The 72,089-nt window shown below is 40.4% G+C and overlaps 4 protein-coding genes and 2 long non-coding RNA genes across 7 annotated transcripts in view; 4 read left to right on the top strand and 2 right to left on the bottom strand.

Annotated features, from left to right (window-relative positions):
- LOC124285789 overlaps nt 1–3,272 on the top strand; it is a 19,712-nt gene extending 16,440 nt beyond the window's left edge. Inside the window, exon 5 of the mRNA XM_046722056.1 lies at nt 2,690–3,272. Coding sequence (XP_046578012.1) covers nt 2,690–2,883 — 194 coding nt within the window. The 3' untranslated portion in view covers nt 2,884–3,272. The remainder of the gene's footprint in view (nt 1–2,689) is intronic.
- A 17,990-nt stretch (nt 3,273–21,262) lies between these two features.
- LOC124285759 (polypeptide N-acetylgalactosaminyltransferase 5-like) lies at nt 21,263–22,147 on the bottom strand. The gene has a single exon (XM_046722032.1). It carries the CDS (start codon nt 22,145–22,147, stop codon nt 21,263–21,265), a length of 885 nt encoding a protein of 294 aa, XP_046577988.1.
- Nucleotides 22,148–31,101: 8,954 nt separating this feature from the next.
- LOC124285758 (polypeptide N-acetylgalactosaminyltransferase 3-like) lies at nt 31,102–32,265 on the top strand. Its single transcript, XM_046722031.1, has 3 exons — nt 31,102–31,121; nt 31,357–31,548; nt 31,602–32,265. Exons 1-3 carry the CDS (start codon nt 31,102–31,104, stop codon nt 32,263–32,265), a joined length of 876 nt encoding a protein of 291 aa, XP_046577987.1.
- Nucleotides 32,266–36,262: 3,997 nt separating this feature from the next.
- Nucleotides 36,263–50,169, top strand: LOC124285788 (beta-lactamase domain-containing protein 2-like). Its single transcript, XM_046722054.1, has 8 exons — nt 36,263–36,498; nt 37,942–38,133; nt 39,556–39,655; nt 41,068–41,176; nt 46,601–46,723; nt 47,562–47,746; nt 48,516–48,776; nt 49,915–50,169. Exons 1-8 carry the CDS (start codon nt 36,356–36,358, stop codon nt 50,104–50,106), a joined length of 1,305 nt encoding a protein of 434 aa, XP_046578010.1. The 5' UTR covers nt 36,263–36,355; the 3' UTR covers nt 50,107–50,169.
- A 344-nt stretch (nt 50,170–50,513) lies between these two features.
- LOC124285784 lies at nt 50,514–51,090 on the top strand. Its single transcript, XR_006900888.1, has 2 exons — nt 50,514–50,924; nt 51,024–51,090. It is a non-coding gene; the product is annotated as an uncharacterized LOC124285784 (long non-coding RNA).
- A 1,866-nt stretch (nt 51,091–52,956) lies between these two features.
- On the bottom strand, nt 52,957–63,237 carry LOC124285782. Of its 2 annotated transcripts, none has more exons than XR_006900886.1 (3): nt 63,138–63,237; nt 59,587–59,775; nt 52,957–53,616 (listed from the first exon to the last, which is right to left on the bottom strand). It is a non-coding gene; the product is annotated as an uncharacterized LOC124285782 (long non-coding RNA). The 2 variants fall into 2 exon arrangements; XR_006900887.1 differs by lacking the exon at nt 63,138–63,237 and adding an exon at nt 61,558–61,669.
- Between the last annotated feature and the right edge of the window lie 8,852 nt (nt 63,238–72,089).

Raw genomic sequence — 72,089 nt, 5'->3', positions numbered from 1 at the left:
AGTTAACTATGACTACTGTAAGACATTGTGATGGGGAGGTACTCCACAGACTTCTATATTGCTAAGGGCACAGTTAACTATGACTACTGGTAAGACATTGTGATGGGGGTACTCCACAGACTTCTATATTGCTAAGGGCACAGTTAACTATGACTACGGTAAGACATTGTGATGGGGGTACTCCACAGACTTCTATATTGCTAAGGGCACAGTTAACTATGACTACGGTAAGACATTGTGATGGGGGTACTTCACAGACTTCTATATTGCTAAGGGCACAGTTAACTATGACTACGTTAAGACATTGTGATGGAGGCACAGTTAACTATGACTACGGTAAGACATTGTGATGGAGGTACTCACAGACTTCTATATTGCTAAGGGCACAGTTAACTATGACTACAGTAAGACATTGTGATGGGGGTACTCCACAGACTTCTATATTGCTAAGGGCACAGTTAACTATGACTCACGGTAAGACATTGTGATGATGGGGGTACTCCACAGACTTCTATATTGCTAAGGGCACAGTTAACTATGACTACGGTAAGACATTGTGATGGAGGTACTCCACAGACTTCTATATTGCTAAGGGCACAGTTAACTATGACTACGGTAAGACATTGTGATGGGGGTACTCCACAGACTTCTATATTGCTAAGGGCACAGTTAACTATGACTACGGTAAGACATTGTGATGGGGGCACAGTTAACTATGACTACGGTAAGACATTGTGATGGGGGTACTCCACAGACTTCTATATTGCTAAGGGCACAGTTAACTATGACTACGGTAAGACATTGTGATGGAGGCACAGTTAACTATGACTACGTTAAGACATTGTGATGGAGGCACAGTTAACTATGACTACGGTAAGACATTGTGATGGGGGTACTCCACAGACTTTTATATTGCTAAGGGCACAGTTAACTATGACTACGGTAAGACATTGTGATGGAGGTACTCCACAGACTTCTATATTGCTAAGGGCACAGTTAACTATGACTACGGTAAGACATTGTGATGGAGGTACTCCACAGACTTCTATATTGCTAAGGGCACAGTTAACTATGACTACGGTAAGACATTGTGATGGAGGTACTCCACAGACTTCTATATTGCTAAGGGCACAGTTAACTATGACTACGGTAAGACATTGTGATGGAGGTACTCCACAGACTTCTATATTGCTAAGGGCACAGTTAACTATGACTACGGTAAGACATTGTGATGGGGGTACTCCACAGACTTCTTTATTGTTAAGGGCACAGTTAACTATGACTACAGTAAGACATTGTGATGGGGGTACTCCACAGACTTCTATATTGCTAAGGGCACAGTTAACTATGACTACGGTAAGACATTGTGATGGGGGTACTTCACAGACTTCTATATTGCTAAGGACACAGTTAACTATGACTACAGTAAGACATTGTGATGGAGGTACTCCACAGACTTCTATATTGCTAAGGGCACAGTTAACTATGACTACGGCAAGACATTGTGATGGGGGTACTCCACAGATTTCTATATTGCTAAGGGCACAGTTAACTATGACTACGGTAAGGCATTGTGATGGAGGTACTCCACAGACTTCTATATTGCTAAGGGCACGGATAACTATGACTACAGTAAGACATTGTGATGGAGGTACTCCACAGACTTCTATATTGCTAAGGGCACAGTTAACTATGACTACGGTAAGACATTGTGATGGGGGTACTCCACAGACTTCTATATTGCTAAGGGCACAGTTAACTATGACTACAGTAAGACATTGTGATGGGGGTACTCCACAGACTTCTATATTGCTAAGGGCACAGTTAACTATGACTACGGTAAGACATTGTGATGGGGGTACTCCACAGACTTCTATATTGCTAAGGGCACAGTTAACTATGACTACGGTAAGACATTGTGATGGAGGTACTCCACAGACTTCTATATTGCTAAGGGCACAGTTAACTATGACTCTGGTAAGACATTGTGATGGGGGTACTCCACAGACTTCTATATTGCTAAGGGCACAGTTAACTATGACTACGGTAAGACATTGTGATGGAGGTACTCCACAGACTTCTATATTGCTAAGGGCACAGTTAACTATGACTACGGTAAGACATTGTGATGGGGGTACTCCACAGACTTCTATATTGCTAAGGGCACAGTTAACTATGACTACGGTAAGACATTGTGATGGGGGTACTCCACAGACTTCTATATTGCTAAGGGCACAGTTAACTATGACTACGGTAAGACATTGTGATGGGGGTACTCCACAGACTTCTATATTGCTAAGGGCACAGTTTACTATGACTACGGTAAGACATTGTGATGGGGGTACTCCACAGACTTCTATATTGCTAAGGGCACAGTTTACTATGACTACGGTAAAACATTGTGATAGGGGTACTCCACTGACTTCTATATTGCTATTTACAGGCCACATCTGACTTGGAATATTGAAGAGTGTAGCATGAGCAAAAATAATGACAGGGGTTGGCCTTGTGGTTAAAGTGTTCAGTTTTCTCATCAAAGTCATGTGTTCTATTCTGTACATGTCAGCACTAGGTGTAACCATTTTGGTTGTCTTCCACTGTAATTATTCTGTATTATTGTTCTAAAAGAGGCAAAAATCAACAATCACTCATGTTAAATCTCAGCTTACTATGATGATTTATTTTGTAGGAATCTTTGTGTCAAGATTCACAGACGATCAGCAGAAACTATTTGCTGGGATTCTTGGAGTGGGAGATGAAATTCTTGAAGTAAATGATCAGTCAGTTCAAGACAAATCTCTTGACGATGTTTATGCCCTCATGGCAGAGACTGATAAGCCAATCATGAAAGTCTTCCCCATCGTAGCACGAAAAGAAGTCTGAATAGAAAGGGCAATGTGTGGACATAGATGGTTTGGTTATCTGTACTTAGCCATTGATGCCTGTATATTGCTGCTTGGATGTCAGTGCTGGGACATCAGTTCTTGGACACCAATGCATGGACATCTGTTCTGGGACATCAATGCTTGGACATCCATTATGGGACATTAATGCTTTGACATCAGTTATTGGACATCCGTTTTGGGACATCAATGCTTGGACATCTCTTCTTTGATGTCAGTTCTTGGGCATCAGCATCAGTTTTGGACATAACATCTTAGACTTGGACATCAGTTCTTGGACATCAATGTTTGGACATCAGTGCATGGACATAACATCTTGGACACTAGTGCTAGGACATCAGTTCTTGGACTTCTGTTCTGGAACACCAATGCTTGGACATCAGTTCTTGGACTTCTGCTGTGGGACATCAATGCTTGGGCATCAGGTCTTGGACAACAGCGCTTTACATCACTTCATGGACACCAATGCTTGGACAACAGTTCTTGGACTTCTGTTCTGTGCCACCAATGCTTGGACATATCTTCTTGGACATCAGTGCTTGGATATTTTAGTTTAAACAAATGATGCATTGATGTGTAGTCAATATTTTGACATTGATTAAGACTTGAACAGATTCATGAACAGATTGCAGCAAGGAAAATTGAGTGACGCCTTATACACCTGTTTGGCAGCAAGCTGAAAGTGGCGTAAAACCAAACACAGTCAGTCTATGAACAATTACTTCCTTAGGATCTCCCCATGAAACTAATGTGAGTCCCTGTCCCTGACTGAAGAGCCTGGGCTCAGAAGTTGTCCCTGGAGCAACAACCAGACTCTGAAGCTAGAACCTGTCCTTGACATATGAGGCTATCCTTACAACTCAAGACAGTCCATGAGGCTAGAAACTGTCCATGAGGCTAGAAACTGTCAATGAGACTAGAAACTGTCAATGAGGCTAGAAACTGTCCATGAGGCCAGAAACTGTCCATGAGGCTAGAAACTGTCAATGAGGCTAGAAACTGTCCATGAGGCTAGAAACTGTCCCTGAGTCTAGAAGCTGCCCCTGAGACTAGAAGCTGCCCCTGAGACTACAAGCTGCCCCGAGACTAGAAGCTGCTCCTGAGACTAGAAGCTGTCCCTGAGACTAGAAGCTGTCCCTGAGACTAGAATTTGTTCCTAAGACTATGAGATGTCCATAAAGCTAGAATTGTCCTCGAGGCTGGTATTATATCCCTGAGACTAGAAGCTCCCCCAGAGACTAGAATATGTTCCTTTGGCTAAGCCATCTCAGAGACTAGACTTTGTCCCTGAGATTAGAATTCGCCCCAAAGACTAGAAGCTGTCCATAAGACTAGAATTTGTCTTTTGGGCTAGTATTTTGGCCCCCTGAGACTAAAAGCTGTCTCAGAGACTATAATTTGTCCCTGAGGCAAGAGGCTGTCCATAAGGCTGGAACCTGTCTGTGAAGCTAGAACCTTTCATGTACCTGAGGCTTAACCAGCTCCTTCACCTCAGGATAGTAGTTTTAGACAGGTTTTAGACTGCTGGGCTACAAACCACCAGTCTGTGGTGATCAAGCGTCGTGGATACCTCTTGTTAAAGCAGGAGACAAGGGATGCTTGTCAGAAAAATAAACTTTGTTATGAGTTCGAGATGACTGAAACTGTAATTGTACATATTATCGTACATATTTATTTATTTCTTAATCTTAATGTAAATATGTAAATGAATAGACTGCAGACTAGATTACAATTCATTACAACTTTGTGTCAGTCTGTTGGATAGAACATAGTCGAAGATGTTTAGCTTAGCTACTGTCTTGAGATCACTTATGGTCTATGCTGTATTATCTCAGGTAATCATGTTACACCAGAACTTGCATGTTTTAAAGATTGACCTAATAAGGAAATAGAGCCATTCTTTTTGAGAAGTTATCCCATGTTATGTATATCTGTTGTCATGGAAACCGGCTGGAGGATGTGAAGCATCTGTAACATATTTGTTCCTTGGTCAAAGGGAGACATGCATTGGTATAAACATCATTTAAATGTATGTACACAGACATTGTGTTGCCTAGTTTTTTCAGATTTTATTTAAATTCTAAGAAAAGGATATAGAAAAAAATAAGGTTGTCGTATTTTATTTGTGCAAGAAATTCTTCAGCAAATACGAATGATAAAATACTCTTCACATTGAAAAATATGAAAATAATCAGTTGTTAAACATGCCCAGTACATGATTATATCTGTCATAATGAATATTATTTTGCACATAAGAATAAAAAGGATAAAATGCTCTTGTATTAAAAAATTTGGTTGAAATATTTCAAGATATTTGGAAGAGAATATTTGAAATCCATCTTGATGTTGATGTGTGATTGTTTATGTTTTCTCAACATTACATCGATTAACGAAATACTTGGGGACAAAGGCAATTTATTATTAGTATTTATGAAATATACAGAAATGAAATAACACACTGAGACATTGAATTCCTAGACATTAGTTTGAGAATGTTTTGAATAATTATTTAATATGTACTGATCAAAGTAAGTTAGGGATCATGATTTTGTGTGTGGGATGTTGTTTTGGGTGGAGATTGAGAGGATAATTGTAAATATCTCCCTAAATTTTAATGATACCTTTAGTATTTTGCTTAGTATATTTATTTTGTATATATGTAGAATAAGATACCGTTTGATATTAAACAGCAAGAGATATGCACTTTACTTTCAGCAGTTGCTACAAAGGTGTAACTGGACTGGTGAAAAAGTTAAACATATTGAGACAATTAGAATGTGTATTCAATTTTTTGCAATATTTGGCAAAGTGGTCACAAAATTCAAATGCTTGGTATTTATGTTTGAGATAATCAAACACAACAATGTCATTGCATGGGATTAAATCTCATTCATTGTGTTTTGAGACATTTTTTCTGGTTTTGTGTTAAAACTGAATATGTGTTTTAATTTTGTTTTTCAGTTCACAACATTGCCATGTCAAAATGAATGAGTGATTCATGAAGGTGTTCTTGCAATACATTAAGAATTCAATACTGATCTGCTGTATACATACTTGTATTTTGACTTTCTTCTATGAGTAAAATGAATTTATTTATTGTCAGATTATTTATGTTTTCAATTTGCTGTGAAAGAAAAACAAGTAGAAGAACTTTTGTATGAAAATGCTTAGTGCATGGTCCAAGGGAGATAACTCTGTTTAAGACATGGTATTAGAGCATATTTGTCAGGATATCGTAAGAAACTCATTCACTTGATATCACTCAGTATGAGCAAGACAAGTTGCAATGACAACAACAGCTATGTATACCCCATCCTATCATGTTTACTGAAATCGCTAAAATTCAGTGAATGCTATTCAGCAGCCATGTATACATAAATAACACCCCTAAAGCACTGGAAAAAGTTTAGTACCCTGTAGGCCCTGGTACCAAAATATTCCTGATTATAGTTCAGGTCATGTTGAATATAAATATTTTAAGAAACAATGTAGAAAATTTGGTTTTGACATTTGAACAGCGAATATTCTTTTGCAAATAAGAGTGATAATAGTGAATACTTGTGCTTTAAAAATAGTATACGAGATGCTCCAAATAGGAGTCCATTTTAACCTCTCCCCTTTGTTGACTTGATGTATCTGAACACAAACAAGGGCTTATGCAATTAAACCATTACATTAAAACCAGCAAAAAATCAGAAATGTGGCTGTAACTGTATAATACTGCTATATGTTAGTCCTTTAATCAGGCAAAAACGTTGTTTAAAATTCGTGAAATGTAATTTTGAATCCAAGAGGAAAGGACACTACATTCTTTCCCAAAATGTTGATATTAATACTTTTGAGACAGGATGATATCTAATTTTTTATGGTTTTATTAATTTCTTGCAAGAATTAATTCTAAGAACAAGTGTCGATTGTGAAAAGACATACGTTTTGTTGGACCAGGTTCTGTTGTGAAAGGAGTCGCAATAAGCATGACGACAACTGACTACATGAAAATGTTGTATATACTGAAATGTGTGAATGATGAAAATATTTCACTTTTTTATATGTCAGTTTTATTAATTAAACACTGAACAAAAATTTGAGGATCAAGAATATTTTGGGAGATATTTGTGGTAAAAACTGAGCACACAATTCCATAAAAAATATCTTGAAAAAACTTCTTCATGTGCAGTCATGTTATATGATACATGAGCAATAGACATTTGTTTGAGTGGCATTCTAGAAGTTGATGGTCAGAGATGACAAAACTTTATTTATTTTACAATAGGGACATTTTGGTATAGCTTCTTATTATTATTTTATTATTTTATTATTATAGGATATTTATATAGAGCACATATCCATGCACTAGTGCATGCTCAAGTCGCTGGTATTTTTCCCTCGATCATTGGATGTCAATCTAGCATTCGCATTATCAATCTCAACTCCCTGGGAGTATACAACTCTTGCAGCCACTAACAGTTATAGACATCATCCTAGACATATCTATGAAAGATAGTTTTTGGACAACTTGGCAATTAAATTTGAAAAACATGTGATATAATTCTAATATCAAACTCATTTTCTCTTAAATATCCCCCAAAACATTCAGGATCCTCAAGGACAAAGATACTATTATGCAAACCAAAAGAGAAGATGATCAAAATGTGTTTATTTTTAAAACATGGAGCTTCTTCAGTTAAATCATGTGTCTGTTTATAAAATATAAATGTATGTGACAGATATGAGCTTGAAAAATATGGTGATACTAACTTATTTGAAATGCCAGTTTGTCATGGTACACAATATGATATGATGAATATGTCATGCTGCATGTCGTGATATCATCATGATCATCTGGCATATACTGCTAAAAATAAGTAAAGGATCATGCAATTCTTTCATATCACTGTAGGTAATGCTACACTGACTGAGTTTGGTTTTACACCGCTTTAGCAATATTCCAGCAACATCACGGCGGTGGACACCACATATGGGCTTTACAGGTAATGCTACAAGAAGTATAGATTGACTTTAGTATAACGAAAGGATTGAGTGTTCCTTAACTTTCCTTGTGTTGGATATAGGAAATGCTTGGCATAATTTGGGATACATGCAGTTAATATGATACTCACCTCTTGGGTGGAAATGCATTCATGGACAGCATTTGAAGAACAAGGTGTTAATTGTGAGTTAAATTTAACGCTGCTTTTAGCCCCATTCCAGCAATATCATGGCAGGGGACACCAAAAATGGGCTTCACATTGTACCCATGAAGGGAATCGAACCCGGGTCTTTGGGGTGACAAGCCAATGCTTTAACCACTAGGCTACCCCACTGCCCCCAAGGTGTTAATATAGGTGACAGGATGTATGTACATATGCAATGACAAGGTTAAGGCAGTATAGATCCAGTGTTTACATGGGTACACATCAACGAATGTGTTGTTATTAGTGGTTTTATTGTAATAGGTAATGTCCTGTTTACATATCTTGTCGCAAAGCAATTATATCTATAACTAGTTGTATTTTTGTATATTTTGAAAATGAGGATTATTAAAATATTCAAAATCATGTTGACTTTATTGTATGTTATTGAAATGGAACATGTTGGCCTAGTGGTTGTCCTGACACAATGGTCTACTTTAGGTGGACTGATGATCATGGTGTTGATCACTGGATTGTCTGGTCCAGACTCCTATATTTACAGACTGCTGCCATCTAGCTCCAATATTGCTGAGTGCGGCGTTACAAACTAACAACCCTTAGATGTGTCAGGATCTGCTGTGAATTCAAACCCCATTTACTCTGATTCTGATGGTTTGCTTGTAATCACACATACCTGTTGTCATGCTTTGAAAAATAGTGTTGACATCAAATGCACTATGTTTTCGGCTACCCTTAATACATAAAAGTAAACTAAAGTGAAGAAAAATAACTCTCACTCATACTTGAAAGTGACACCACTCATTCCATTGCGTTCAGGGGATTTTATGGCACTTCAGTCTTATGGTGACAAACGTATATGCTAGTCTCAGTAAACACTGGCGCAAGAGATTACAGGAAAGATTATTAAAATGTACAAGATTTGAATGAATGCTGATCATAATGCCTAGAAGAAACATTAGACATCTTATGGTCTTGAGGGGTGGCGGATGACCCGTTATACAGAGTTGCGTCCCTTGGGCACACCCGAATCCTTGTATACTGTGTTCGAGTCCAGCTTCTCCCAGAGTATGTCTCCAGCAACGTCACCACCACTCGTGGTAGTGGATTTAACGAAAATGGTAATTGTTTGAGCCCTGCATAGGGTAATGGCATCAGGTAATGGTATCATTTTTGGTGGACCAAGCAATTGAAATTTATCCTCAACTGGTCCAGATGTATCCGTTCAGTGATGGCCACGAAAAACCAGACCATGACAAAAGATCACTGGAATTTCAGTCAGATAAAAGAGTAGGTGAGTGAGTTTAGTTTTACGCCGCACTCAGCAATATTCCAGCTATATGGCGGCGGTCTGTAAATAATCGAGTCTGGACCAGACAATCCAGTGATCAACAGCATGAGCATCGATCTGAGCAATTGGGAACCTATGACATGTGTCAACCAAGTTAGCGAGCCTGTCCACCCGATCCCGTTAGTTGCCTCTTATGACAAGCATGGGTTACTGAAGATCAATTCTAACCTGGACTTTCACGGGTGTCAGATAAAAGAAGAATTGAATACTGCAGTTATGGATGAGCTAAAGGTCTGTGTAGAGTGCCTGTATTTGGGGTACATGGCTGACTCTATCCTGATTTTGTCTTGTATCACATGCTTTTGCTCAGCTGAATATTTGACTTGCCTTTGCGTGTATGACGGGTGTCCCCGCCAAGGCAGGTTATACTCACCCTTTTCCCGAACACCCGGTGTCATCTTAGTTTGATGGTGGTTCTTAAATACATGATATAGTCGGAATCATACAATTGACTCTTTTTCTTTTGAAAAAAATGAATTTTATCTGTTTTGTGAACAGCTTTCTAGTCCTAGGTAAGGTTTTCAAAAAATGTTCATGGCAAACACAAGGACATTTGAAGATTTGGTGAATCGGAGACAAAGTAATTTCCAATGCAATTCCATTACATCGTCTTGAACCTGATGCTGCAGTGTTGGTTCAGGTGACTCATGTGGTTTCGACGCTGGAACAAGACTGACTGACTGAGTTTGGTTTTACGCCGCTTTTAGCAATATTCCAGCAATATCACGGCGGGGACACCAGAAATGGGCTTAACACATTGTGCCCATGTGGGGAATCGAACCCGGGTCTTCGGCGTGGTGAGCCAACGCTTTAACCACTAGGCTACCCCACCGCCCCGCTGGAACAAGAGACGCTCGTCTATTCGTGATGACCTGGAAACATACGAGAACAGGATAATACCCCAATAAATAAGATCAGTTTAATCCATGGATATATTCCACTTGCAACTTAAGACTTGCACTAGTCGCAAAACGTCAGGTGATTTTGTTACATGATCGAGCAAGCGACCTACTGTCCATTACGTCATTTACCATTCATATCGCGTGAATCCACCTCTAGTCTTGGGAAACCCGTGAAGATCCGGGTTAGAATTGGTCCTCAGCAACCCATGCTTGTGGTAAGCGGCGACTAACGGGATCGGGTGGTCAGGCTCGCTGACTTGGTTGACACATGTCATCGTATCCCAGTTGCGTAGATCGATGCTCATTTTTTTTATCACTAGATTGTTAGGTCCAGACTCGATTATTTACAGAGGGCCGCCATAGCTGGAATATTGTTGAATGCGGCGTTAAACAACAAACCAACCAATCCACCTACCACTGCCTTATCTCCACAAATCTACCCGTTGATATTGCTGTCTCTATATATTTCAGTGCCTGGTGCTCTTATTTCTGTTATTTTACCAGTGTTTGTTTCCTCGCACCTCTCAGATACCTAGCACATTGTGACCGTAAAATGCCGACATTTTCCGATTGGGCTTATTGCGATTTTTTATGATGGCGGCCATGACAAAAAACCCCGGGAAAGTCTGCAAATGGATTTGTTGCGGATGAAATCTCTGGAACAAACGTACCATCGACCCACAATGGACTGTAATGAAGGAATACAGTTTGGTAATCTATCTTGTAATATATACTTATACTGAGGTGTGCTGTTAAGTGTTATATCGTTTAGAATATATTTAAATGAAGGAAAACAGTTTGGTAATACATGTATATCGTTTTTTTAATACTTATACGGAGGTGTGATGTTAAGTGTTATATCGTTTAGAATATACTTAGATGAATAAATACAGTCAGGCAATTTATCGTTCAATATATATACTTATTTGAAGGGGCGCTGTTTAGAATGAGTCAATGAGTGAGTTAAGTTTTACGCCGCTTTCAGCAATATTCCAGCAATATCACGGCGGGGGACACCAGGAATAGGCTTCAGACATTGTACCCGTGTGGGGAATCGAACCCGGGTCTTGGGCGTGACGTTCGGACGCTCTAACACTACACTACCCCACCGCCCCGTTTAGCATTAGATTTTCAGTTCAGTGTTGACTTCGTTGCTTAACGCCGCACTGAGGAATATTCCATCTATATAACCGTGGTATGTATATAACCTAGTCTGGACCAGACGGTCCAGTGATCAACATCATGAGCATCGATCGACTCAGGTGATATACAACCGGTATCAACCGGAGCCTAACCACTCGAACTCGTCGGTTGCAAGCGTAGGTTGCTGAAGATCAATTCTAACCCAGATTTTCATGTAAAGTGTCAGATCGTGAAATATATACTTATATGAATCGGGTGGGGTAGCCTAGTGGTTAAAGCGTTGGCTTGTCAAGCCAAAGACCCGAGTTCGATTCCTCACATGGTCACAATGTGTGAAGCCAATTTCTGGTGTGCACCGAAGTGATATTGCTGGAATATTGCTAAAAGCGGCGTAAAACTATACTCACTCACACTGAATCGGGCACTGTTACGTATTGGGTCTGTTTCAAATTACTTATTCATTCCGAATTCAAAGTACGATGTCAGTTGAAATACTGGAATATACAATGAAAAATTTCGCGACAGCTTTGGAGGTGAGGTGAAATGGGGTTTAACGTCGTATTTAAGACGATTTCGCTCATATGACGACGTGCATGCGTGTGTATGTGTGGCTGCTTGTACTAGCCTAGACTCAAGCTGGTTTTATAGTGCTAGCTCACTGAGATGTCATGCCGCAGTGAAGCATGAATACCCCACTCAGACACAGTATACTGACTCGAGCCGACCAGTCCTTGTTGTACCCATTAATGCCGAGCGCCAGGCAGGGACCAACAAGTACAATATTTTAACGTCTTTTGGTATGACGCGGTCGGGGATCGAACCCGCGACCTTCCGCTCTCCGGGCGGACGCTCTAACCACTACACCACGGAGGTCGACAGCTTTGCTTTGGAACAATCTGTGATGGTTCATTGATTTAACATAACACATTCAATATATTACAGGTGTTTCTCTTAGTTTAGGTGTAAATTAAAGATGTTATCACCGTAATTTATGTCTATTAAGCCACCGATGAACCAATGCAATCTATGTAAACAGATGTTCGTTATCGTGTAGTGGAATATATCGGATAACATCTGGCAGGACCAACAGCTGTGTGTGAACTGTTTCTATTTACAATATTATCATAGTTAGAAAATAGATGAACTGCGCCTTGTGTATTTTTAAAGATTTTGTTGTAGTTTTCTTTGTACTGCACTAGTTGTGACTGACATCATGTGGAAACTGTGTCGACGTAGTGCCGTACTTCAGAGGCTACTGGTTGTTCTTGTCAGTTTGTTTCTATGGGAACAGGGGAAATACGTCATCCGTACCGCCAATACGGCAATACATCCACTGCTGATGTTTATGAAAGGTGAACCGGACAACAGTTTGCATGGTGTGCAGATGGTGAATCGTTACAACTTTCAACAAGACAGGTGAGTAGATGTATTTTGGGGATTTTGTTTTGTCTTTCTTCTCTTTGTTTTAGATGTGCTATTAGGATTCGTAGCGAATGTAATTTATCAGTTTACATACGATTTCGCCGCACTCAGCAATATTCCAGCTATATGGCGGCCTTCTGTAAGTTATCAAGTCAGGACCAGACAATCCAGCGATCAGGAGCACCATTAGAATTGAACTATGCAAGTTGGAACTGATGACATGTGTCAACCAAGTGAGCGAGCCTGACCACCCGATCCCGTTAGTGGCCTCTAACGACAAGCATGGGTTACAGAAGATCAATTCTAACCCGGATCTTCACGGGTTCTTTTGTTTATCGTCGGTAAGAATATTCATGCTCTGTCATGCTTGTCTTTCATGATCTGTCAGACCTCTCTGATTGAAAGAAAGATCAACGATCCAGACTATCGGACCTCTTTTCCCCTTACCCGTGAAGATCCGGGTTAGAATTAATCTTCAGTAACCCATGCTTGTCGTAAAAGGCGACTAACGGGATCGGATGGTCATGCAGGCTCGCTGTCTTGGTTGACACATATCATCGGTTCCCAAATGCGTAGATTGATGCTCATGATGTTGATCACTGGATTGTCTGATCCAGACTCGATGATTTACAGACCGCCGCCATATAGCTGGAATATTGCTGAATGCGGCGTAAAACTAAACTCACTCACTCACTCACTCTTTTCCCCTCAATTTTCCATAAATATGCTCCTTTATACGTATGACACAGCAGTTTAGAGTCTAGTCAGTTTTTGGTTTTTGATCGCGTCCCTTAGATGTGTCAGGATCTGCTGACTTGATTTTACTCTAATTTGAAGCAACATACCCATGCTCATGAGCTTCACATATAGTGAATATATTTTTGTCCTAATTCAGTGACAAGCACCGGAAGAAACAGTTTCTGAAATGTTAAATGATTCCACGGTGTTGAATAAACGATGTTTCTCTACCCCTCAGGGATGTTCCTGGAGAAGTGACGAGAGACGACAACAGGCAGCTCACTGAGATGTATCAGCACATGCTAAATCAACACCCACCTCCAACAAATCAACGTTTCAACTTTAACACAACTCATAGTCGGACTGTACCTTTAACGAGGGACATGCCGGATGTCAGGTCATCACGGTGCCGAGAGATCATTTACAACACCTCCACACTACCACGAGTGTCAGTCGTATCGCCATTCTATAACGAAGACCTCACTGTGTTATTACGTCATGTTCACTCACTCATACGTCACTCACCACGTGACCTCCTACGAGAGATTCTGTTGGTTGATGACAATAGTACGTTACCATTTCTCGGATCGGACCTGGAAGAATATTTTAAGATTCTTGACCCTAGAATCAAAGTTCTTCGGAACACGCGCAGAGAAGGGTTGGTGAGAACTCGGATTATTGGTGCGAAGGCAGCAAAGGAGGAAGTTATCATATTTCTGGACGCACATATGGAGTTTAATGTTGGTTGGTTGGAGCCTCTGCTAGACAGACTTGCGAACCAATCAAAACTAGTGGTGCAACCCCACGTGATCACTATTTCCGGCATGGAGAGGGGGAAGCCGGAACCAGTGTTGCGAAGCGGATTTGGATGGGATATGAGGTAGAACATATTTAACAACGTTTTCACGCCGTCATGTAAATAATGAACCGTAATATCAAAGTATAAACCCCTTCCCCCCCGGTCCCCACCAAAAACAAACAACAACAACAAACAAAACAAACAAACAAAACAACAACAACAACCCCCAAAAACAACAAAAACAACAAACAAAAACAAAAACAACAACAACAGGAAAAACAACAAACACACACACTCAACAAAACAAAACAAAATAACCCACAAAACAACAACAAAAACAAAAACAAAACAAATCAACATTAGTGTTTCAACTATTGTCAAGTGCAGAACCTAACAAACATAAAGTTATTTTTTATGTCAGAATGGTATTTTTATTGATAACAATCTTGACATTTAAACTTTCTTTTGAACAATAGTTGCCTTAATCAGAATGCTTCTATACAGTGATATCAGGTAAGTTTGTTCTGTCGTATCTCTCGAAGTGCACAATTCACAATGGACATATATATTATGTCCTGGATACACAGAGGAGATTATTGTTTTCCGCCCTTGTATGGCAGGAGTACTACTGTGCGACGTTAGGCAGGGCTTCCCTCTTCCTACTGTGGGGATGCCAGAGCCTGCCGGTAGAGAAGGACATATTTACCCTCTTCACAAACACCCGGTGTTGACTGATTTTCAGTGATCTATACATATAGCTTTCACCGCTATTGCCTTTCACGTCTATATATCGGCAGATGATCGAGACGGGTTATTGTCTGGCGTTGAATTGTTATATTTAGGATAGCTGCAAAATTACAGAGGTTGATTAATCAAAGAAATTACAAGAAGTATGAAATGTATGACGGAGTATACAGAAATAGATGTCTTTGAAACATTTAATATAGACAGACATACAGATTATGTATTTAAGTCTCACCTGGCATGTAACATGCAGGACATATGTTAAAATACAAAAGACAGGTGAGCCATCCGTTTAGGGTTATAAGAGACTATATGGTAAACTTTAAGAACACATTAAAATACACCATGAAATACATCATGTGTAATATAGCAAAGATCAAGTCAAAGCCAAGTCAAAGTCTTGACTATAGCAAAGAGCATAATACGGTAAAAGGTCGATATTTTAAAAAGGAAAATCATCTGTTAAGCAATAAAAAATTACGTTTTTAAGGAACAGTTTGCACGTTTTGACTGTACAATGAAAACTATTGTGATTTGACATAATAAAAACCAATTTCTGTACATCTGTAAAATTGCCAAAATCTTTGCACACATGATTACAATGACGGAAAAGGCCTAAATCATAAGATGTATATAAAGGGCAGTGTAATAAAACGTGACTTTCATCTTTAACTGAGTCTGTGCAGTTAAAACATGTCCTAATATATGTATGAACTATTTTTCAGGATGTCTATGTATTTCCTGCCTTCCTATCTACAACAAGCCTACACCACTGCTGATGTGCCTATTCCTACGCCAGGCTTAGTCGGATGTGCCATTGCAATGAGAAGGGACTACTTTTTCGAAAATGGCGAATTTGATCCCCATTTGGAACTGTGGGGTGGTGAACACTTCGAGCTATCCTTCCGCACGTGGATGTGTGGAGGTCGAGTTGAAATAGTTCCATGTTCTAAAGTGGGTCACATATTTCGGAGTCCTCCTTATGTACATTCTGACGCTGCACGTGAAATTATAACCAAAAACATTTTCCGGGTTGCCGAAATATGGATGGATGATTATAAGAACATCGTGTTCTCGGCCATAAGAGGATGCTGTCAGAAGATGGTCAAGATGCCAACCTTTCATGGCGATGACAGAATCGAACAGCGGAGGCAGATTCGTAAGACTCTGAAGTGTAAAACATTTGACTGGTACCTGAAGCATGTTATCCCTGAAGCTGGGATACCGTCTACTAATGCCTTGTACTACGGGGAGGTCATGAATGCCAATACATCATACGCTTTAGCAGTGACAGATAAAAATGAACTGGGTTTGACGAAAATGCAACTTCCAAAAGGTGTTAGTTTACCAGGAATATATTTTACAATTGACAGATTTGGCAGATTTGTACATGACAATAAATGTGTTTACGCAGATGACCACACGCAGACATTAAAACTCAGTGACACAAATTGTTATGTAGGTCAAAATAATTCGTCCTGGACGATGGATCCTGACAATTATGGACGAATCGTTTATACCGGAAGTAGGGGGCGGTTGTGTCTCGCGCATGTTTTAACAGCGCCACCTGCCCTCGGATGGGTTGAGCTGCAGCTATGTGACAAGAAGAACAGATCGCAACTATGGAGATTTACTTATCAGTTTGACTGGAAACATAAATGACATCACAGGGTATTCATAAATAATGTTAATATTTCATCATGTTTTGCTATGTAATAAACTGCTTTTTGATATTTTCGAGTGTCACTTGTGAATACATTTACATGTTGTATTCTAACCCAGTCGAGTTAGATTGGAAACATTTTGACATTTATATGACATGTATATATATTTATGAATATAGTTGTGTGTGTTTACAAAATCTTTGAAAGTATGTATTTTATTTTGCTCGGCTGCTTAGAAGGAAACATATTTCATTGTTAATAAAACATATTTCTCCAGTTACTCATGTGTTAGTGAAACATATTTGCTTGATGGAAGTTCGTATGTATGTATGTATGTATGTATGTATGTATGTATGTATGTATGTATGTATGTATGTATGTATGTATGTATGTATGTATGTATGTATGTATGTATGTATGTATGTATGTATGTATGTATGTATGTGTATGTATGTATGTATGTATGTATGTATGTGTGTATATGTGTGTATGTATGTATGTGTGTATGTATGGACGGATGGATGGATAGATGGATGCATGGATGGATCATATTTAGATATTTATAGTTATAACTGATTAACGTCCGGTCCGTGTCTGCCATCAGTAAGCTAGGTGAGATACTTCTGTATTATATACTCTTCAAAAAAAGGAAAAGAAAACAGAAACTTGACATAGGAAAGAATTGAATTTTAGGAAAATATTTGAGACAAACCATTCCACGCTGAATCCCACCATGTGTTGGAATGGTTGCCGACGACAAAACGTTTGCAAAAAGAAACGTTGACCAAAAACGTAACGTTACACTCACGTCTGTAGTGAATCGCTAAAAAGCACCCTACATGAAATGCACGTGCATCATGAAATTGTGTATCACCCTGAGCTGAAGCCTATGACTGTAGGCTTTAAAAAGCCACATCAATGATACTCCACATGCATTGCTTTAAGCCACTATAGACGACAAGAGAATGAAAAGACTGACAGAAGCTCAACGACACAACGCCATCGACCGTTTACTTCAGCGTGTCCAGACAGACCATCTCAAACCTATGGACCCCATACAACAATACTGGAGTGTGAATGACAGACCCAGTTCAGGTCGACCTAGAGTTACCACCGCCGCCTGGATCGCTACATCCGGTTGAGACATCTTTGTTCAAACACCACGGCCGCATCATCCACAACAATCCAAATCCCTGGACTGCGTCGAATCTCCGACCAGACAGTGCGCAATTGGCTATGGGAAGCCAGACTTTTTGCCAGAAAACCAGTTCAACGTCACGTCGTTCCCTTCATCAACTTCAACGGTTGATCTTTGGAGCATGACAATGTTCGACCTCACGTTGCACGTGTTTCACAGGACCAGTAAAACATTGTTCAGTTGTTACCTTGGCCTTCTCGATCACCGGATTTTGTCCCCAATTGAACATCTATAGGGTACTCTTGATCGCTTGCGCTAGCGTAATCCGCCACCTCAGACACTTCAAGAACTGCACAGACACTTCAGAACTTCAGCAAGAGTAACAACTGAAAACATTCCCCAAGACAGCATCTCCTTTCTTCTAGGGGTCACCGCTGCCAAACTGTTATTGTTGATCATGGTGGTCACACCAGATACTGACATTTTACTCTGACCTAGTGGCTTTAATATCCCTCTGTGGTTTTACCAAACACTTTCTGGATAATCATGTTTTGGAAATTTGTAAAGTGATGATTTTATTGTCATTAAGCAACGATGTCATGCTTGAATCAGTTATATGCACAGTAAATTAACTCCAAATCAGCATGTCAAGTTTCTTTTTTTGAAGAGTATATTATGATACGAAGTTTCGGTATAGGTTCGTATACCGTTGCCAAGCACGAGTGCTGTAGTACTTCACTCTTGCTTGACAACGGTATAAGAACCTATGTTGAATGGTTACATCACTGGCATCCATGACAGAGTTGTTGTGCCACATTTTGATGACCATCCGCTGAAGGCCAGTCTTCATGGACCACAATGCTGGGCCGTTGGTGTTTTCAAAAGGCGGTAGCAACTCTAACTAGGCCCGCCAGGACTCCAGATCTCAATCCTATAAAGCATGTGTGAACATTAGGGGTCACAGAGATCCTCCAGTACAAAATCTTGATGTTTTGGAAGAAGCCCTCCACCCAGTTATTGAATACCTCAACGTCAAATTCAACGTCTGATACAGCCAATGATAAGGAGGGTCAGAGATGTTATTGCAGTTGGCGGAGGTCACACCAGATATTGACACTGTACTCGGTTATTGATTTCTTGAGGATTATATACTAAAATCTTGAAAACGGCCGCACTTCTGGAGTGGAGCGCAATAGTGCAGTGGTAAGCTGTCTGCCTATCGCGCTGAAGGCCCGGGTTCGATCCACGGCGGAGGCACCTAGGTTCGGGTCCCGAGGTGGGCACATTTGCGTAGTATTCTTGGACAAGATACTTAGATCCACATTGTCTCAGTTCACCCAGCTGTAAAATGGGTACCCGTGAGGATGTGCTGGCAATGTGAGTGATTAGTTCATTGCGTCTAACAGGCAGCATGACTGTATGATCCCCAGGGAGTTGAAAAGGTATCGCATAGTACGATGGTATCCTATGACCGGGGATAGTAATGTACGTAGCGCCGTGAGCAGGATATGAGCGCCATATACGCGGACTATTACTGTCAGTCGTTTGCCATGTTTGCTTAGACTACAGTTTTTCGTTCTTTTTGCGTTTAGATTGTCCTTTTAGTTATTCCTCACGGCGGGGACACCAGAAATGGGTAACACATTTATCCAGACAGTAAGTTAAAGTAAGTTCCTTTACTATAGTTGATGGTAACACATTGATACTTTGAAAAATATGGGGTGTTGCGAAACCTTTCTCCATGTGTACATATTTACACCCTTACTGTTAGGCAGTCTGGTATTATGACTGCGTCTCTGTTTACAACCGTGAGTTCGATACACCTGCTGGCTGGACTAGGCTTTGACAATTTACAGTTAAAATCACTGTTCAGCTTATTTCTGTTAGTAAATTGTATTTGTTTATTGTACTATTAACCAACTAGAGAAGGGGCGGTGGGGTAGCCTCGTAGATAAAGCGTCCGTTCGTCACGCCGAAGACCCGGGTTTGATTCCCGACATGGGTACAATGTGTGAAGCCCATTTCTGGTGTCCCCTGCCGTGATATTGTTGGAATATTGCTAAAATCGGCGTAAAACCAAACTCACTCACTCACTCACTAGAGAAGTTTGGACTCTGTGTATCTTTTGTCTTAGTCTGGGCGTTGACCGTACTACCCGTGTTGTGTGAAATAAAACATGTAATGTTATACCTCAACCTAAGGGCCTTCTGATAATGATCGGCATTGCTCTCTCCCTATTGAAACCAAATTTCTGTGAACATGCAAAACCAGTTTCTATACAAACGTTTCAAGGACTGGTTTCGTTCAGATTATATTATATAAAACAGAAGTTTGGTCTTGGTAGATGTCTCAAACCAAGCCAACAACTTCTTTGAGAGGCCAATTTAGAAGCTGTGAACTACAATGTAGTCTTCTATATTCAGTGACTGCGACGTCTCGATACAGGTTCCTGTACCGCTGTCAAGCAGGAATACAAAGCTGTTGTCTATGAAGTTTGTCTATATTAAGCCAACAACTATTTAACGCCATTACTCGGCTATCATAGAGATGAGAATGGATGGCTGGGGATGAAAGTGATCATTTTGGGGAATGTTTGCTGCAAAGTTTGAAGATTAACGACAAGCACCAGCGTGGAGCTTCACAGGATCAGATATATTTGTGGTTCGGGAACTGGGCGACACTGAATGATAGAAAACATAAGCATATTGCATTTGAATGTAATGAATGATTTTATGTACACAAAGCATTAAAATGTAATGACATTACAACGACAGAGTCAGAGCAGCATCAAGTTAAAGATCAATGGTAACCGCAATCACGTCTTCACGAACAGCACATCGTTCAATGTACTGCGAAGACTCGTTGGTCGTGACGTTACAGTTCTCAAGGACCAAATTAATCGTTTAACGAATTATGTTTTCTGAGTAAACAAAACGTCAGTGTAAAAGAACACCCAGTCTTTAATATTCTCAAAAACAAATTCTATTTGGTGTAAAGGACAAACGTAGCAGTGAAGATATATGAATGGATTACTGAAAATCAGTGATAACATATTCATACTATTCATTAAGTGAGTGTGAGTGACTTTATTTTTACGCCGCTTTCAGCAATATTCCAGCAATATCACAGCGGGGGACACTAGAAATGGGCTTCACACATTGTCCCCATGTGCAGAATCGAACCCGGGTCTTCGGCGTAATGAGCAAACACTTTAACCACTAGGCTACCCCTCCGCCCCTATATTCATAACGATGGAGTGTCCAGATCCGGATTTGCGGGTATTCACTGTTTAAAGTTTTATCATGTTATTAAGGACTGTCGCCAAAATCAAATTCATGAGCAATTGACCACAGTTGATTGGAGGCTGTATTATTACAAGATGTCAGTTCAACCACATCTTGTTTCTGGGTTCCCATGTCACCTTGGTGATGTACCATACAATAACGACCTGTGGGACCAGAAAGTTCAAGCAATCCTCTGTACCCTCCTTTGTTCGTATTCCATGTCCACAGTGATGTTGAATCATCACAGTTAATTTTACTGGCTCTCAGCAATGTCGTATTTCCGTCCATACCCACACATAGTTCTTCAAACATCAACCTCCCCTTTCTGTCAATAATGAACTGTTCCTCGGGAAGTAGTCTCCAGTCACCACACCGATTATCCCCTACTCCAACGTTACCATTGGGTTGTACCACTAAGCAGTAGGAGGTGTTGCTATTCTTCACTGCACCGTAATATATACTATCCTTAGTGGGTATCTTCAGTTCCGGGAACATCTCCAAATAGTTTTTAAAGCTACCACATTTCAGTCTTTGTCTCAGCTCCTTCCTTGCCTCAATGGATTTCAATTCTTTTTGAGTGAAGGTCGGTATTTTACGTTCTGATCTGTAGGACGCATATATGAAGTCTTTATATTCGTCCATCCATATTTCAGCCACTTGCAAGTTGTTCTTATCCCGTATAGTATCAACATCTCCCAGGAAGTCGTGTGTCAGTAGTTTGTACAAGTGTCCTACAATAGAACAAGGGACAACTTCAACAGCTCCACCGCACATCCACGTTCTGAACGCCAGCTCAAAATGTTCCCCTCCCCATATCTCCAGTCCGGGGTCGAATCCTCCGAGGTGATAGAAGTATTGCTTTGTAACAGCGATAGCACAGCCAGTGAGAGCAGGGGTGGGATACGGCATTGCGGCAGGTTGGCTGACGTAAGGGGGTTTTGGTGACCAGACATAACTGTAAAATAAATAGATAACAGTAACATCATAACAAGCCAAAGAATGTTCTGTCATAAAAGGGGCGGTGGGGTAGCCTAATGGTTAAAGCGTTGGCTCGTCACGCCGAAGACCCGGGTTCGAATCCCCACATGGGTACAATGTGTGAAGCCCATTTCTGGTGTCCCCCGCCGTGATGTTGCTGGAATATTGCTAAAAGCGGCGTAAAACCAAACTCAGTCAGTCAGTCTGTCATAAAAACCGTGATACAAATAGACAGTGCCCTTACATGTCTATAATATTGGGCAAGACTACATTACTGCAGTTTCAGCTTCTGGGTCCCGATCCACAAAGTGTTCGTAACAATACGAATTGTCGTAACTCTATGGGCGGTGGGGTAGCCTAGTGATTAAAGCGTTCGTTCGTCACGCCGAAGACCCGGGTTCGATTCCCCACATGGTATAATGTGTGTCCACCGGCGTGATATTGCTGGAATTTTGCTAAAAGCGGCGTAAAACCATACTTACTCACTCGTAACTCTATAGTTTGTCATACTCTTACGAATGACGTACCGATACTAATGCTTTGTGAATCGGGACCCTGAAGAAGAAGGTTTCATGGTATATTTTATTCAGATAATTTAAGATCTGTTTTCCCCCGTGTGGAATTCTTAGTATGTTTATGTCAGAGACCAAATGTTAGTCAAAGCCAAGCTATCTTAAGATAACCTCGTATATAACGTTAACGGAAATATGTTAATATTTTTGTTCCTTGATGGTGTTTAAGGCCCACTCAGCAATTATTCTATATATCTATGACAGCTGTCTGTAAATAACCGAGTATACCTCTGAGTGACTCATTCACTGACTCACTCACTGATGTTATCTGCGTAATCTTGGCTATTACCTTAAATCCCAGTCAAAAGCTCCCCTCATGGTCCTTTCCTGATACGAGTTTTCCACAGAAACGATATTAGGTAACAACGGCTGTACCACAAGATTTGATTGCCTGGCAAGCCTTGCAACCAACGGTTCCAGCCAACCAACAGTGCATTCCATGTGCGAGTCTAAAAATACCAACACTTCCGACGTCGCAGCGTCGGCTCCCACCATCCTTGACCTTGACACACCTTGTCTTTCCTTGTTGCGAATGAGTTTGATCCTTTTATCGAGCACATGTACATATGTTTCTAAATCTTCGCCGAGATTTTCCAGACTACTGAGATCATCTACGAGAATAATTTCCCTGAGCAGCTGAGGCGGCGAGTTATTTATCAGAGCGTGGATATGACGCAGGAGCATCGTGATAGCCTCGTTGTGAAATGGCGTAATGACCGTCACCGTAGGTATGGGAGGCTCGATCAAACTTCACGTGTTTGCAGGTTTCGTAACGGAGGTCTGGTAAAGTCCGATTAACTGGCTTGTGGTTGCTATCCCTGACATCAAAGCCATAGTTGTGACTGGGTGGGGGCTGGTGATCTTGTTTTATATGGGAGAGAAGTTGACTCAGTGTGAAATTCTTGTCCTCGTTGTATCTCTGGGTCTTATTGTGGAACAACCTTGTAAAACAAATTTACATAACCGTGATCCAACAACAACAACAACAACATCAAATCCAAAAACGTAAAACAAAATGACGACAACAACGACAACAACTGCAAACTTTAAACGCACCAGTGTGAGTTTAGGTTTACGCCGCTTTGAGCAATATTCCAGCAATTTCACATCGGTGGACGCCAGAAATGGGCCTCACACGTTGTACCCATGTGGGGAATCGAACCCGCATTTTCGGCGTGACGCTTTCACCACTAGGCTACCCCACCGCTCCTTAACGCACCAGACTTAAGACTACAACAGAAACAGTATTGATTCCCAACTGACATGAAATTCTGACACGTACCTACATACAGTTTTATTGGACCCGTGAAGGTCCGGGTTAGAATTGATCTTCAGTAATCTATGCTTGTAAGAGGCGACTAACGGGATCGGGTGGTCAGGCTCGCTGACTTGGTTGACACATGTCATCGGTTCCCAATTGCCTAGATCGATGTTCATGTTCTTGATCACTGGATTGTTTGGTCCAGACTCGATTATTTACAGATATAGCTGGAATATTGCTGAGTGCGGCGTAAAACTAAACTCACTCACTCACTATATTTTATTGGGAGTTGATAAATGTGTCTTTGCTTGGCACATGTTTCCCCTCTTCGTCTAGTCATCGTTTCATATCAGTTCTTACATGTATCACTCCTGTTTGCTAGAAATCGACAAGTCAGCCAATGTGCTATGTTGAATTACAGCCTTAAAGCACACTTAACCATGCAATAGTTTTAAGATGTATATACCAGTATGTCATGTTATATAATAACAGAACATGAAACATGACAAAACATGAGGGTTACATGGGCCCCATATCTTTCTGTTACAAAAACCCTTTTACGATGTATAACACATCTACTCACGTACATTAAGCATTTTATGTAATTCTAATAACGTTCCGCCTGAATGTACGAAATACACGTGTGTGTATGAATGTGTTTGTGTGTGCGTGCGCGTGCACGTGTGTTTGCTTTTTTCAAAATTACCAGGCCGTATGATAAAGACGTGGACCATGGCTAAGCTAACACAGGAGTAGTAACACAGGTCTACGGGGTAATAATCAAACAATTTACAGGTAGACTACCCATATGCCCTATTATGCGACATCCTTCTTTCTGACATTAGGGCGGTGGGATAGCCTAGTGGTTAAAGCGTTGGCTCGTCACCCCGAAGACCCGGGTTCGAATCCCCACATGGGTACAATGTGTGAAGCCCATTTCTGGTGTCCCCCGCCGTGATGTTGCTGGAATATTGCTAAAAGCGGCGTAAAACCAAACTCAGTCAGTCAGTCTTTATGACATTAGACATTACTTCTGTACTTACCTGTTGAGCTCAGCCTCCAGCTCTTTGATCTGCCTCTCAGCTTCAGTTCTTGAGATGAACTTTGTCATCTCACGTTTCATCCGGGTATCTTTAGCCAACGTTATATTGGCCGTCTCTTCGGCGGACCTCCGCCTGATGTAAGATTTACTGTGGGCGTGTTTTCTCGCGAGCGCCTACAGTAAATGACACAAACGTAAATACATTCCGTTTGAACAAAAGAATGTTTCGTTCGGTTTTAACGGATCTGAATAAAACCCCGATACGACAAACCCTCTCAATTATTTTAATAAACCATGCGCAATACAAGAGTGAATTTTCTATTGACAAACGACTTCTATGTATACATTACAATGAATGAGACGTTTTGGAGTAGATTCTAACGGTCACATCACTTGCTTGATAGCGGTGTTACCGTCAACACCGATATTATGCATTCATTACGATCAAATTGTGTATATATGGAATTATCTTCCTTGGTCATCGTCGAAGACCCGGGTTCGATTTCCCCACCCCACATAGACACAATGTGTGAAACCCATTTCAGGTCAAACCCGCCGTGATATTGCTGGATTTGCTCAAAGCGGCGTAAAACTAAACTGACTCATTCACTCACTCCCTCGTCATCAATGCAATTTAAATACATCTGAGTATATCGGACTTTGATATTAGTAATCTACTATTACCGTCAGACCAGCATATAATTCAACCCAATATGGTCTATTGACATGTGGGGCGGTGGGGTAGCCTAGTGGTTAAAGCGTTGGCTCGTCACGCCGAAGACCCGGGTTCGAATCCCCACATGGGTACAATGTGTGAAGCCCATTTCTAGTGTCCCCCGCCGTGATGTTGCTGGAATATTGCTAAAAGCGGGGTAAAACCAAACTCAGTCAGTCAGTTATTGACATGTATACTGCCACATTTAGTATACAACTAGTGATTCTTCTCATGACAGTAAAGCAAATAACAGTATATCAAACCTGTAAAAATGCTTTATGCGTTTATTGGGGGTGTATTTTCTATAAAATTGTATGATCAGTTTCGCTACAAAATTATTCATAAACAGTCATGATCCGTTTTTCAGGATATAAAATCAGATGTAGTAAACTTCAACAATTTCGGAATGTCTAAATGAGGCAAATATTACAGATGGAATACAGATGGATGTCCGCGTTCCTTCATATTGCCTCCTGATAGTTCCAGGGCCTCTGTTTCATTAATTGTTGACATTAACCCCAGAGAAAAGAATATGAAGCTATTTGGTTTCCGTAATTCTTAGCAGGAGATATTTTCATACCCCTTGAGATCCGCGTTAGAATTCGTCATTAGCAAACCATTACTTTAAGAACCGACTAACGGGATCAGGTGATCCGGCTGAGTGAGCGAGTGAGTTTAATTTTACGTCGCTTTTAGCAATATTCCAGCAATATCACCAGAAATGGGCTTCATACAGTGTGTCCATGTGGGGAATCGAACCCCGGTCTTCGGGCGTGACAGGCGAACGCTTTAACCACTAGGCTACTCAACCGCCCCCTCAGGCGGGTTGACCAGCTTGATGCTCATGATATCAATCACTGGAACGTCTGACCCAGACTCGATCATCAACAAATCACCGTCACATAACTGGACTATTGCTCTGTGTGGCACACAAACAAGCAAACACAAGGTTTAGGCTCAAATCACGTCGAAGACCCGGGTTCGAATCCCCATATGGGTACAATGTGTGAAGCCCATTTCTGGTGTCCCCCGCCGTGATGTTGCTGGAATATTGCTAAAAGCGGCGTAAAACCAAACTCAGTCAGACAGTCAGTTTAGGCTCAAAAGTACCTATATTGAAAACCGTGTGGAGGCAAAAACGTCAAGGACTACCCAATCCCCCACAAGCGCATAGAAACACATGTATCATAATTTGTTTGCAATATTTACCTGATACCTTGCAGCTTCATTGTCATTAGTGATCAACGCGTGACCATTTTCTATGCCGGTCCTCTCTTGTACGTCATTGAGGAATGATCTGGATGAGTAAATAGTGAAAATATCAAACCCTGTTTTGATAACATTCCAGGCTACAAGGCAGACAACAATGAGTAGAATCCTGGAGAAGCGGGCCATTTGAAATCTACCTTCTCCACAACAAGCAGGAATGTTATAGGGTTCGAGAGGGATCAATGGTCTCCATGGAAGACGTGATGAATTCAATGTGGATTCAGTTCGTGGGTATGTTTAGGTAATAAGAACAGGTGGTCACTATCTAAAGACAATCGCAATATGCAGAATCTGTGTGAAAATAAATACAACACCATCTCTCTTTGTTATCAGACAGACGGTTGACTCTTGGCAGTAGGTGTGGGAGTGTTGAGTTATCTCCCTTGCTATTGCACAGCTGTGACTCCATCGTTGAATTGATATCGATAACAGATATCGCTTTCATTTTCCGTTGATTCATTAACAATTGTTACATTGTGTCCGACATGGAAGGTTTTTATGTAACTGTGTCATGAAATGCATCACTACCAGTCACTGATTTCAAGTAAAACATTCAAGTTAGCAATGGCGACGCGTAAGCCGTTGATGGCTGTTGTTGTGTGCGTTTCGCTATGGTCTGTGTATATGCTGGGGTATAATGTTAGTTTCACCAAATATAGTGAACGTTTAGGGGATCGGATTATTTCGGTTCACCAAGAGGAGAAGGTTCAAATTCGTTTCCCACCTACGGAATTAGACACTAAACCAAGTAACCGGAACACAGGCCAGAACCACGAGAAAGGCAAGGGGGATAACTCATTTCAGAGGTAAGTGACTAAAGCAAAGTGTTCAGCGCTGCCGTTTGTGTCAAAAGTGTGTGACTTGGTATTTTGCAGTGATATCACGACACGACAACCTAACATCAGATACGTTTTGCGCTTTGGCGAAATACGCCAGCCGGCAAACTAACAGTAACAACATAGGCGACACTGCTTCAGCAACAGCATCAATGTAATCTGGGTAGTCACTAGTTTTGGGAATTGGTTGAAATCTCACAATTGATGATTGGTTCATTACCAACAAAAAATCATCGAAAGAAATTGTTTAGCGTCATTTTTCAGATTTTCTTATCAGGTTGTTTTCGTAGATAAGTATAACATGGTTCTGTGTTTTGTTGCTTTGGTTTTTGTTATTTTTTTCTTTTAGCTAGAAACTTGCAAATTGCATTTGGAAATGTCACATCCAATGTAAAATGATGCAACTTGCTACTTTATAGTGACGGTTAATATATCATGAACATAAACTTCCTGGAGTCTTCAAGAAATATTCAGTCATGACTTTTCAGTAAGTGAAGTGAGTTTTCTAAACATTAAACGGGTTTTCAGGCCATGTCAACTTCTATGATATGTTCTATCGTCAAGTTTTTCAAACACTGGAACAGTAGTTCCAAAATCGCTTGTGTTCCATTATGAGAAAATGTGATCGATTGCTTGGTCGATTGGTCACTGCGACCAATCTTCGATTATTTCAATTAATTAGAACACCACTAATAGTTACATAATCAACCATAACCCGCTTGCACAATCCATCGTAACTCCCATTTAACATACTCTTAGCACTAAGATGTTTGTTACGTACTAGCTAAGTTTGGTATTCTTTTCAACGAGTTACACATGAAAACAGTGTGCGAAATAGTTCCCAAATTTTGCTAGCCAGTCATTTGTCTTTACACAGGCATAATGCATGTCTTGCACTTGGTAGCTCCCTAATTAATGTCCAAAGGAATAGAAATCCTTATCAGTGACTCGTCAGTCGGCACAAGTATGATTTCAGACGATTTCACGTAGCGCTTTTCTCTAGTATGGATTGACGAGGTCCATGCATGTTATAATAACATATATTCTCACATATAAGAACTAGTGAATATTGATAGAATATTAGTATGAAAATTATTTGCAGTAGGAAATTTCCCTTCTGTCAATGACGTCCTGTGTGGAGCCATATTTATAGTATGTTTCAGCAAGCATATATTGCCTTCAGTATGAAAACCATGTAATCAAACCAAAACAAATCGGATGTGAGTGAGTGAGTGAGTGAGTTGGGTTTATGTCTCGTTTAACAGTATTTCGGTTAAAATGTTGCATCACGACGTGTGGGAGATATGTGTGATGGGATGCAGGAATTCACGGAAATAGAAATATTTTGTTTTCTGGCACACAACTTAAGTTTCATTGTTAAATATTCTATGACTGTCGTTTTTCCCAACTTTAGTTTTTAACACTTTTTGTAAAACCATCCGAAATGGATGAGTTTACAGGAGAGCAAATCGTGTCATTTTACCCCTTGAAATTTCGGCAGTCAAAAGGTAGGCCCCTGATGCAAGCTATAGTATACAACTGGGATGTACTTTCCATATAGGTTCGCGTACATAATTTATTTTATGATAAAAGTCAAATACCATTCATCCTCTATTTCTCTTATCCTAATTGATGTACAAAATAACTGATTAAGGGATTTTGGATGATGATTAGAGGACCAATCTAAAAGGCCTAGTTGGGGAAAACATAGTTGTTTAATATTTGTGAAAACTACGTATTTTAATGAAGTAATAAACAAATAAACGCCCTAAACCATGAGTACTTTAGGCGTATACCACGTGGTGTAACCCACGGGCCTTGTTTTAATAGAAGTCCTAAGACTATTGCAGGATGTAGTGCTGAGAAATTAAGGAATATAATCAAGGCAGATGTAGGATTCAAACTCAGAAAGTTTCTATCACGCCTGCGGGACCCGTGACCCAAATGTGAGCTCAGCCTGAAGAAGTGTTTTATCGGATCTATTTTTATTTACTTTCCACAGTGAGGCTACCAAGACATCAATTCTGGAGAAACTCCTGCGCCATATGAAGGAGGAATATCAGCCCTCCAAGTAATATATCCTTCGGTTTTAACGTGAGTCAGCTTGACCGCAACCCTATAGACGAAAATATTCCTGATCCAAGGACTAATTGGTGTAAGCAGGTGCGTTACAGAGTGACTGGCATGCCTGATGTTACCGTCGTCACTGCGTTTCATAACGAGGCTCTGACGATGCTTCTACGTCACATTCACCTCGTGATTAAAAACTCTCCTTCCGACCTACTTACAGAAATAATACTAGTCGATGACTTCAGTGTTCTGACGTATCCCCATTTGGAGGAATACTTAGGAATATTAGATTCACGAATAACAGTCTTAAAAAATTCACGTCGGGAAGGTTTAGTAAGGTCAAGGTTGGCGGGTGCTAAGGTTGCGAAAGGGGAGATAATTGTGTTTCTTGATGCACACATGCGTTGTTCTCCTGGTTGGCTGGAGCCTTTGGTTGACAGACTCAGGAGATTTCCCAATAAAGTGTTGCAGCCCCTGGTACCAGCGCTTGAACGTGTGGAGGCCGGGGTAAAGGAGCGTCAGTTGAGACCGGGGTTCGGCTGGGATCTGAGGTAAGGGAGGTAACTCCAAGAGAAAGCGATTTAATGACAACAACTGGAACATATTTCAGTAAAATGAAACCGTGTCTGTTTTATGTGGGATGTTAACCCCAAGTGATGCAGCTGTAAGCGATTAAAATACGGGATGCCGATGAGGAATCATCATCAAGGTCAAACTTGGCATTTGAATCTACAATCATAAAACGATGGCACATATATTAGGGACGGTGGGATAGCCTAGTGGTTAAAGCGTTCGCTCGTCACGCTGAAGGTCGGGTTCGATTCCCCACATGGGTACAATGTGTGAAGCCCATTTCTGGTGTCCCCCGCTGGAATATTGCTAAAAAGCGGCGTAAAATCATACTCACTCACGTACTAAAAACTCAATTGTTCTAAACAAATCCGTCGCCTTAGACTCCATGTGCACCGGACCGTGTTTTATGCCTTAATGGCGGGTGGGTAACAACAAGTAGCATCTGTTTAACGTGTTTTGATAATACGCGTCCAGAGGATCCAACTAAGAATGTCTAAAATGTACCCATCTGTATGCGTGCATATGTTTCATTGGTTCCACTAAGGTAATGGGAAACCCACGGACAAGGTGCGCAATTTGCAGGTCACATAGTCATACACCGCTGTGGTAAACTTACGGTTCTCGAAGTAAAAGATGGGGGCGTATTCCATATTTATTCATTATTTCATATTTGTGGTTGTGTCGAAGCTCGGATAACTCGAAGTATTTACGTAGATCCAGCACCTTCGCCAAAAAGGTGTTTGTCGTTGAAATATATTGTATAGCGCTAAACAACAATAATGTAAGTAATACAATGTTGCAGGTTTGCCTGGTATGCCCTGCCCCCCTACTTCTCACAGATACGGAGTACCGACAGCGAGCCCTACCCCTTCCCGGGCCTCGCCGGCTGTGCCATAGCTGTCAACAGGGAGACCTTCTTCGCCATGGGTGGGTTCGATCCCAACCTCGAGATATGGGGCGGAGAACACTTCGAGCTGGCGTTCCGAACTTGGATGTGCGGGGGACGCGTTGAAACCATTCCTGCTCGGTAGTGGGTCATCTGTACAGACCTCTACCGTACTCCTTCGTCGGACCGGCGCTGGTGATTCTGGCCAAGAACCTGTTGCGAGTAGCAAATGTGTGGATGGACGAGTATAAACATATTGTAGAGAGATCTATAAGAGGCATGCTCGGGTTTCTTCCCGTCTTCTCACAGCAGGAGATGGTTACAATTGACGAACGACGATCTTTAAGGCGACAGCTCCAATGCAAGAACTTCACATGGTACCTGGAGCACATTTTTCCTGAAGCAGAGGTTCCTGCCAACAACAGCATACATTTTGGTGAATTTCTAAACATAAACACTTCTCGTTGTTTAACTGTTGAGAATAACACTCTCGCACCGACAAAGAAGAAGTGTGGAGGCTTCATGATCGTCCCTGAGGACCATTTTACTATAGACTCAAACGGGAGGTTTCGCCATAAAGGACGGTGTATTGTTCCCGATAGGAAATCCACGAATCTTGTTATAAACGAGGAATATTGCTTTAACTCTGAACACTACTGGCACGGAGCCAACTCAGTTGGACCAATCGTGTACTCGGACGCGGAAGGCACCTTGTGTCTGACACACGACCTTGACCTTGAACAAATACGCTTAAATGTGTGTGACGTTCACGAGCAGGCACAGACGTGGATGAGTTTATACTACCTCCAAGACGATGTCAAGTAATAGAAATGTTTATACTTTTGGTTTAATGGTTGAGATTTTACCGAAATGATACATGGTTGATTTAACGCCGCTTTTCTCTGTTTCAACGCGTGTCAGCTCAATGTGCAGAGGAAAGCCCGACATGCAGGCGTTTAGACGTTTATAACATTAGTAAGACTCACGAGCACACATATGGTGATGACACAACCAGAAACAATTCGGGTGAAGCTGGATTCGAACCACGATCATAAATTTCTGTCATGCGAACGGTTAACTGCAGCGCGCCTGGGTTCCCTTGCTGTGACCACGAATGAAGACTTTTTGCTGTAATGGACCATAAGTTAAAGACAGAATTTTCGAAGCCTTTGCTTGTAATAGAATATGTTTAATTGTCTGTAAAAAAACTAAGCTTACCTGATCACGGGACCCAATAAGTCACCTGTTATGACCTGATTTCCCGATCCAGTAAGAGTGAGTGAGTGAGTGAATTTAGTTTTTCGCCGCTTGTAGCAATATTCCAGCAATATCACGGTGGGGAACATCAGAAATGGGCTTCACACATTGTACCCATGTGGGGAATCAAACTCGGCGTAAAGAGCTAACGCTTTAATCACTATGCTATCCCACCGCCCCTGCAGATAGATGTTCTAATGAAAAAAACCCACAACAACATAGGTTATTGTTACCCAGAACCTACAGGACTAAGTTGTGGATAACAATATTGAACTGATATAAATGCGAGATATGTTGTCAATCATTTATGAATAAACGCCTTTTCCTTCCTTTTTTATGACGTTAACGTCCCGAATAATCGCTTAAGAAGCCTTTGTTTGACATAGATAAATAATAATAACACAATCTTTTACACCTGTGTTTAAATGAAACACTCAATTGCACTTTGAGTGCGAGTTGTCGTGGGTTAAAACTTGATGAACGTGTAAACGAATAGCCAAACACACCATAGACTGGAATACTAGAAGTTCATGTTGACATGAAGTTTCAACTATTTGGCGGAAATTGATCGTTGGTAATAATACACGAGAGGAGGAAGACAAGGACTCATTTATTAAACATAGGACCCCAAAGCATGTACAAACAGAAAACATGCGTTATTCAGTCCTGACATACAGGTATCCTTTGTTAGAGTGAGTGAGTGAGTTTAGTTTAGCAATATTCCAGCAATATCACGACGGGGGACACCAGAAATAGGCTTCACACATTGTACCCATGTGGGGAATCGAACCAGGGTTTCGGAGTGACGAGCGAACGCTTTAACCACTAGGCCACCCCATTGCCCCTCCTTTGTTAGAAGATGCGTCTGGATGGGCGACTGGAACTCAGATAGGTAACGCTATTGATCAAGCCGACAGATGTTAAACGCTTGTCAGGACACCAGAAGGTAAAACTACCACCCTTAAACCATTAGAACTGAGTTTAGTTTTACGCCGCAGCAATATTCCAGCAATATCACGGCGGGGACACCAGAAATGGGCTTATTTAGATTTACCCCACCGCCCCCGCCCTCTTGCGGTTATTCTCAAGAGTCCAGATTACAGTAAAGGTCATAAGGTAAAAATACATCCCTTAAACCATTAGAAATTTACATCAGATTCCTTATTTAGATTTGCGGTTATTCTCTGATTACAGTTAGGAAAGCAATGGAGACAGAATGTCTCGAGTTGCAAGGAAATCAATGGAGAGATCTGTTTTTGTCGTAGATATCGCGAGGTAGAGACAGAACACAGTCGCCATGAACGACAGAACAGATAAGTTTACATTAGAACAATCGACAAAACAGTTGAAAAGGGATGAATCACTGATCAGTGCTGCTCGGTATTTTTCCCATCACGACACACGTGTTCAAGGTCAGATGCATTTTTTAACGAATTAAAACAATGTATGGGAACATGTGATCAAGATCAGGTCAGACTCGAACCATTTAAAAAGATGGCTTTAACACTGGTTAAAGTAGTGTAGTGCGCGCCTTTCAACTGACGGAAGAGAATCCACGGGTACACAAGAGGGTATGCAACATACACATGGGTGTGCATGCAGCAGATACAGGGGCGCACTTTTATGAGATGTAGGAAAGTGCATGAGGAGGAATTTTAATTATGTATGTATGAAACCATCAGAGAGAGAGAGAGAGAGAGAGAGAGAGAGAGAGAGAGAGAGAGAGAGAGAGAGAGAGAGAGAGAGAGAGAGAGAGAGAGAGAGAGAGAGAGAGAGAGAGAGAGAGAGAGAGAGAGAGAGAGAGAGAGAGAAGAGAGTAATAATAATAATTAAGCAACAGTTTATTCTGAAACAGTTTGCATAAAGATATACATGCCCAGCTTTCTAACGACATTAACATCCGTTGATGCCAAAAGCATGTTATATCTATCACGCGTAGGGTATGATATAAATTTAGTAGGTAGGTACTTCTCACGCAGTATTTATTTCGAACACGAACCATAAAAAAATGGCATTCATCTTCGATGTAGCCTTTATTACACACAGTGCACACCCTTTTATCTACAGAAATATTAACATATCTGCCTGTTTCTATTTTGAGTCCACTGCAGGGAGGGAACTGCAACGAAATTGCGCCAGGGCCACGCGGAATTTTACAATTGTGAATCGTTTGAGATATAATTCCGTTCCAAAGGTACCTTTAAAGAAAGTATAATTTCTGGTTTTAGAACTGCTGCAAAGAGAGGAGTGCCAGTCATGTTCAAACGAACTTTTTAATCTTGCCATAAGTTCCGCGATAAAAGATTCTTTACTACATTTTGTTTGTGACTCCCATACATAGCCAAATCCAAGTCGAAACAATAAGTACTTCAATTTGGAAACCCAATTATTTTTACCATTATTAGCTGCTTGTAAAAGCATGTTATAACACTCCTTTGGATATCTTACATCAGGCATAAATAAATTATCTAATCCAAAAGTTTATGAACGTTTAAATGCAAAAATATACAAAGGGTACCTGCCACATTCACCCAATACTGTGTAAGTTGGTGTTGATGTCTTCACTCCAAGGAAGCGCTTACACGCAAGCATATGAATGGTTTCTATTCAAACCTATGTTTCAAAGTAGATTTGGGTCTATTTTCCTCAATTTGACGACTTCGGTAATAAACAGAATATTATATTCGTGCCAATATCATACTTTGTTTACGACACTCGTGCCTAAATATCGGTATATCCCTCGCTCTCGCTCGGGGAATACTAACATTTAGGCACTGGTGTAGTAAACACCGTACGACATGGGCACGAATATAATATCCTCTATATGACTCAAGAATGTCTATTCATTTCTGGAGACCAAAGACTGTGTCAGATATCAAAATGACATCGTCGGCAAACAATAATGTGAACAGTTCAATCATCTCTGGATGAAGCAGCTGGATACCGGGTTTACACGTGGGTTCGATTTCCTGTGCTAATTCATTAATACAGATAGAGAACAGATATGGGCTAAGGAAACAACCCTGTCGTACACCCAAATCACAGTCAAACATATCCGAATACATACTATTAGACTTAACACATGAACGTACTCGATTGTATATAGCTTGTACTGCGTTTAACAGTTTTGGAAAAAAAAAACCCCTCTTTATCAAAACCTTCCATAATTTCGAAAAACACCGTTGAATGACTGATTGTAAAATAAATATATTGTCAATGGTGGAGTATCCCTGACGAAATCCGTCCTGTGATTCCACAAGCTTTCACCCTGTCGACGCTTTGACATTGCAACTAGGTCAGCGTCCGACCACCTTCCTCTCGTGTGTTCATTACAGTCACGCGTTCTGTTAGAGAGCTTTTAAATTCCTATATTCGTAAACAAATGAATTGTTGCTCCTCCTTGTATGAATTCAGGACTTGTATAAACAGGACATTTACACCCCAGACACGCCCACCGCTTTCTACCCTGCCTTGTGTGACAGTAGACTGGTTTGCCGACAACATCACGAGTACCTATTTATATCATATTGAAATCACTTGAACAGTGTCCCTATCCCACTGCGACTGTGCCCAGCAGGTTGAACAGTTAAAGGAATCCAGTTCACTCTGAGTAGCGTACTCTTAACCTCCCATAGATTGAGTGACTTTGTGGTTGACAATGGGGCTGTTACGCTGGGGAGTAACTCTCCTCCTCTTTACCTTAGCGTTCACGTATCTGCCTAGACTGTTCTCACCGAAACTGAAGCCTCATGCCGATGGTTATTGTCATCCGAAGTTTCACAAAGTTTCTGACACCCTAAGGTAAGTTATGACGTTCAGGTGACAAGAAGATCCATGAATTCTGTTGTATACTCTCTTAATAGCCGGTTGTATATTCTGTAACATTTCACCTTAAACACTAACCGGTTGTACAGCCGGACTTTGTACCAGGGGCACTGCTCTTTGTACAACAATGTAAACATTGCCGACCTGGCTTAAAGCGGATCGGACTGCTTGTGACTATGGTATGCTGGTAGGGACTTGCCGGGTTGGCATCTTATATGAATGCGCGACATCGTGGCTGTTGAACAACTGTAACAATGGTGTCTAATATTTATATATTTTGAGAACGCAACCTGTTTTGAGGTATACATATCCAATTAAAATGCAGGTAACATGTACCGTAGATCGATAGTATCCATTTTGATATATGAAAATATGATGCCTTAACAGACAAACGTCAACTTAGGAACAAGTTACAGGGTTACAATGGCATCTAGGATTCCATATCGAATAGACGGTCGCAAAATTGTTTTGTTGGTGGTTGACCTTGGAGCTAGAAGACTATTTCGTCATGCTGATATTCTATCAATGCTTAGTCTCTGACTCACTTGTCTGACTTTACTCCTTCCTCGCCCTCTTCTTAACCCGTCCCAACACACACACACACACACACACACACACACACACACACACACACGCACGCGCGCACACACAGAGAGAAACACACGCACACATGATGCCACACGGACGGACACATGCAGACACACAAATATACACACACATGCACGCACACACATATCCCACCCCAAACACTCACACCATGCAAACCACACACGTCCAGGCTTTTGAAATCGAATTCAGTCAGTAAATCCTCTACCGGAGGTGGGTATGTTAGTTAAATACATGCCCTCAAAGGTGTGGGGGGAAATACACAGACACTATATTCTTGTTCGCGAAATCTCCTCTGCTAATTACCGAACCCTTAGCATGTAATGATACGTTATTGTCCTGATTCTTTCATGACGCATCCCGTTCGTTGTATAATGAACGATTATATATGTAACCTTGGTGATGAAGAAGCAGAATAAGATAAAGAAGAAAACAAAACAACAGACATCAACAACAGCAGCAGCAACAACAACAACAACAACAACAACAACAACAATAACAAATGAAGAAGACATCGAGGAGCTCTAGGTGCAGCCATCATCCCTCATATTAGTCTTCTTCATAACCAGTTGTTGGCAATCTATAGCCCGTGATTTATATTGTATTGTCTTCTTCAAATAAATGTTTTAGTTTTACATGCTAGTTTTATATTCATATCTGTGATATTCTAGTATTTTTACTGTTCATCGTCCACACGTTTTACTCTTCAAAATGTAATTTTATTGTATAAATTGTTTTCGTCACGATATGGCTGAGATATTTCCGATGTGACGTTAAATATTTATTCACTCACTCACTTATTCTTTTTAACAGAGAAAATGTGGAAAGCGGAAAGGAGCTGGGTGCGGCGTTCGCTGTGTATCACCGTGGGGAGGTTGTGGTCGACATGTGGGCAGGATATGCTGACGAGGAGGCTGGAAGACAATGGTCCAGAGACACCATGAGTGTTGTATTTTCAGTTACGAAGGGCGTGGCCGCTGTCACCGTGGCTAGGATGGTAGACAAGTAAGTGGAACCGCCGCCGCAAGACGTGTAGTGAATACCAATGTTTTAGTTTTAACCCTTTGAACACTGAAGTTAGTTTGACAGAGGACTGAATGTGCCCGATAGGATAAAGAGACGTAATCCGGATGAAAACATAAAACACCCATTTATGTGAATTTTAAAAAACAATAAATGACAATATTTACTGGCAAAAGAATAAACACACGAAGATATCTATGGTTATGTTTGTGTGCGTGTGCTTGTACGTGCGTGTGCATGTGCATGTGCGTGTGTGTGAATACATGCATTCACATATATATTTCAATATAAGATGAGCGAATTATTAGGAGATTGACCGAACCCTATCCATCTACTTAGGACAATATGAAAGAAACATTGCACGGCGTAGATCTAAACAGAAATTATGATATATTATGAACATATTTGTGCATATTGCTAATTAGACAAACATACGTATTTAGGATCTAAACAATATACCATTCTCCACAAGGATACTTCTCTGCGTGATAATCTGTCAAACCCTTCAGTAGCAGCTTGTCACAGGTGAACTTTGTACGGAACTGGACTGCGGGACTTCATGAACAAATAAGAAATCGGGTTGTGTAGGATTTGGCTCGATTTCTTTACCATGGCAACCTCAATAAAAATACTTTTACAAAAGAAATGCCATGGCGCTCAGAAACAACATGATGTATAAAATACTGGCAGCGACATAATGGTTGGGGCAACATTTATTTCCATTCAGAACTGTGCGTCTCTGTTCGTGTTAGAAATGTAGAAACCACAGACAAAGTGAGTGAGTGAGCTTAGTTTTACGCCGCTTTTAGCAATATTCCAGCAAATATCACGTCGGGAGACACCAGAAATGGGCTTCACACATTGTACCCACAAGGGGAATCGAACCCGGGTCTTCGGGCGAACGCCTAAACCACTAAGCTACCCACCGCCCACAGACAAAACATTTAGAAGCCTTGACGTTGATTGGCTGATCAGCAATTTCGCCTGACTCGATCTTCTCCAGATGGGTTGAACTTCGCGCAGAGAAATATCGTATCTGAGTAGATCTCAGGCTAAGGGGTCTGGCACATTGCTATCTTATAGACTCATCATGGTTATATATTGTTAGGTCTTGATGATGGTAGAGTAGACTATTAACCTGAAATGTATATTTCGTCTGTTCATGTCCATCATGGCAGTCTATTACCCAGAATTCATTCAATGTCAGATTTGCTTTGTCCACTTATTCATACGGCAAACTATGAAACAAACATTGATTTTCGTCTGAGACCAATTCAGACGAAAATTAATTTTTTGTTTCATAATTTGGCAAATGAATAACATCCCATCTGATCACATAACATGTTTATCGTCATCGTTAATGAGGTATGACTTGCAACGTGTTGTTACCATGGTTACATCCAGGGGATGGCTGGACTACAAGAAGCCAGTGGCCCACTATTGGCCTGGGTTCTCGCAAAATGGCAAAGGGGAGATAACCGTGGAACAACTACTAGGACACCAGGTAGGCCGACCCAGTTTCTTATAATTCTTTGAAACATGATGAAGGACAATCAATGGACACAAATATACAAGTAATTACAAGCTTTTAAGTGTATATACAGGATGGTAACAGTTCCAGGAGATGTCTGTATAAAGGTTGGGTAGCCTAGTGGTTAAAGTGTTCGCTCGTCACGCCGGAGACCGGGTTCGATTCCCCATGTGGGAACAATGTGTAAGGCCCATTTCTGGTTTTCCCTGCCGTGATATTGCTGGAATATTACGAAAAGTGGCGTAAAACTAAACTCACTCACTCACTGTATCTGAAATGGATGGACCCATCGGGCGTGTTTACAGAGTAATCCGGTTTTCAGTATTTTTTATGATCATCCTGTAAGTAGGCCTATTGGGTGTGTTTAAAGAATCACCTGTGGTACACAGCGAGTATGTATTTTACATATCTGAAAAGTTGGGAGTGGTGCTTTCCGAGGTAACACGTGCACAACGTGTATGTATCCTACGTATCCACCCCATTAGTCATACGTCCCGTAAGTCATACGTCCCGTTAGTCCCATTAGTCATACGTCCCGTTAGTCATACGTCTTAAATAAACACATGTCATGGTTGATTGCCCTTACATATGAGCCCTTAGTACTTCTGTAGGTAAATGGAATGACCCATATGAAACGAAACAAAAAGAATTTAGCTAGAGTTTATTTATTCTTATAACAAGTATAAATATATAAAGCATTTCTTCAGTACTTTGGTCACATACTCTTTGACATATCATTTCATTAGCACAGTGTATTTATACTCATAACAAGTATAAATATATAAACCATTTCATCATATACAAACATGTCTTCCGTACTTTGGGACCGCCTCCATGGTGTAGTGGTTAGAACGTCCGCCCGGAGAGCGGAATGTCGCGGGTTCGATCCCCGACCGCGTCATACCAAAATACGTTAAAATATGGTACTTGTTGGTCCCTGCCTGGCGCTCGGCATTAATGGATACAACGAGGACTTGTCGGCTCGGAGTCAGTATAATGAGTCTGAGTGGGGTATTCATGCTTCACTGCGGCATGGTATCTCAGTGGGCTAGCACTATAAAACCAGCTTTTAAGTCTTGGCTAGTACAAGCAGCCGCACATACACATACACACGCATGCACGTCGTCATATGAGCGAAATATTCTCAAGCACGACGTAAAACCCAATTTCACCTCACCTCAGCACCTCCGTACTTTGGCCACATATTCTTGACATCATTTCATCACTGAAATACTATGAAATGATGAGAAAGTCCCATCGCACAAAAAACGGACGAGTCTATTGTAGGGAGCATGACCCTTGTTGTTTTAATTAATCCGGTTCGTTCTGTATGACTAGTGGTCGTATGGACGTATGACTAATGGGCTACTACCGTATATTTACAGGGCGGGCTGGTGTCCCTTGGTGCCAACAAGACGACTCTACGTCAATACCGTGACAACCAGGAAGCGTTCACCCGACGACTGGAGGAGGTAACGCCTCTATGGGAACCAGGTTGGTCTCCGCGTGATCCACTAACATGCACGACAGTATGGTAGCTTATCCACGTACATAGTTTCTATTAATACTAGATGAATAGAATAAGTAACCCGTATTTACTCATTTCGCGTTGTTTGAATCCGAAACTTGGAGGTGGCTCAAATGACGAATAATCTGTCACCACCACTACAAAAACCATTGATCTTGGGTTGGTTCGAAACTCACACACGGCCTAATTCTGATTCCTGGTTATTCTGTACCATACACATTCTTCTCAGAATATCCACAATGGTACAGTGGAATCTGTCTATTATGGACTGGCTCGGGACCGATTCATTTGTCCGGATTATATAGTAGGTCGGATTAGTCGTAGAGGAGGGTAACTTCTTGGAACTGGGAGGGCGGTGGAGTAGCCTAGTGGTTAAAGCGTTGGCTCGTCACGCAGGTCACTACAATGTGTGAAAATTTTTGGTGTCCCCGCCGTTACCCTGCGCTGGATGGAACTGGATCGGGTGGTCTAGTGGTTAAGGGTTCGCAAGTCACTCTGAAGACCCAGGCCGGATACCATGTTTGAAGCCTATTTCTGATATCCAACGTCGAGATTATGGTGGAAGCGTAGTAAAACTAAACTAAACTCACTCACTCATTAATACAATTTGTTTCATCGCTAGGTGGTGTTAGATCTTGCAGACGCAAACAAGCAATGACGATACCGGAAGTGTTATGTACGCAGGCGCAGTTCCGCTCCATCACGAAGCGCTAATAAAATATGTATGGATGACCCGTACTGTGACGATAACGCCCATTGTCCTTTGATGCTTTAAAGCTACAGTGTTAACAAAAATCTTACAATAAACCCATACCATAATTATGACATTCAATTCTTAAAAACATAAAACTTCAAAATTATTGATTAAAGTCTCTTGGTACAGAAATACCATGGTTCTCATTTACCACAATAACTACAAGGATATCAGCAACACGTTTCACTGAACAGAAAATCCAGAATTGAAGTTTCTTCAACATGTTCATTTAATAAAATTCCACTTGGTAAACATTTCAAGAACTTGTGAAGCACATTAAACTGCACGATAATCATTCATAGTCTCGTGACTAGTCTCGCATCTTAGTAGCTGGGAGAGCTTTGCAAGTTGCAATTGATACCACGAAACACTTTTAGGTCACGGCGATTTCTTCTGTAAGTGCGACCTGTCTTTCATCACGACACTACTTCCAAGACTCCAGTTGAGTCAAGTCTTTCTGACCACTATGATATTTCTGTTCAGTAGCCTGTCTATTCCTGAATGACTGTCTGTCTCTGACTGAACTTTCAGATCTGAGAAGGATTGCGGCAACTGACACCGACGCCCTCCTCCCCAAAACATATGAGCAGGTGACTTTTTGATCCCTTCAATAGGAGAGATTCTGTAGTCTAGAAGACCTTTGTATAGATCTTTAGCCTTCTTCAGTATAGACTTCAAAGTGTTTACAGTCCTTTCTGTCTGACCATGGGATTGAGGAAACTTCGGGCTTGAGGTGACATGGTTGATAAAATAGTCCTGGAAAACTGTATACATTCCTCACTGCTGTACTGAGGTCCATTGTCACTGATAGCAATCTCAGGCAAGCCATATTTAGCAAATTGGCTTTTTAGGTGACAAATCACTCTCTTGCTGGATGTATCTTCCAACAAAGACATGACAGGCTATTTTGTGAAGTAATTTCCTTTGAATTCAAATAAGTTTGTGCCTATTTTAGCCCATGTTCTGTCTGGTACCTCTGACGAGATCAAATGTTCCGTCGGATTAGTTCTGATATTGTTGCACAAATGTCACACTGAGAACCTACTTTCTCAATATCACTAGCCATTCCAGGCTAAACAATGTCTCACGACGTGCTCTACTTTTGCACTTGACCATTCCAAGATGAGATTCATGTAATCCTCGAAAGCATGTCTTTTCTAAGACTGCTTGGCACAATGAGCTTTTGATTCTTGAACTAAAGTCCATCAACACTTGTAATCTCTTCTCTGTATGCCCAATACTGTCTGGTCTGGACATCTACTTCTGTTGGTAAACTTTGCCAACCATTTTCCACATAATCTCTCACATCACTCAAAACTTCATCTTCAGATGTGGCTTTCTGAAGCTCTTGTAACTTTCCTTCTGAAACTGGCAAGTATGCAATAAGATTCACTTCAATCTCAGGTAAGTCTAGTGTTTCAACATCCTTCAGATAGGATCTGCTCAGGTGATCTGCAATCAAAGTTCTTGTCCAGGTCTGAACTGAACTCTAAGATCACATCGTTGTAACAGCATCAACATTGTCTGTAATCGGAATGGGCATCATGCAACGGCTTCGAAAAGATGGCTTGCAATGGCTTGTGTTCTGTTTCGACATCTACCTGTCTCATGTACACATACTGATGAAATGTTTGACATCGGAAGTATATTGCAAGCATTTCTTTTTCAATCTGTGCATATCTGGTCTGTGAGTCTGTAAGAACTTGGGATGCCTAGGCAATCGGTTTACCTTGCTGCATGATAACTGCACCAATACCTGTAGAGCTTGCATCAACTGACAAGGTAAGTGGTAGCTATGGGTCATAGAAAACCAACACTGGAGCCTGAGTAGTCATAAATTTCAATTCAACGTCTTTGGTTGTAAGATGTCTCAATGGTTAGCTGACATCCGACAACTTTGGGAGGAGTTTGCCAAGATACTTCATGAAACCAATAAATGATCCCAAGTACTGCTCTCACTTTGTCAGGATCGGGTATCAAACCTCTCCTGTCCCACATACTTCACTCTGTCAACCCTGAACTGACACTTTTGTCTGTTCAATTTCAGATTGAACTCTATAGCTCACTGAAGCAACGTAATCAGTCTTTGATTATGTACATCTTGTCGTCCATGGTTGCTTCAGTCCCTGGTAGATCTTCTACCATGTGTGATATTATCTGCTGGAATATCTCTGGTGCTGACTTTATACCAAAGGGTAACCTCTTAAACCAATTACGTTCAAATGGGGTGTTAAACGTACAAGGTTTCGATGATTATTCATCTTGCAAAATCTAACTGCGTCCAGTTTCGAAAATACTCTTGCCTGTGGCATGTTTGCAACTACATCTTCTGTCGTCCTCAGAGGGAAATGTTCTCTCTTTATAGCTGTATTCAGATCCAAAGAATCAATGCAGATTCTGACATTTGTTCGGTTTGACAACAACTGTCATGCTGTTCACCCTGTCTGTAGGATCTTTCTGTCTGTTCCATTCGATCCCGTTCTGTTTTAACTGGTTCTCGAAGTGCAACTGATAACTTGCGTGGTGGGTATATTACAGTTGTGTGGTCTGGTTTCAGCTTTATAGAATGTGTTCCAGGTAATGGTCCTCGACCTTCGAACACGATTTTATATTTTTCCAGTACATTGTCCATCTGTACTGGTTCTTCCACTGTGTAAACACGTTCAACCAGTCCAAGTAGCACCGCCTGGAACAAGAATTTCATCCACATCTACAACATTGAACTTGATATCATGCGTTGAGTCACGACCTCTCAGCGTAACTTAACCTTCGATATGCATTCTGTGACCTGTATATCCTTTGATGTTTCTAACAACGTCTGGCTTAACCAGTGGTCCTTTGAACACTTTATCTAACACAGATTTTGGCAAAACATTACATTTCGCACCAGTGTTAAACTTAAATGTCACTTTGTTATTGTTCACATTCAAGTCTTCTAGCCACTTCGAAAAGTTCATCGTTTTTTCTCTATCACTTGGTTTTTCTTCAGCGTAATACTTGTCGACTTGATCCTCTACTTCTTCTGTTTCCTGTATTTATTCCTCTTAGGCCTTGTCTTAAGTCTAGATCGGCACAAGATGTCCACACTTTCTGCACTTGCTGTTTTCAGCTGGACATTTCCCTTCACTGAAATATTTATATCCACATCTGTAACACTCACTTTTTGGTTTATCTTGTGTGTGTGAATGTCTTTTGCAACCCTCTAGGTCTCAAACTCCGGTTTCAGTGTAGGTTCTCACTGCATTGGCACGTTGTGTTCCTGACATACTTTGTAACTGTTTCTGTAAATTTCTTTGTAACTGTAAGTCTGAGCAATTTCTGATACTCTCTCTAATGTGAACGCTCATCCCCCTTCTATCGACTTTTCACGTACCTTCACGTGCTTAGTTCCAAAAACTATCCTGTAACGTATCATCTCCACGTAGTCGTAGTAACTATAGCCACGAGCGAAAACACGTAACGTTGTCTCAAATACCTCGATTTTTTCTAATTTCGACTGTATTCTACTTTGGAACTTGAAAACTATCTTGAAAACACAACATTCGCGTCTTCGGGACTACGTATTCTTCAAGTTTATCAAAGTACGTACGTATCATGCTTGAGCATGATTGCCGCTGCCCCAACACATCTTGGGATGAATTCAACTGTCATTATCCATGATAATGTTCTAACTGTACCTCCGACTTCGCACTTAATACTTAACGGCTATTTACACTGCAGATGGGCTTCGTTAGGCATAGATTCTACTGGCTTCTGACACCATGTTAGATCTTGCAGACGACAACCATCAATGGCGACACCGGAAGCGTTTATTTACGCTATAATACGAAGCGCTCATAAAATATGTATGGATGACCTATTCATAACAGGTGGTATGCAATTGAAAAGTGTTCCCCAGCAACCAGCATACCGTGGACCGATCGTTTTACAGAGCGCACATGAATAGGATTTGTTTCGCTTGGGGCATTATTTTATTTTATGTGTTTCACGTAGCCACCAAATTCTGAACATGGGTCGGTCGGTCGGGAAAAACATTTAATGAATAAAGACAAAATATCTAACGTATGTCATATTTATTTATATAACATACGTTACATTTGACCACTTTCTAAATGGCATTGTGTATTTCACAAAATTATCTGAATAACGTTCTTGATTCTCATTTATTGTAATTCTTATTACAATTTCTTACGTTCTTTGCACATGTGGCAGCGACTGATTATAGATAAACATTATTTATGATGAAGCGGTACGTTTTAGGCTCGAGTCGGCGGTGTTGGAATGAAAAAAAATGGAAAACACAGAAAATACAAATGCTGCCCTAAAGGATCTGACAAATGTTCACGTCATCTTGGCATGTCTATTTGAGTTGTAAATACCTCATACTGTGTTGCAGTAATTTTACATTAGTCTATTTTGGCGTATCAGTCTCTAACAATATTGATGGCAGATGTAGTTGGCATTTTAATCTGCCCTTATGAGTAGGAAAAGTTCATAATTGGCTCAGGGAAAAAGCAAAGGAAAGACTGAAAGCATATATACATTGCAAACCATGAGATACAACCAGAAACGTTTGCTTAGTGGTATACATGGGTTAACTGACCATACGACTGACCAATGGATATGGTTTGTGCAGGCACTGCCCATGGTTACCATGCCATCACGTATGGCTTCTACGTGGACACTCTAGTCAGGATGGCAGATCCAAATCACAGGAACATGACTCAGATATTCCGGGAGGAGGTTGCCGAGCCTTTCGGTGAGTAGATCATGGTCATGAACACTGATATAACAATCTAACGGTTAAAACCAGCTGATATAAGAACTGTGATTACCTTATTGTATGAGACGACGACCTGTAAAGTAAGTCTGGAGCAGACAAACCACTGATTGTTCTTACTGGTAACGTCTTGCTCTGTCAGGATGCGGTGTAACACAAACAGCCAATAGCCAGTCCCCAATCTTGTCATCCAATTCATTTCACTCGCTTGTACTGAGAATCCTCAGCTACTTGTCTCTTGGAATCCCTATTATCACTGTAATAATTTAACGGCAATACGACCCCGAATTCTTCCTGGCTGAGACCACTTAAATAGTGACTACAGCTGTAATGCATTCATGGGTGACGAAGGAACCAATTACAACAAACCCTAGCATACAAATCTGACGACTCACTTCAGAGTGGAACAGTCCACTGATTCTAGAAAACAACCATGCTCATGACTCTCATGCTATTATGTTCCCACATACGTCAGCATGATCATCGTGGGCCGGGTCCTGGCGAAAAGACTGCAAATATATACTTATAATCAAATACACATTCCTCGTACTAAAATGTATCCCCTTTTCACAAAACTTTGGACGTTGGTGATCCAGTTGATTCTGGCACCGCAGTTCACTCTGCATAGTTGCGTCACTTGGGCAAGCTAAAAAAACCATGGTTCTTTGGTTCGAATCCCAGTTCGCCCCGATTATATTTCTGGGTATGTCAGTACCATCCCGATCTGGTGGGTTTCGCTAAAGTGGTAATCGTGGACCTCGGAAGCTTGAACTTTTTCTCTCTTGGGGCTGGAAGCTCTAGTATCTTTCTATTGCAGGCATCGACTTCCACATCGGTCTCCCTAAATCTCTGTCACATCGAGTAGCTCGTGTACAGTTTATGTCGGACATAGCGTTGATAATCTCGTCCATGAAGTCCTGGGATTTGTTCCACTTCTTTGCTAGTATCGCACTCTACCCGGAATCCCTTTCCGCTAAGGCAATGACTGTACTGGAGACAAAGGTAACAGGCTGCTCGAACACTTTAAGTGTTGGGAACACACATATCCACCTGTCTTATTATGAAGAATGTGAAGGTTTGTCCTAATGGATCACTAATATCACAGGATAGTAATATTTCATTTTATATATTTTGTGTGATTAAGAATATAACATACTTGAAACGTAAGGCGACTTCTACCAAAAGCACAGTGCATTGCGCTATACCGATTACAACATGTTTATGAATTACTAATAGCGAGGGTATCAGGTTTGTGGAACGTTGGACGCAACACAAGCACCATTTTCATTTTCACGCAGTTATAGGAGACTTGCATTAAAGAGTTAGCTGAATTTACGAAATGCAAATGATATTTACTTTACTACTACATATGAACGTTGTCAACCAACCGACCACATGATGTTTGTAGCGACGACAGTAACTTATTTTGCATAATGAATGAACAATACGACCAAAGCAGTGTTAATAATTCAGTCGATCAGAATCGATACATGTACATTTGATATCAAAATAACTCTTATTATCAACCCCACGGAAACGGGTAGATATGTGCAAATCACATTCTGCTCTACATATGAGGGTCACGATATGGCTGAAATATTGCCAAAGTGACTTGAAATTTTAACTCACTCACTCACTCTACATATGGTTACAATGAATATGTCCTCACCGTGCTATCACAAAGCGATGATGGACAATCTGACACATATGACACCATCACTCAGGTTTTTCATGCTAACACTAATGACGTTATGATGTTTTTGTTTGCCAGAACACTGCTCTTAATGACCCTGAAGAGAGGAGTATTGGCCAATCAGCGTTCCTTGGTATCGGGACAGCCCGCAGTGTGGCCAAACTCTACAGTTACATGGCAATGGGCGGAAGTATCAAAGGGAGACAACTTCTCAAACCGGAAACGTGGAAGTTGATGACTAGCAGTTTAAAAACCGCTCAGGATCTTGTAATTACCACACTCGTTGCAGAGTGGGGCAGAGGTGTAGGATTCCGTGAACTGCCTCACTCAAAGTATAAGGTAGGTGCAGAATAATAGAGATATAATATGACGATGGTGTATACCTTACGACAGGCATCTGTTTGGACTTCACTCCTACAAAGAGAAACGTACTAATGGGGTACTGAAGTACAATTGCAGGACATGTTAATCCTTGATAACACACCCTATCGGAATTCGTTGCGTATCCGAAAGCTATGGTCTTGGGTTTGAATCCCAGATGCACCCTAAGCATCCATATATATATATATATATATATGGGTTTGTCAGCGCCGAACCAATTCTGGTTTGTTTTACCAAAGTGGGCAACGTCCAAGAACTGATTTAATAGGTTCTCTCCTCCTCAACCAAGTTGATGCTTTCATGTGTAAAAACAAAACTGCTTGATGTCATCTAAAATTCAAAGCATTTTCTTTCTTTACCCACTTAAACTTAGGAAAGAACTTTAATGTTTTGAGCAGTAAGGAACGTCAATGCCAAGGAATAATCAGACTTGATTACCCGTTGCCAATAAGGCATTGGAAGTATATGAATGGATCACTGAAAATCAGTGACGACCGCTGGTGTAAAAGAGTAACCAGGTATTCCGAAACAAATCCATGTGTTTGTCCATGTAAGTCAGAATGTAACCACCCACTTTTATTTCAAAATGTGCAATGCGAGTTTGCAGATTCAATTATAATGAATCCACCTCAATACAACATGGTTCAGATCGATATTTTCCTTCCTCGGTCTTAACAGATAAACAAACATATATCTTAGGTGTGAAGGTAAACTTTTAACTGGAAGAACCTGTTTTCCGCACTCCTCAAATCAAAACTAACCTCATCTGGTCCTGGTTGCTCTAGAGATATATGAGTGAGTGAGTGAGTGAGTAGTGAGTAGTGAGTGAGTGAGTGAGTGAGTGAGTGAGTTTAGTTTTAGCGCTATTTCAGCAATATCACGGGACACCAGAAATGGGCTTTGTGAATTGTGCGCTTTCAGCAATTGCTTGTGGCATTGGGCGACAGATTCATAAAATTGTGATGATGATGATGATGATGATGATGATTATGATGGCGATACTGATGATGATGATGATAACGATGGTATTGGTGATGATGGTGATGATAATAATGTTGATAATGATGATGATAAAATTATTGGCAATATTTTCCAGGGCCAGAAGGTTATCGGCAACGCAGGCTATGGTGGTCAGGTCGGTTATTTTGACCCTGTCAACCAGCTCTCCGTGGTGTACATCACTAACCATGCCTCCCCACACGGACTGTGGGACGACCCTCGGTTCCTCGACCTGGAGGCTGCCTTGTATGACTGTTTGGACCATAATATACAAGGAAGAAAACTGTAGTTTCTTATATCATTACAGTGGGATGTGATATAACTGTCTGATAGTCCATGTGTGCAAATCAAACAGGGATTGTATACCGTATACCGGGAAATTTTCAAGGTACTAAAATTTCGAGGTTTGAGACCCCCAGAGCTTTCGAGGTGATTTAAATTTCGAGGTTTGGGGGCCTAAAATATATACAATTTTAATTTCGAGGTTAGAAGAAAGTGGCCAGAAACATGACTTACCGGATTAATACTCACTGAGCTATCGGCAAAACTCCTAGTAGCCAGTGATAACTGCCGTCTGACTATTATAACTCCCGGTATACCAGTCCATGGCAGAAATAATAGTAATGAAAACAACCCTTTGATCCTTTGTTGTGATAAATGACCCATGAAACACTCTGTCGGCAGTGTTCAAACATGACGCCATTTTTTCTCAGACGATATTGTTTTTTTAACAACTAACTATAAGCATGTATGATGGGTCTCTGCTGAAACTATGTTGTTGTTAGAAAGCTGACAAGTTGACCTCTTTAGCGAAACTGACCAACTGCACGGATGCCTTACAGCCCCAGGATGTTTGTGTAAACAATCCCCTTAAAGACGCGCATTCATCAAACCTGGCATCGCCGATGCAGTCCGTTTGGCCAGAGAGTGACATCGAGTGTATTGACAGTTGGTTTGACTTCACATGTAAGACACTGATTGAATTACCTATTTTTTATAATGCATGTTATTCTGGACCAACAATTACAACACAATTAAATAGTCTCGACACCGCATTTCTGTTGTTTGTTTATTCAGGCCGTTCAGCGTCACTGAACGTTAAGATTAGTTGTAGACAGGCATTAAAGAGTTAATGCGCATGTCAGGAAGTCATTGGTTGCCAGCAGTTGAAATGCTTATCGATAGGAAAATTAATCTAACCCAAAGGTTTGAAGTTCGGAAAAAATCATGGATATAATATTTTCAAGGTTGCGTTTCTAACCTCGAAAACCTCGAAAATTAGGTACCTCGAAAATTTCCCGGTATACGGTAATTGTTTGTAGGAATATATGTAAATAACACTGTGTGCGTTTTTTTTATGGAAACACGTAAAATATAATTCAATTGTTGATGGGGTTTGAATTCGTTACGGATAGTGCATGGTCAATGTAGTAGAAGCTCTTCATCGCAGATGAAACAAGTTGGAGTTATTTTGTGTCAGGACAATTTTTCCTAAACATGATCTGTATAATGACAACGACTATAAGCATAATGACTTAAAGAATATACGTTTTTGTAATTTCCATCTTGGTTGACATGTGCAGCAAAATGATGTTCAGGTATGGTTATCGAATTAGGTATTATCTATGTTTTATAGATTGTATTTATATTTTTTTAAATCTTTCAAAGTTATCTTTGTGTGATGTTATTTGTTACATCGTGTACTGTCTTTGATGTTTTGTAACTGGTTTGTTCGTGGCCGGCTGCAAGACATCTGAAGCCCTCGATGGGATTTGGTACAAAGAGGCCCAGGGGCTCCTTTCACGAAGCAACCTTTACTAAGGTTAACCTTAACTCCCATTCATTTACATTGCACTAAGGTTACCTTAGTGACTTACGATCATCTTAGTGCTTTGTGAAAGGAGGCCCAGAACTGCTTGTCGTAACAGGCGACGTATTGGATCTAATGGCCCTGGTCGATACTGACCACTGTTTTTCATGGTCAAGATTTTAGTTCATTGTAAACATGGTTTTACACGCTATCAAAATATATACTGCAAACGGCAGGGAATAGAAAACAGGCCGTATTCGCCATAAACGTAATTAGACAGGAAGTAGGCACCAATTGTGCCCCCCTCCTTGCGGACCTGTTTCTTCATGCATATGATGAACCCGTGAAGATCGGAGTTAGAATTGATCTTCAGGAACCCATTCTTGTCGTAACAGGCGACTAATGGGATCGGGTGGTCAGGCTCGCTGACTTGATTGTCATTGTATCCCAATTGCGTAGATTGCTGCTCATGCTGTTGATCACTGGATTGTCTGGTCACGAATGGATTATTTACAGACCTCCGCCATATAGCTGGAATAGTGCTCGAGGACCATTACACTGCCCCTCCAAATCGATCAAGCTCTCATGTATATGCATGACGCACAACCGTTTCCTTATATCGGCAAGCGCAGAGTAAAGCGTGACTCGTCACTGAAGATAATGCTGGTCGCCAGCCTCTGGTTGAATCGTGTGTATCTTCGGACCAATAGTAAACGTTAAACACGATGAAAATATTGCAGGATGGGTGTTACGAATGGTCGTCCAGGTCGGATAGCGCAGTCGTTTCCTGAGGGTGTGTGCTGACACTACCTCTGAATCACTGTCTGCTAGTGGAGGTTGCAGTCACAAATCTATAGCAGAGATGACATTTTTAACACCATATTTTTCTCGTCCGTCGTTCAGCCATAGTAAATTAGTAACTGAATACATATCCATGTAAACTGTAGAGGTACCATACATCCCCGTGATCCCTAGAATGAGGTTCTACATTTGGTTGCTGGTTGTCTGTATATATAGTGACTAATACGATCTTTAACATGGTGTTCCGGAGAGCCATTCCAAGGATCAGCCAGGTCTGTGCTCTCCGTAACTACAATTAAAGCAGCCCTATCTTACAGAAATTTCCCATTCACCAATCGACCCGTGAAGATCCGGGTTAGAATTAATCTTCAGTAACCCATGCTTGTTAGAGGCGTCTAATGGGGTTCAGGCTCGCTGACTTGGTTGACAAGTGTCATTGTATCCCGATTGCGTAGATCGATGCTCATGCTATTGATCACTGGAATGTCTGGTCCAGATTCGATTATTTACAGCCCTCCGCCATATAACTGGAATATTGCTGAGTGCGGCGTTAAACAACAAACCAACCTTCTTTGGATTTTGATGTTTTCTTGAAGTTTCCTCTTTTTCCTGCATGTGATGTTGTTATGAAGTTGAGCTGTATCAGTCCAGTAATCTAAACTTAGTAAATGTAATCAATAAGCAACGAAATTCCAACAGGCCATGCAAACGGCATAATTATTTAATTTTTATTTAAACATTTCTGATCCTACCCGCCGTGTATTTTGAAAAGCCACGTCCCAGCATTTCGGACGTAAGTTGAAATTCTCAAATGGATTACCTTGAACTTATGTTCACACGATATGACTTCTCTTTCCCCTACCGTATCCCCTTTACCCACCTGTACTCTATTGCCATGAAACTTGATCCAGAAGCTTCTAAACTCCTTACAGGAAACGATATTATTTTCTTTTATTAGATTACAAGGGTAAACCTTCCAGAAAGTATTACCCCCACCCCCAATGGTTATTTTGTCATTGAAATTTTTACGAGTCGCGTATTTGTCGTAGTTGAAATTGGCATCATGGCAGGTTTTGACTTGAAAGATGAGTGTTGTATCGGCAAATACATGCTTCAGTTCCTCTTCTGTCAGCTCAACGTATTTCCTTCCTCTTCGCGTAGCTTCGGTTTCCTTCTGGATCCAAGGACCTGAAATATTGCTGAAAGTTATTCTCAACAGTTCAAAGGGATACAGACGACGACAATTGTTATTACTGTGTTCATATTTTACCATATGAATTGTACAAATCTATAGACATGATCCAGAACGAAGTGTCTCGAGCGCACCATCTTCGTCTCCATCTAAGGTCAATGTCACACTATTTAAAGATATTTTAATTCCGTTATATTCTTTATTAATTCATGACAAATAGAATTCCTGCCATAGGTGAGGTTTCTGTCGAATGTCAATGTTACATAAAGGTCATTATTCAGTTGTTGTCTTTATTAGAAACTATACTCTCCCAAAAAATGGAACGCATCATGAAAATAGCAATTTCATGGAGCAATGAATTAAAACGTGATTCATTTTACAAAAGGTTTTGCTCTGTTTATGAGTCCTATGGTGTTTATGTTTTGAAACATTACAACAAAACGCACTATCCGTAAAGTACCTGTATTTAACAGCATGATTTTCAATTTCGGCGTGTAGTAGAATCCACAATTCACATGCAATGCACGTGAAAGTTGGGGATCAGATAGTCTCAATGATGGGTATAAAAGGTTGATCGCTGTCTGTCGATTATTCACTGTATTTGGAATTTTGTTGACCAACGCAAAATGCCACGTCTAAGAGAAGCCAACCGTCATATCGCCATTGGTTTGCTTGAAGCTGGCAAGTCTCAACGTGCAGTTGCCCGACGCATGAATGTTCACCAAAGCACCATTTCACGGCTCTGGGAGAGATATCGCCGGCAGAATGCGGTAGCAGATGCCCCTCGTAGTGGGCGACCTCGAGCGACCACTGCGGCGCAGGATCGCTACATCCGGGTACATCACCTGCGTCCTCGAACAGCTACGGCGACCAGTACCGCTCGACAAATACCCGGATTGAGAAGGCTTTCTGCACAGACCGTCAGGAACAGGTTGAGGGAGGCTGGTTTACGTGCCAGAAGACCTTATTTTGGCCCTGTGCTTCGACGACAACATCGTCGACATCGAGTTCAATGGTGCACCAATGTTCAGGCCTTGAACCTACCGAATTGGCGTAGAATCTGGTTCAGTGACGAATCACGATTTCTATTGAAACGACGCGATGGAAGAATGCGGGTGTACTGACGTCGACGTGAACGTTTCGCCGACGCTTGCGTTTCCCAGGTTGACCTATTCGGTCGGGACAGTGTTATGATGTGGGGAGCGATCACCTGCTTAGGAGAAGTGATTTGGTGATGATCCAGGGCAACCTGACAGCTCAACGGTATTGTGACGAATCCTACGCCCACACCTCCTTCCAATCATTGATCGCCAGAGGGAGTTGTTTCAACAGGACAATGCCAGGCCCCACACAGCACGTCACACTAGAGACTTCCTCCAGAACCACAACATCAATGTGCTCCCCTGGCCCTCAAGGTCACCGGACTTAAACCGATCGAACATCTGTGGGATACCCTGGGCAGACGGGTGCGACGCCGTAACCCTCAGCCCCAGACACTTCAGCAACTCGCACAGGCGCTACAGGCAGAGTGGGCTGCGATTGGGCAACACGAGATTCTGAGACTTATTCGTTCGATGCTGAGGAGATGTCGTTCAGTTCTGGATGCCCACGGTGGTCACACGAGGTATTGACTTCAGCGCCACCACACGTCTCCATGTGACACTCAAACTGACTTTCCTCGAGTTGGTGCCAAAGACGGATAAGTCTGCATTGCCAGTGTGCAATTTCGCTATATTTCGTTCACTCATAAAGCCTACAAGAAGTTTCAAAATAAACATAAAAATACAGTTGAAATTCCTATATGCGTTTCTTCTTTGGGAGAGTATATATATTAGAATAGGGTAAAGATAAAGACTAAGAATGAATGTCTTATTTGTACGGTCTTGTTTGGGTTAGCTCTGTATATACGAGTGTCGGTCAAAAAGTAGTCGAGCTAACTATATTCTCGATGTCCAGTGTCTGAAAAGCTTCCATTTCATTTTGAAGGAATCATTAGCAAAGTGATATCCAAAATTTCACAAATGTTCGTAATGTGGTTAACAAGATATTTATCATCACAACTTATTGGGCTATAATATTTCTTTAATTGCAGAAAATGAAAAACGATCTGTCATTAGGTACCTCTTGAATAATGGTATGCCCTCAGATAAAATGACTTCATAAACGACAGTAAAAAATTTGGATTGCTTGATTTATATGTAGACGGGGGCTGTTTTGTAAGGACACACCCATTTTACTCTTTCAAAAGCATTGTGTCCAGATGTTCAAGCTGGCCCTGTTTACAATATATTGAGAGCTGGTACTTGTGTGACCAATCAGTATTTAGTTTGAACTCTTGGCATCATGTATGTATAGTGAAAACATTAGTATATATGTTATGTTCTTATGATTACGTCATCTGACAAGGGGTGGGTATTGTCTCGAAAACAAGCTCTTTCAGTAAACATGAAGGGGGAGTCACTTCAACAAGCGATTGTAGTTTCAAATTGCTATTTTATGTACTTTAATATCAAAGATTGATTCTAGCGGACTTCTACCTATCCCAAACACGCAAAATGTGCATATTTTGTATCCCGAATTTTGTGTTGCATTTATTGCAGATGTTGCGTTTTTCGGGGGTACCAAGATAAAAAGTCAAAGAAAATGGGGATCGTGAGGCTGGAACATAGCAAAACCAATTTGCTTGACGATGATATGTAGGAAAATATAACATAAAAACAGGTGAATTTGTATCATTTTCTAGGTGAGGCCGACTAGTTTTTGATCGACCCTCGTACTGCCGTTTAAACACTTGCAATTATACTGTCAACATAAAGAAACTGTGCACACAGAAAATATAAAGATAGGCAGACAGCGTCTTTATGCATAAATAAAGGTGTGAACATAGCAAGTATTGGAGACAATCAAACGTTCATGCAGGTGCCAGGCGACGTGGCATCATTGATGGTGGCCTATGGACTTGCAATGTGTTACTGCACGTGCAGCCTGTGCAGCTGCACACAACATGTGAAACTCAGAAATTGATGTCACTGTCGAAAGATTGATCTTTGGTCATTCAAACGTTCACAAATTCACAGGAAAAGTCACATGCACATCATGCCAAGATTAACATGTGCTCAACGTCATGAAGTCATTGGAATTGTTCGAGCAGGCATGAGCCAGCAACAGGTGGCAGCACATTTCCAATGCCATCGTAACACGATATCTGCTTCGTCAGGCGTTAGGGAAACAGTAATTTCGTCGCCGACCACCCACGTTCTGGGCGTCCCCGAGTAACGACGCCAAGTCAGGACAGATGGATTCGGGTGACTCATACCAGACACAGGTTCCAGACGGCAGTGACCACGTCCCAAACCATTCCCCAGGCCTTCATTTGGAAAATTTTGTAGCCTCTATGCGTCGTCGATGCACTGCTGTGCTTCACGCGCATGATGGTCATACCCGTTATTGACTTTGTGACTTCGACGTGTGACCCCCGACTCAATTTTGAACTTCTGACGTCATCGTTACGGATATTTTTCATGTTCTTTTGACATGTTGTTGAGGCCCGATACTTCAGCTTATAAAGTGTCTACATCATGTTGTCTTTTCTGTGTTGTATTCCAATTCTGAATGAATTTTCTGTGTGCGCAGTTTCTTTATGTGGCTAGTATATATACACTGATTAACAGGCAGATATCAGTGGCTGGCATTTAAGTCACAACACCCCCTCTGCTAGTCTGGGTTAAAATCACCTTGGGGCGGTGGGGTAGTCCAGTGGTTAAAGCGTTCGATAGTCACGTTGAAGACGCTGAAGTTCGATTCCACGCATGGGTATAATGTGTGAACCCCCTTTTGGTACCTCTCACCGTGATATTTCTGGAATATTGCTACAGGCGGCGTAAACCCCAACTCACTAAAATCACCCATATTTATAACACGGACGTCCTTATAGTACACACGTACATACACGAAGTAAGAGTGAGTGAGTTATAATTTAAAGTCACATCGGCATATATTTCAGCCATATAGGGACTACAAAGGATATCTATCAATAAAGGCCCCCTCAAATAAAATACATACCTGTCAATGAAAGACAGTAAAATAACTAGATATCACAGAATTTGTTTTAAAACTAGCACGTAACCATATGACTTTAAGGACAATACAATATAAAAAGGGGCTATAGATGGCCAACAACTGAAGGCAGGTCACCATGCAATGCTTTTGTTACCTGCATGGACTCAAGCTGGATTTAAAACATCCCTTCAGCTGTTAGCGATTGTATGTAAGGTTTGCCAGTTATCTAAAATCTACACTGTGGTATATATAACTATGCTTTGAAAGATGTGGCTTACACACCCTCTCAGGGGGACAATATTTTACAGTACTTCAACTTTCATAAAGTGCCCGGCCATTGACAATCTCAGCTAATAATCATATACTACCGTCCTATAAAATATGTAACTAAAGGCATCAACATTTATGGATTAATTCTATTTCTTTTACAAAGCGCAATATTAAATGAACCTTAACACTTTGAAAAAGGTCCTGGACTGTTTTGACACTGAAATATGTATCCCTTGTGATGGAAAAATCAATACAGTGAAGCAGGCCATGCTTGACCGTGATTCTTTCATCACAAAAGAAACAAAATGAGTATATCTGCTGTGGTCAATGCGACATCGTAGTGTGATCACCTCTTCAAATCTGAACTGTCAACCCAGGTGGGTGTAACCGATAGTTGGTTTAATTTCATGTAACCCCAGTCTGACTCGATTTTTTTAAAACTGCCGCCATATAGCTGGAATATTGCTGAGTGCGGCGTAAAACAACCAACCAACCAAGCAAACAAACAACAATACTGAAAGGATCACAAAACAAGATGTCCACCCGGTTTCCATTCTACTCCGTGCAGTGGCCAACTTTCCTCCTACCTAAAACTGGCCATGGAAAGGTTTGGCCACAAAGTACTGGAAACTGTTAGTGGTGAGTGGCTGAGGTCAGTATTGTGTCTTGATAAAGTTACATATCACAGAGGTACCCAATCATTTCACGTTTGAAGTAGTTTCATGTTTAAAGTGGCACTGATCCAGGGCAATTTCTGTGGACTGGCTGTTGCTTTTGTTATTGTTTTTCTCCCTTGAGTACCAGGATGGTATCCCAGAATTCTTGACTGGTTTGCGAATCTGCTGCGCCACCCGCAAGCGCAATTGGTAGAATAGGTATACATTGATCAACAAAGATGAACACTTCTTTACTCATTAATATTTCCGTCTTCATTATTATGATAACACATGAAAACATTTTGAAGTTTGACTTCCTCTGCCAGTGGTAAAACATGTCAGGTCTAAAATGACGAGGTCAATATTAATATTTTGTCCTATAATCCTAAATATTAATCGCTCTGGATCAGTGCCCCTTTAAATTCTGGTGAACTGTTGACATGATCAGAAAATGAATAAGATAATTGTAAACAGTCAAAAACTTAAGACATTCCCAATTACATTGGGCTGCTTAGAATGTGATCTTTAGACGTATAGTCGAAAAGAATAGGGCCTGTAAGTCTCGCAAGGCGCTACTTCCGGTACTAAGCTGGTTCCCGGCACCCTCTGCGCGCGCCAACTTACGATATGCGAGACGGGGCCCAGCTTACTTCCGGTACCAGTTTTCCGGTGACAAGCGTATATTCCAGGACCAGTTCTGGATCCAGACTGCGCGAACGCCATATATGACTTTACTAGGCCAAGTGTACAACCATACTTGGCTGTCGCAGCTGTTGAGAGTCGTAATAGTTGGCTAATTAGGGTCCGGTTAGATCGGAAATTTGTTATTCCTGCATGGATTATCGGTTCCTTATTGTCAACTGACAACAATGAGACCATTCGAAAAGGTATGACACATTGTTTGTAACCGGAAATACTAAGGTCCTGCGAATTGCCGTGACCTACGTACGGCCCCCCTACAACACATTACATTACACTGACCCGTGCAGCGGAGCCCGGGCTGACTCCATCTGAAGTTTTCACGGCATCTGGCTTCGTTGGTCCCCTTTGGATAAGACGTGTCCATGTAGCCTTTGCGACAAGTGTACTTCCTGACACTTCCAACAACGTTTCCTCTGCCACTGACATGAGCGTTCTCAATATGTGGAGGTTTACTGGGACAACTTTGAGCTGGAATAGTAAATTTGGTCATTAGGAAACCTGATTTCTTATAAGCTGTGTTTCTGAAATAAAGTCGTGTAAAATCGAATGAATTCAATATGTTGTAATCACTTTTTGTCGAATCCACCGCCTATGAAATCCACGACTAGTGCGGTCGGGATTTCAGTAAAATAATTAAGACTTCCCCAGTTCCATTGGGCTGCTTTGAATGTAATATTTAGAAGATGTGTTGTCATAAAGATTACCAGAAAACTTGATGTTTAATAAGCTGTGTTCCTGAAAGTAAGTGGTGCATCTATGAATTAAAAAATTCCATGTGTATGGAAAGATACTACAATAATTGATATGAACAGATGTGGTTTGCCGCTTTTGAAATACTGGTCACATTTTGAAACTGATAGAAATTGTATAATACTTGACATAAATGATATACAAGTATTAATATCAAAGGTCAAAAATTAATCCTAAAAGTTTAACACATTCTAAAAGTATCATAAGTTGACTGAACACATGGAAATTTATAAAGAAATTATAAAGAGTCGTTTGACTATCTTTGAAATAAAGGCAAGAATTTAATGGATGTCAACCTTTTATTGTGATGGACACGACGTTTGAAATTATATTATTACTCCTTCATCAGGTGAATGAAACAAGAGGGTAACAGACAGATATATATGTATATGTGAAAACACCAACAGATAACAAGAGAAACCAGAAGTTAACTGGCACTAAATGGTAGATGGACAAGTGGAAGCCAAGGATTGTTAATAAAGGCATGATTGATGAGGTAACAATGGCGCAAGAGTTGCTTCATTTAGGGCTTTAGCATTGGAGAGAGGGCTTGGCAGCAGGGAAAATAATGTGGTTCAGGGACTGTGAGACAGACTATAGGTAGCCAAGCATGTGTAATTATATGCTATCAACATGTCTCGTTATGTAATCCAGGTCATCAGTTTCAAGCACGCACGCACACACGCATATCCCGCCTTGGACGAAGATCTGAGGATAAATATGGGAACACTACAATAAAGTTGTTTATACACAATTGCTGCTTCTTCTCATCATACTCACCTGAACAGGAGAGATTTGGCTGAGTCCAACGAAGGCTGTGAAGGCATCTGGTTTTAGCGATTTTGCTACCAGTAGATGTGTCACGATAACCGCGGTGACACGTGTACTTCCTGGAACTCCCAACATTCCTGTTTCCGCTACTGACGTCGGCATTTTGAACAGTTGGAAGCTTGCTAGGACAACGTTCCGCTGGAATAAGTTCATTAGAATCGGAGTATAAGATGAATCAGACACATGAAATCCGTACAGTCTAAATAGGCTCTCCAACTGACTGAGGATTGACACAATGAAATTCTGATTCATGTGCATTATGAAACAGAAGCAAGAAGGAGAGCACTACTTCCTGTCATGATATGTCAAAGATATTATCAATAAGGAAGTAATCCATTTCACTGACTGGCTTCTAAGTCAACTTCCGATTGCATTTGCTTTTAGTTTTTACTAAAAGTTCTGAACCTCTATCAATCATTCTCCATCCATGACATTTGTTGCTTAACTTATCAAATATCTGTGTCAATTATTCTGCTGACAGATTTTCGTGTGCATTGTAATTAAATTGCAAAACATATACCAACTGAAAACAGAAAAAGGGAATGTCTTCCTCTGCTCGTATTTCGGATTTCTTTTTATCGCGCCATGGACGAAGATCTGAGGTTAGATATAGGAACACTGCAATAAAGTGGTTTTAACACAACTACTTCTACTTCTCATCATACCCACCTGAACAGGAGAGATTTGGCGGACTCCAACGTAGGCTCTGAAGGCATCTGGTTTGGGCGATGTTTAGACCAGTAGATTTGTCACGGTAACCGCGGTGACACGTGTACTTCCTGGAACTCCCAACATTCCTGTTTCCGCTACTGACGTCGGCATTTTGAACAGTTGGAAGCTTGCTAGGGCAACGTTCCGCTGGAATAAGTTCATTAGAATCGGACGAAATGATGAGTCAGACACATGAAATCCGTACAGTCTAAATAGGCTCTCCAACTGACTGAGGATTGACACAATGATATTCTGATTCATGTGCATTATGAAACAGAAGCAAGAAGGAGAGCACCTCTGGTGCCCATGGAGATGCCTACTTCCTGTCATGATATGTCAAAGATATTATCAATAAGGAAGTAATCCATTTCACTGACTGGCTTCTAAGTCAACTTCCGACTGGATTTGCTTTTAGTTTTTACTAAAAGTTCTGAACCTCTGAAGATTGATAAATAACTATTTGCATCTATGTCTGTAGGTATATTTCTATCAATCATTCTCCATGCATGGCATTTGTTGCTTAACTTATCAAATATCTGTGTCAATTATTCTGTCGACAGAATTTCGTGTGCATTGTAAATAAATTGCAAAACATATACCAACTGAAAACAAAAAGGGGAAAGTCTTCCTCTATTCGTATTTCGGATTTCTTTTTATCGCGCCGTGGACGAAGATCTGAGGTTAGATATAGGAACACTGCAATAAAGTGGTTTTAACACAACTGCTTCTACTTCTCATCATACCCACCTGAACACGAGAGATTTGGCGGACTCCAACGAAGGCTGTGAAGGCATCTGGTTTGGGCGATGTTTAGACCAGTAGATTTGTCACGGTAACCGCGGTGACACGTGTACTTCCTGGAACTCCCAACATTCCTGTTTCCGCTACTGACGTCGGCATTTTGAACAGTTGGAAGCTTGCTAGGGCAACGTTCCGCTGGAATAAGTTCATTAGAATCGGACGAAATGATGAATCAGACACATGAAATCCGTACAGTCTAAATAGGCTCTCCAACTGACTGAGGATTGACACAATGATATTCTGATTCATGTGCGTTATGAAACAGAAGCAAGAAGGAGAGCACCTCTGGTGCCCATGGAGATGCCTACTTCCTGTCATGATATGTCAAAGATATTATCAATAAGGAAGTAATCCATTTCACTGACTGGCTTCTAAGTCAACTTCCGACTGGATTTGCTTTTAGTTTTTACTAAAAGTTCTGAACCTCTGAAGATTGATAAATAATTATTTGTATGTATGTCTGTAGGTATATTTCTATCAATCATTCTCCATTCATGACATTTGGTGCTTAACTTATCAAATATCTGTGTCAATTATTCTGTCGACAGATTTTCGTGTGCATTGTAATTAAATTGCAAAACATATACCAACTGAAAACAGAAAAAAGGGAATGTCTTCCTCTACTCGTATTTCGGATTTCTTTTTATCGCGCCATGGACGAAGATCTGAGGTTAGATATAGGAACACTGCAATAAAGTGGTTTTAACACAACTGCTTCTACTTCTCAAAATACGCACCTGAACAGGAGAGATTTGGCGGACTCCAACGGAGGCTCTGAAGGCATCTGGTTTGGGCGATGTTTAGACCAGTAGATTTGTCACGGTAACCACGGCGACACGTGTACTTCCTGGAACTCCCAACATTCCTGTTTCCGCTACTGACGTCGGCATTTTGAACAGTTGGAAGCTTGCTGGGACACAGTTCCGCTGGAATAGGAACATTGGCTATCGGACGTTAGACACATGCAAATGGTACAGTCTAAATAGGTTTGACACTTTCCAACGGACTGAGGGTTGACAAAATAAATGTTAAGCATTTTTAAGTCCACATAGTGAAATAGGTCATTATTTCATATATCACTGTTAGTTAATCAAGCACAGGAAAGTCAATCTCCTTACAATGAATGCACAGTGCCATTTTGAAAGTACTCAAATAGAGCGTATGTTATGTGTGGGTTCGAAACAAGTGTTTGACTGAACAATACGAAAGAACTAGAATGTTTACTTTCCCAAGAAAGTGTAATTCCAATTACATCACATGTTATATCCATACAATGCATAAGAAATTAATCCACTTCCATTTATGATTATACTGTAAAATGAAGAATTAAAAGTCTTGATATCAACTATCGGGGAGGCTTTGTTAATATTAACTTTAGATAATATGCTCATTATTATAAAGTTCCACAAAATATGCTCAAATATGTTCTACAAACAAACATAACAAACTTTACGAAATCCATATAGCAATGCCGAATATGCCACCTTTTGCATTTCTACTTGTACTGACCTAAACATTTGAGAGCCACACGACTTCAAATGTAATTTTGGATTTCTGATTGTACTGACCTAAACATTTGAGAGTTGCACGACTCCAAGTGAGATTTCCAAGGCAAACGCTATTTGCAGTCCCCTTCTTTTTTGACATATCACGATAACCTTTGTGACACGTGTATGTCCGGATACTACCAACAAGCTGACTTCCGTCACTGACGTCGGCGTTTTTGAGATGTGGAGGTTGGCTAAGACAATTTGGAACTGGGACAAGAACACAAGTTACATTACAGAATATGCGCTGGAATAAATAATAGGAAATGAAAATACCAAATGTAGAGCAAAACAAACCATACAAAGCTACAGAAAATATGATAAAAGATGAAGTTGAACGAGAATTATAGTGCTACGCCAAATATAGCAAGCTGTAGAGAATGGAGATTGAAACATAAAATACATCCAAACATACAGATACTATAGTCAAAAGGGCAGTTGTATTCAGCAGTGAAGAAGATCAGCTTGGAATAATGATACTGATATATATGTTAAAATTATTTTTCACTGTGGAGTAGTTTAAATTGGTATTTTGAAAATGGTTAGATGCATTTGTAGGACAGTACACGCTAAAACTTTTCACAAATGGATCATCACTGATTTTCAGCGATCCATTCTTTAAAATTTCCCTTTATGCCAAACGAATTTTGTTTCTAAGGATAGAGCAGACTGAATTGTTATTCATACTGAATTTTGTAGATGGACTTTGATCACTTTTTCAAAATGAACACTGGTCTTGATGTCAAATATATATAACTATACGAAATCCATATTGCAATGCCAAATATGCACAGCTGTTTTATTTTTGATTGTACTGACCTAACAACAAGCTGACTCCTGTCACTGACGTTGGCGTTTTTGACACGTGGGGGCTCGCTAAGACAACTTGGAACTAGGTCAGGAACACACGTAACATTACAGAAAGTGCACTGGTATACATAATAGTAAATGACTCATTACTAGAGGTACCACGGTAACCATGGTGACACGTGTATGTCCGGATACTACCAACAAGCTGACTTCCGTCATTGATGTTGGCGTTTCTGAGAGGCGGTGGCTGGCTAAGACAACTTGGAACTGGGTCAGGAACACAAGTAGCATTACGGAAAATGCACTGGTATAGATAATAGTAAATGAATACACCAAGTATAGAGCTATACAAAATATACAAAGCTACATACAATCAACACAAGCATACAAAATAGATAAAGTTGAACGAAAATTCGTACAGTTGTGGCTTTAATATACTGCTACACCGAATATAGGCAGCTGTACAGAATGGAGAGTGAAATATAAAATACACGCAAACATACAGATAGTGTAGAGAAACAGGCAGATGTATCCAGCAGTTAAGAAGATCGGCTTGCAATAATGATACTTATTGATATGTTAAAATTATCTTTCATGATCGAGTAGTTTAAATTGGTGTTTTGTAAATGGTTAGTGGCATTTGTAGGACAGTACACGCTTATGCTTTTCGCAATTGGATCATCACTGCTTTTCAGCAATCCAGTCATTTAATCTTCACAGCCAATTTTCCCGTTATGCCAAACGGATTTTGTTTCTGAGGATAGAGCAGACTGCGGGTTCTTTTGCACTGACGTTCTTTATAGATCCCCTTTTCATTGTAAAAGCTTCAACAAAAGATCGTCAGGTATCATACATCGAAAGTTCATCAGTTGATGTTATGAGGATGGATAGTGTTTTCAGCTGTTGGAACTATTTTCAATATGGATGTCTATATTGCTTTCTATATTGCTTCCTGATGAAGGAAAGTATAGATTTCACAATTGATATTTCACAGAGTTCGTATTTTCTAACCTTCTTATTTTTCCTTTGGATTAAATTCAGTTCACATTTTGAAATATGTCCGCTGTTAGATATGATTCAATACTGAACTGTTATTCATACTGAATTTTGTAGATGGACTTTGGGCACTTTTTGAAAATGAACACCGGTCTTGATATCAACTGTATATAACTATGTGAAATCCATAGAGCAATGTCTAATATGCACAGCTATTTTATGTTTGATTGTACTGACCTAAACATTTGAGAACTACACGACTCCAGGTTAGATTTCCAAGGCACGTGGTGTTGGCGGTCGTCTCATTACTAGATGTATCACGGTAACCATGGTGACACGTGTATGTCCTGATACTACCAACAAGCTGACTTCCGTCACTGATGTTGGCGTTTTTGAGAGTTGGTGGTTGGCTAAGACAACTTGGAACTGGGTCAGGAACACACGTAACATTACAAAAAATGCACCGGTATACATAATAGTAAATGAATATACAAAATATAGAGCTATACAAAATATACAAAGCTAAATACAATATACACAAGCATACAAAATAGATAAATTTGAACGAAAATTTGTACAGTTGTGGCTATAATATACTGCTACACCGAATATAGGCAGCTGTACAGAATGGAGATGGAAATATAAAATACACGCAAACATACAGATAGTGTAGAGAAACAGGCAGATGTATCCAGCAGTTAAGAAGATCGGCTTGCAATAATGATACTTATTGATATGTTAAAATTATCTTTCATGATCGAGTAGTTTAAACTGGTGTTTTGTAAATGGTTAGTGGCATTTGTAGGACAGTACACGGTTATGCTTTTCGCAATTGGATCATCACTGCTTTTCAGCAATCCATTCATTTAATCTTCACAGCCAATTTTCCCGTTATGCCAAACGGATTTTGTTTCTGAGGATAGAGCAGACTGCGGGTTCTTTTGCACTGACGTTCTTTATAGATCCCCTTTTCATTATAAAAGCTTCAACAAAAGATCGTCAGGTATTATACATCGAAAGTTCATCAGTTTATGTTATGAGGATGGATAGTGTTTTCAGCTGTTGGAACTATTTTCAATATGGATGTCTATATTGCTTTCTATATTGCTTCCTGATGAAGGAAAGTATAGAATTCACAACTGATATTTCAGAGTTCGTATTTTCTTACCTTCTTATTTTTCCTTTGGATTTAATTCAGTTCACATTTTGAAATATGTCCGCTATTTGATATGATTCAATACTGAACTGTTAATCATACTGAATTGTGTAGATGGACTTTGGGCACTTTTTGAAAATGAACACCGGTCTTGATATCAACTGTATATAACTATGCGAAATCCATAGAGCAATGTCTAATATGCACAGCTATTTTATGTTTGATTGTACTGACCTAAACATTTGAGAGCTACACGACTCCAGGTTAGATTTCCAAGGCACGTGGTGTTGACGGTCGTCTCATTACTTGATGTATCACGGTAACCATGGTGACAAGTGTATGTCCTGATACTACCAACATGCTGACTTCCGTCACTGATGTTGGCGTTTCTGAGAGTTGGTGGTTGGCTAAGACAACTTGGAACTGGGTCAGGAACACACGTAACATTAAAGAAAGTGCACTGGTATACATAATAGTAAATGAATATACCAAATATAGAGGTATAGAAAATATACAAAGCTAAATACAATATACACAAGCATACAAAATAGATAAAGTTGAACGAAAATTCGTACAGTTGTGGCTATAATATACTGCTACACCGAATATAGGCAGCTGTACAGAATGCAGATGAAAATATAAAATACAACCAACCATGCAGATAGTGTAGAACAACAGGCAGATGTATCTAGCAGTTTAGAAGATCGGCTTGCAATAATGATACTGATTTATATGTTAAAATTATCTTTCATGATTGTGTATTTTTAATTGGTGTTTTGTAAATGGTTAGTGGCATTTGTAGGACAGTACACGCATATGTTCTTCCCAATTGGATCATCACTGCTTTTCAGCAATCCATTCATATAATCTTCACAGCCAATTTTCCCGTTATGCCAAACGGATTTTGTTTCTGAGGATAGAGCAGACTACGGGTTCTTTTGCACTGACGTTCTTTATAGATCCCCTTTTCATTGTAAAAGCTTCAACAAAAAACCGTCAGGTATCATACAAAATATACAAAGCTAAATACAATATACACAACCATACAAAATGGATAAAGTTGAACGAAAATTCGTACAGTTGTGGCGAGAATATACTGCTACACCGAATATAGGCAGCTGTACAGAATGCAGATGAAAATGTACAATACACCCAAACATACAGATAGTGTAGAGAAACAGGCAGATGTATCCTGTAGTTAGGAAGATCGGCTTGCAATGATACTGATTGATATGTTAAAATTATCTTTCATGATCGAGTAGTTTAAATTGGTGTTTTGTAAATGGCTAGAGGCATTTGTAGGACAATACACGGTTATGCTTTTCGCAATTGGACCATCACTGATTTTCAGTGATTTTGTTTCTGAGGATAGAGCAGACTGCGGGTTCTTTTGCACTGACGTTCTTTATAGATCCCCTTTTCATTATAAAAGCTTCAACAAAAGATCGTCAGGTATCATACATCGAAAGTTCATCAGTTGATGTTATGAGGATTGATAGTGTTTTCAGCTGTTGGAACTATTTTCAATATGGATGTCTATATTGCTTTCTATATTGTTTCCTGATGAAGGAAAGTGTAGATTTCACAACTGATATATCACAGAGTTCGTATTTTCTAACCTTCTTATTTTTCCTTTGGATTAAAGGCAGTTCACATTTTGAAATATGTCCGCTGTTAGATATGATTCAATACTGAACTGTTATTCATACTGAATTTTGTAGATGGACTTTGGGCACTTTTGAAAATGAACACCGGTCTTGATATCAACTGTATATAACTATGTGAAATCCATAGAGCAATGTCTAATATGCACAGCTATTTTATTTTTGATTGTACTGACCTAAACATTTGAGAGCTACACGACTCCAGGTTAGATTTGCAAGGCACGTGGTGTTGGCGGTCGTCTCATTACTTGATGTATCACGGTAACCATGGTGACACGTGTATGTCCTGATACTACCAACAAGCTGACTTCCGTCACTGATGTTGGCGTTTTTGAGAGTTGGTGGTTGGCTAAGACAACTTGGAACTGGGTCAGGAACACACGTAACATTACAAAAATGCACTGGTATACATAATAGTAAATGAATATACCAAATATAGAGGTATAGAAAATATACAAAGCTAAATACAATATACACAAGCATACAAAATAGATAAAGTTGAACGAAAATTCGTACAGTTGTGGCTATAATATACTGCTACACCGAATATAGGCAGCTGTACAGAATGCAGATGAAAATATAAAATACAACCAACCATGCAGATAGTGTAGAACAACAGGCAGATGTATCTAGCAGTTAAGAAGATCGGCTTTCAATAATGATAATGATTGATATGTTAAAATTATCTTTCATGATCGAGTAGTTTAAATTGGTGTTTTGTAAATGGTTAGTGGCATTTGTAGGACAGTACACGCTTATGTTCTTCCCAATTGGATCATCACTGCTTTTCAGCAATCCATTCATATAATCTTCACAGCCAATTTTCCCGTTATGCCAAACGGATTTTGTTTCTGAGGATAGAGCAGACTGCGGGTTCTTTTGCACTGACGTTCTTTATAGATTCCCTTTTCATTGTAAAAGCTTCAACAAAAGATCGTCAGGTATCATACATCGAAAGTTCATCAGTTGATGTTATGAGGATGGATAGTGTTTTCAGCTGTTGGATATATTTTCAATATGGATGTCTATATTGCTTTCTATATTGCTTCCTGATGAAGTGAAGGAAAGTATAGATTTCACAACTGATATTTCACAGAGTTCGTATTTTCTTACCTTCTTATTTTTCCTTTGGATTTAATTCAGTTCACATTTTGAAATATGTCCGCTATTAGATATGATTCAATACTGAACTGTTATTCATACTGAATTTTGTAGATGGACTTTGGGCACTTTTTGAAAATGAACACCGGTCTTGATATCAACTGTATATAACTATGCGAAATCCATAGAGCAATGTCTAATATGCACAGGTATTTTATGTTTGATTGTACTGACCTAAACATTTGAGAGCTACACGACTCCAGGTTAGATTTGCAAGGCACGTGGTGTTGGCGGTCGTCTCATTACTTGATGTATCACGGTAACCATGGTGACACGTGTATGTCCTGATACTACCAACATGCTGACTTCCGTCACTGATGTTGGCGTTTTTGAGAGGTGGAGGTTGGCTAAGACAACTTGGAACTGGGTCAGGAACACACGTAACATTACAAAAGATGCACTGGTATACATAATAGTAAATGAATATACCAAATATAGAGGTATAGAAAATATACAAAGCTAAATACAATATACACAAGCATACAAAATAGATAAAGTTGAACGAAAATTCGTACAGTTGTGTCTATAATATACTGCTACACCGAATATAGGCAGCTGTACAGAATGCAGATGAAAACGTAAAATACAACCAACCATGCAGATAGTGTAGAACAACAGGCAGATGTATCTAGCAGTTTAGAAGATCTGCTTGCAATAATGATACTGATTTATATGTTAAAATTATCTTTCATGATTGTGTATTTTTAATTGGTGTTTTGTAAATGGTTAGTGGCATTTGTAGGACAGTACACGCTTATGTTCTTAACAATTGGATCATCACTGCTTTTCAGCAATCCATTCATATAATCTTCACAGCCAATTTTCCCGTTTTGCCAAACGGATTTTGTTTCTGAGGATAGAGCAGACTGCGGGTTCTTTTGCTCTGACGTTCTTTATAGATCCCCTTTTCATTGTAAAAGCTTCAACAAAAGATCGTCAGGTATCATACATCGAAAGTTCATCAGTTGATGTTATGAGGATTGATAGTGTTTTCAGCTGTTGGAACTATTTTCAATATGGATGTCTATATTGCTTTCTATATTGTTTCCTGATGAAGGAAAGTGTAGATTTCACAACTGATATATCACAGAGTTCGTATTTTCTAACCTTCTTATTTTTCCTTTGGATTAAAGGCACTTCACATTTTGAAATATGTCCGCTGTTAGATATGATTCAATACTGAACTGTTATTCATACTGAATTGTGTAGATGGACTTTGGGCACTTTTTGAAAATGAACACCGGTCTTGATATCAACTGTATATAACTATGCGAAATCGATAGAGCAATGTCTAATATGCACAGCTATTTTATGTTTGATTGTACTGACCTAAACATTTGAGAGCTACACGACTCAGGTTAGATTTGCAAGGCACGTGGTGTTGGCGGTCGTCTCATTACTCATTGAGAGGTATCACGGTAACCATGGTGACACGTGTATGTCCTGATACTACCAACATGCTGACTTCCGTCACTGATGTTGGCGTTTTTGAGAGGTGGAGGCTGGCTAAGACAACTTGGAACTGGGTCAGGAACACACGTAACATTACAAAAGATGCACTGGTATACATAATAGTAAATGAATATACCAAATATAGAGCTATAGAAAATATACAAAGCTAAATACAATATACACAAGCATACAAAATAGATAAAGTTGAACGAAAATTCGTACAGTTGTGGCTATAATATACTGCTACACCGAATATAGGCAGCTGTACAGAATGCAGATGAAAATATAAAATACAACCAACCATGCAGATAGTGTAGAGACAACAGGCAGATGTATCTAGCAGTTTAGAAGATCGGCTTGCAATAATGATACTGATTTATATGTTAAAATTATCTTTCATGATTGTGTATTTTTAATTGGTGTTTTGTAAATGGTTAGTGGCATTTGTAGGACAGTACACGCTTATGTTCTTCCCAATTGGATCATCACTGCTTTTCAGCAATCCATTCATATAATCTTCACAGCCAATTTTCCCGTTATGCCAAACGGATTTTGTTTCTGAGGATAGAGCAGACTGCGGGTTCTTTTGCACTGACGTTCTTTATAGATCCCCTTTTCATTATAAAAGCTTCAACAAAAGATCGTCAGGTATCATACATCGAAAGTTCATCAGTTTATGTTATGAGGATGGATAGTGTTTTCAGCTGTTGGAACTATTTTCAATATGGATGTCTATATTGCTTTCTATATTGCTTCCTGATGAAGGAAAGTATAGATTTCACAATTGATATTTCACAGAGTTCGTATTTTCTAACCTTCTTATTTTTCCTTTGGATTTAATTCAGTTCACATTTTAAAATATGTCCGCTATTAGATATGGTTCAATACTGAACTGTTATTCAT

This window comes from Haliotis rubra, unplaced genomic scaffold, assembly GCF_003918875.1.
Source record: "Haliotis rubra isolate DU_JTF1 unplaced genomic scaffold, ASM391887v1 Scf369, whole genome shotgun sequence".
NCBI classification, from domain to species: Eukaryota; Metazoa; Mollusca; class Gastropoda; order Lepetellida; family Haliotidae; genus Haliotis; species Haliotis rubra.
The sequence above is the reverse complement of the archived record's forward strand: the minus strand, read 5'-3'. Positions and strand labels throughout refer to the sequence as shown.

Excerpts from the sequence above, each read along its gene's own strand:
- LOC124285759 (XM_046722032.1), bottom strand. The coding sequence starts at position 22,147 with ATGCCGTATCCCACCCCTGCTCTCACTGGCTGTGCTATCGCTGTTACA.
- LOC124285758 (XM_046722031.1), top strand. The coding sequence starts at position 31,102 with ATGGGAAACCCACGGACAAG. Across the intron at positions 31,122-31,356 it reads ATGGGAAACCCACGGACAAG|GTTTGCCTGGTATGCCCTGC; the intron begins GTGCGCAATTTG and ends ACAATGTTGCAG. Across the intron at positions 31,549-31,601 it reads CTGGCGTTCCGAACTTGGAT|ACCTCTACCGTACTCCTTCG; the intron begins GTGCGGGGGACG and ends TCATCTGTACAG.
- LOC124285788 (XM_046722054.1), top strand. The coding sequence starts at position 36,356 with ATGGGGCTGTTACGCTGGGGAGTAACTCTCCTCCTCTTTACCTTAGCG. Across the intron at positions 36,499-37,941 it reads AAAGTTTCTGACACCCTAAG|AGAAAATGTGGAAAGCGGAA; the intron begins GTAAGTTATGAC and ends TCTTTTTAACAG. Across the intron at positions 39,656-41,067 it reads AACAACTACTAGGACACCAG|GGCGGGCTGGTGTCCCTTGG; the intron begins GTAGGCCGACCC and ends GTATATTTACAG.